Source organism: Camellia sinensis, chromosome 6 (assembly GCF_055761805.1).
Source record: "Camellia sinensis isolate YWXY chromosome 6, ASM5576180v1, whole genome shotgun sequence".
NCBI classification, from domain to species: domain Eukaryota; kingdom Viridiplantae; phylum Streptophyta; class Magnoliopsida; order Ericales; family Theaceae; genus Camellia; species Camellia sinensis.
In genome coordinates, this window is record NC_138966.1 from 74,321,528 (window position 1) to 74,379,719 (window position 58,192).

Consider the following 58,192-nt stretch of genomic DNA (forward strand, 5'->3'; position numbering starts at 1 on the left):
CCAAATCCTCTTCTACCAAGACATGACCTAGCTAAATACTATGTCTATCATCAGCAACACAGTCATGATACAAACCATTGCATCCGCCTTCATCATAAGATTTAGGATCTTATTGACAACGAGGTCATAGCTTCACCAAAAAGACCTCAGTTCACCACTAATCCATTACCTCCACACCTCAACCTAATCCATACACTGCCATCAACCTACAACCCCAGCATATACATCACCCCAGCCAGCTTACCGAAGCCTGAGGTGTTCATTCCAGAAAGTACGGACTTGTGTATGATGGATGCACTTGAACCCCAATCATCTCAAACCCATGAACCCACTACTTCTAAGCTAATGAACATGATTGAAGATTTGCAGAGAACTGCGGCAGATTTAGCCTTTGGGATTTTGGCTCCATCATCGGCCACATCACATGGCAGAAATGTCATGCCAAAACGCTCCTTAATCTTAGGGTGAGCTGCAATTAAAAAGGGCCAACCTAAAGCTATCTCGAGTTTGGGTGATCACATGTCAACAATGAATGGGCCTCGCTCCGGTATAGTCACCCAATCCCTTGGCAAAGCTGAAGCAAGTGGCAAGGGCAAGGCCGGGGCCAGGATTGATCCTGATGCACATCTCCGATGTGCTATTGAGACTTTGAAGTTCAAAAGGCTGAACAAACAGCAAGTGCTTGCAGATATTGCAAAAACTGTGGATGACACCTTTGTCACTCAGGTTAGAAGCATTTCGAATCAAGAGGCAAGCCAAGAAAAAGGATGTCATACCAGAAACACCTTTTTTAGCTCCAATTCTACACCCGTCAGAGATCTCTAAAGCAGGCAAGACCTGCCAAGCCCTTCGCCAATCCTGTCAGGATTGGTAACCGTGCATTTAATCCCCTTTACAAGACCTTATCCAAAGCTCTCCAAATCCTCTAGGGCAAGGCCATCTCAAACCCCTTGACCCTCGGCCTCTCCCTAATCCCCTTCCAACTAGGTATAAAGCTGCCAAGTACTGTGTGTTCCATCAACAAACTGGCCATGACACTAACGGTTGTTTTCGTCTTCGCCATGAAGTTCAAGATCTGGTTGACAACAAGGTCATCATTTCACCGGGTCCTACAAAGTCTATCGGCGCTGGATCGATGAACTTGGGGATAATATGACTATATGATTGGGGATGAACCACTTGCTGATGGCACTCATTTTACTCCAGATATGGTGGATGACACGTACTGTTTTAGCACTTTGAAAATGTTTTTTATTGTACTTTCGAACTTGGGTATTGAGTCAGCCTTGTTGTGTTAGAGTTAAGTGATTCGGGCGCGTTAACTCGGACATCACATCACTGTTTTGTTTTGTTTGCTTTTTGCACTCTTTCTTTTGTGTCTGTTTCTACCATTGAGCCAGTTGAGCTAAAAGATCTGAATGAAACGGCAGGACTTTTCACCTACTTTTTTGTACCTTTAAATCATTGCATTGACCAAAGTTTTTCAAAAATGTTTTCAAAACTGTGATGAAACCAAAGAGGAAGGAATTCCTCTGGATTTGCAAAAATTTGATCAACTGAGAGGAAGAGAGGCCTGCTAAGCCCTTAATGAATGAAATCATGTTTGTTAATGTGATTACTGAGAAGGATCCTAGCTTGATCTAAATTGGTTCTACATTGTCTTCAAAGGGGCACGAGCAACTAGTCGCTTTATTAAAAGATTTCAAAAAATGTTTTGCGTAGTCTTACGAAGACAAGCTTGGAATTGATCTTGAGATTGTACAACATGGGATCACTCTCAACCTCAAGACTCAACCTCCTTTGCTTTCACACTTTGATTCAGAATGTTCAACGATCAACCAAAATATGAGGTTTGCATGGTCGAATTAGAAGCAACTCTTGAACTAGGGGCAAGAAGATCAGATGTCATCAAAGGAAGCTTGCATAGCTGGATGAGAAGTAGCCCTTGAACTAGGGGCAAAAAAAGGTCAGATACGCTCAAAGAGTCAAAATTGGGTCATTTTTCAAGCCAATAAAGATCGGAAAGAAAGAAAAATCCCATAAATAGAGAGAAGAAAATTTATTGCTAAAAGGACAATCGAGTTCCTATTCACGACACTAGGGGCAAATTCAGACCCAATTGGATGGACCCTTATATCATCAGAGACTATTTAGTCAAGGACATCAACCATTCTCGTGGATCCAGATGGCTTAGAGATCCTATGGCCAATCAACATGGACAAGTTAAACTTTTCCATCCTTGAGAGGCTCGCTGGGTCGAAAACCCGGAAGGGTGACCCGGGAAAAAGTTAGAGTATGAAAAAGAAAAGAACAAAAATGAAAAAAATGAAAACAAAGAAAAGGAAAAAGAAAAAGAAAAGAGAAAAAAGAAAAAAAGAGAAAGAAAAAAAGGAGCTCGCAAAGTTGAAAACTCGGAAGGGCGGCTTTAGCAAAAGTTAAAGCACAAAAGGAGAGTGTTATTACCTGAGTACACCTTAACCCGGGAACTACGTAAGGCCTGATTCCCATCTTTGGGATACGTAGGCAACTTCATCTTGAAGTTCGGTCCCAACCATTTTCAGCCTACTAGTCTCATCCATGTTGATTGGCTTATCCTTGTTCAACTCAGCTATCTTATCCATGTCCAATTGACTCATCTTTATTCAAAATCGGGTGTCCTAATCCATTAGAAGATTCAGCTGCAAGACAAATCAAGTTCAGATCTGAGGTTGTGCATCTCAAGAGTTAAATCCACGTCGGTTGTACAGTGGCCATTTGCAAAAACAGTTTTTGAGGATTTTTAGTAAAGCTAACTGATTTTCTTGAAAATTATTCCATTTTTTCAAAATCGGACCATTTCTTGGACCCAAAAAAAGAAAATTTTCAGTACTCATAGCCTGATTTACATGATTTCAAAGAAGAAAGTCGAATAAGCATGTTAATCTAACTCTCATATTGGTTAAAATTGTTTTAGCAAAAAGCCAAAAAAAACAAATATGGTCAAAGTGATGAATTAGGGGCACGGTCGAGTCAGGTTTTTTTGTCTTTTCTCCATTATCAATGCACTCGCCATAAATGGCACAACAGAAGCTAGCAGCAGGGGCCAAAAGCTCTCTCATCCTCCAAGCAACGAGGTATCAAGCCAAGTGCAAAGCATGAACTAGAAATGAAGCAAGATATTTGACCCCCTTCATAAGGTCCACAACTTTCAACTTATCCATCAACCACACCTGGGAAGGGATAAAAAAATAAGAGAGATTAAAGAATAGAGAGATGTACATTGAGAGAAAAAGTAAGGAAAGGGCTTTTTAGAGAAAATAGAGACTGAGTGCCAAAGTGATGTGGGAATCACAAATGAGAAAGAGTGGGAAACAATACATGGAGAAGTAGTGGGCTCCTTATGAACTGGGAGGTCTCCCACCTGTGGTAAACATCCCAGTGTTGTGTTTGTTGTTTTTGTTTGTCTCGGTTCTTGTTTTGAGTCGTTTTGAGTGTAAATGGATATGTTAGGTTGTTTTTAATTTGTTTTTTCCTTTGTTGAGTCGTGGTGTACTGTGGTCAATCGTAGGCTCAATACCCGATTAAGAACACATTCTTGGTTTCAATTACGAAAATAAATCGTTTTGTGCTCAGAGTGCTGTGCCAAGCCAACATGTCATGCAAAATAGAATTCTTTCTTTCATAAACTACAGCGTCCAACCCCGATCAAGAGAGAGCAACAGAACAAGGACCTATTTGAAGCTACATAGGTTCCAGACTGCAAAGTAAAAGAAAAGAGAAAAAATTGAAGCATCTGAGCAATTTCTGGGATTGCATTTCGGAGGTACTTTTTCAGGCCTTGCCATTTCTCTAAAGTATGAATGTACCTCGACCTCAAGCTCAAGCCTGCTTTAAGTCAGAATGGTGATCAAAATGCTGTCCCTGAACACCATTCCCCATCAGAGGCATCTTGGTTGTGTTTGCAATGAGTTCTTAGGAGACCAACTGCGACGGTGGAAACTAGAGTTCGAATGGCGATGCCTAGAACACAAAGGTTTGGAATTTCAGAGACTAAAGTCTGGTTTAAATACTCAGGGGTGTATTCTTGGCTTGAAATCTATATGGCAGCCCCATAGGTTGAGATAGCGTGTATGCGCCTCAATTCTGGATACTAAGCCAACCTAGTCTGTCACCTTTGGAGAATAGGGAAAGTTGTGAATATGATCAGGAAGAAAAACAGCATCTGTGGCTTCTACATGTAGATGTTGCTCTTTGTCAGCATTTGAGGACCTTTGTACTGTGAGTTAGAGGTAAGAGTTCAAAGAACACAAGGTAAGAGTTCGAAGAACACAAGAGGGAAATCCCTGTCAGAGTGTAGCGGTTCATTGCCACTCATCCTGTGAGGTGCTTTCTAAGCCGCTTTGTTTGTTTACTGCATTTGTTAAGCATCATCCACTACATTACTTGTCACATAGATCATGTGCATCTATCGCACAAACTCATCATACATTTTGCATCTATCGTATCATCTTAGGACCTCTTCTCATGGTTTTAGCGTGGTTAGAGTGTTCCTTTCCTCACACGATTTTAGCGTGTTTGGAATTTTATCTCAGGACGCGTTCCACGCGACCCTGAATGGTCATCTTAGAACCTCTTCACATGGTTTTAGCGTGGTTTGAGTGTCCCTTTTCCTTAAACGATTTCAGCGTGTTTGGAATTTATCTCAGGACGCGTGGAACGCGACCCTGAGTGATTTTCTGAAGATCTCTTCTCACGATTTCAGCGTGGTTTGAGTGTCCCTTTTCCTCACACGATTTTAGCGTGTTTGGAATTTATCTCAGGATGCATGGAATGCGACCCTAAACAATTTTCTCAAGACCTCTTCTTACGATTTCAATGTGGTTTGAGTGTCCTTTCCTCTTCTTATGATTTCAGCGTGGTTTGAGTGTTCTTTTCCTCACACGATTTTAGCGTGTTTGGGATTTATTCTTCTTCTTCTCACGATTTCAGCGTGTTTGGGACTTGTTCTCACTCTTCTCACGATTTCAGTGTGGTTAGAGAGTCCCTTTCCTCACATGATTTCAACGTGTTTGGGATTTATTATTCCTCTTCTCACGATTTCATCTTCGTTAGATTGTTCCTTTCCTCACACGATTTCAACGTGTTTGGAATTTATCTTAGGACATGTGGAACGTGACCTTGAGCGGTTTTCTCAGGACCTCTTCTCACGATTTTAGCGTGGTTTGAGTGTTCTTTTCCACACACGATTTCAGCATGTTTAGGATTTATTCTTCCTATTCTCACGATTTCAATGTGGTTAGAGTGTTTCCTTTCTCACACGATTTCAGCGTGTTTGGGATTTGTTCTTCCTCTTCTTACGATTTCAACATGGTTAGAGTGTTCCCTTCCTCATACGATTTCAGTGTGTTTGGGATTTGTTCTTCCTCTTCTCACGATTTCAGTGTGGTTTGAGTGTTTCCTTCCTCACACGATTTCAGCGTATTTGGGATTTGTTCTTCTTCCTCTCACGATTCTAGCGTGGTTGGAGTATGTCACCCTATTCATCTATTACATTATCTATCCCATCCATTACATCATACCATTTTATCGCCTGCATCCTTTCCATGTTAAACTTAGTTTGGCATGTGCTCATACATTTCCCTCGTTGAACATGGTTCTTTCATTTGTGAGTACCCATGCTGCGCTGAGGCCAGTAGGCCAATATTGAGGGTATCAACACATTTTCTATGTTAGATGTGGTCTGTTTTGTGTCCATGCCTTTTCTAGGTAAAATGTGGTCCGGCCTATGCCTTATTCACTGCATCCATTGTATCCATTGCATTGTACTTTGTCTTGTTGAACTCAACATTTTAGATCATTATCTTTTCCAGCAATCATTCCTCACTCATATCATACCATCCAATTACTTGTTTCTCTTTCTATGAAAAACATAGTCTTGTATGTGCTCGTACCCCTTTCACGTTAAAACATGGTTCTATTATGTGTAAGCATCCATGCTGCGCCGAGGCCAATATTGAGGATGTAGACACTTAACCTATGTTAGGCGTCATTTGGTTGTGCCCACTTTTTTTCTATATAAAACGTAGTTTGATTTTGCATCTCTATCCCTTCATTGTATTTGTGTGGTTTTGCACTGCTTGTGGTTTGATTATTTTGTTACATTGTATATCATTTACATTGTTTTGTTGCATTGTGTATCATTTTGCACGCTGCCCTTGAACTATGTTGGTTTGATTCCTTGCAAAGGGATACATAGGCAACCCTCGGGGTTCAACCAACTACATCTGCATTTTGTTTGTTTTCCCAAGTCTTACGACTTTGTCAAAATGGGTCGTCTTTGGGTTTTGACATTCACTCACGTCATTTTATGACTTCGAGCTCGGTCAAAGAGGGGCAACTGTAGACATCCCATTTTTGATCGCCCTTAAGACTTGGGCACCTCAGGTTGATCACTCGGTGATGAAAGTTATGCTCTACAAACGTTCAATTTCTTCAGCAAGAAGAGCTTCTAAATCCCAACCTTACACCCTATTTTTGGACCAAAACTATTTTAGACCTTAAAATCCTCTCTTTTAAAATATTTTTCCAAATGTTTCTACGATGTTCCGAGGCCCGCATTTCATTAAAAATTATACTTTTCGGTAAACCGAGCAAGAACAAAATGAAAATAAATGAAAAGGAGGTGAACTCTTTGAAAAAAATCTTTAAATCATCTTATTTAGAGGTTTGGAGTTAGAGAAAATAGGAGGGGAGGAAAGAAACCTAGTTGAAGGAGAAGTTGGGCATCAATCCATTAGGACAGAAATGAGTAGCCTTCACTAAAATAGGAATATCTCTTTGCAAACTTAGAATTTAGATGTGAGGCCACCACCATTGGAAAGTTAACTTATGGGGCTTCAATTTAGACTCAAGAATGACCTAAACCGAGTTTGGATAAAAAAGATATGCTTGTTTGAAGTCGGGCCTAGAAGTATATTTTTGTGGCCGGCAGCCCACTATTTGTGGACGGCCCACCCACTATTGGTGGCCGGCCGGCCACTACTTCTGGCATGCCGGCCACTTGTGTAAAACCTAGATATTTGTTGCCAGCCGTCCCCCAAAAGCTCCAACTGTTCCTATACAGATTTCTGAATTGAGAGGCTGTTTTTCTATAAATACAAGGCCTCTCCTCTTGTTTTTAGGTTACAAAAAATTCCAAAAGGGCCAAAACTTGAAATCCTCTCGCTATCTCTATCTTGCAACACACACACCTTACCCAAACACTTCCTAAACCAATATTGCAGCTCTCATTTCTGAGATTATTGGGTCAAAATTTCAGCCCTTGAGAGTGTAAGCTTTGTGGTTTGTGAACAAAAGAGTTACCTTGCTTCAAGAGGTATAATTTTGGACATCTCTATACTGCTTATTTCCTATATTTTTTTATTATTTTTGGGCTGTTTTTACATTGTTTTTATGGGCTGAAACTTGTGGTTTAAAGCTACCAAAGGTGGAAGGGTTAACCACCCTTCTTTGAACCTTGTTTTCTAAGTTTTTTCCCTTGTGTTTCCCATTCTTTTCTTAACTTTTTTTTGAGCTTTTTCCCATTGAATTTTAGAGTTTTTCAGAGACTAAAAATCATGTTTTGAGGTTCCAAAAAAAAATGGAGGGGTTAGCCACCCCTCATTTGGCTTGTTTACTAGCTTAAATTCTCTATTATTTTAGCTTAGTCTTTTTGCTATTTTTACCTAAATTCTAGCACTTTTTTGGACTGTTTTAGCACTATATTTAGTTGTTCATTGCATTTGAGCTTTGTATTGCATGCTTGTAGTGTAATGGTCCTCATAGGCTTTGTGGTTTAGGCCTTAGCCACCAACCTATTTGAGTTGATAGTGTTTATTTCTTACTTTCCATACTTGTGATCACCTCTAATCACCTTTGCAACCTCCCTCCTTTCTTGGCCTTTTCTTTGCTTTGAAGTTGCTTCAAGCTACTTGTTTGTTTAAGCATGAGATTGAGGTATTGTGCTTAATGATTTAATCCCTTTGGGGGTTCATTGCCAATAGCATGACACTTCTCTCATGCCTAAAACAACACTTTGTTTGGTATTTCTTTCCATTAAAGGACTTAAAGATCACTTTTGGACTCAATTGGTTAAAGAATGGTTGGAAATTAAAATGAAGTAATAAAATGGGGACTAAAAATGATGCAAGATAATAAGTAATTTAGTGTTCAATCGGACGTTAATTGAACACATGGAAACTTAAGGCATTTCATACTTGCTAGTAATGAAATGGTTCAAGTTTCCAAGGTCAACCACTTCCCTTGATCAATCCATGATAGGAAGGAGGTTTGAGAGTATTTTATGTTGCATTTATTGAAATTGTACACCTTGGTTCATAGGCTCATGTAATGAAATTGCATCAATTGATAGCTTATGAATTGAGCTTGCCACTCATTTGGGTTGTTTGATGATAAGAAGGGGTAAAGTGTACAAACATTCCTTGAGAATACCCTATCTGTGCTCTGTATGCTTTCTGTTGTAGCAGCAGAACCAAGCTTTAGTAGCCGGTAGGCCATTAATTCTGGATGGCAGGCTACCCTTTGTGGCCGGCCGACCACTACTTCTGGCCTGCCGGCCACTTTTGTCAAATTAAGCAGCAACTTTTTGGAGCAGAACAGAGCAGAGGCTGAGGTGAAAAGATGTTCTAACTGTGCAACAAAGGCATTCTAGCAGCAGAACAGTGGGCTTTTCGGGTGAAAATCCGTGCATGCATGAGCATTCCTCGCTTCCCGAGGCTGATTAGTTAGCTTAGTTACTTCTTTCATGTTGTATTCATGTTGCAATTAATTAATTAATTAGTTAATTCTAATTTGTAATTAATTAATTAGTGTAATTAATTAGTTAGTTCCGTAGAATAGTTAATTAATTAATTAGTTTTGTAATAACTAGCTAGCATAGTTAGTTTATTCGGTTTGTAATAGATAGTTAAATAGCTTAGCTAGTTAGTTTATTCGGACTCTCCTGCGCGAGGGCAAACTTGTAATAATGTATATATCTTCCAAGCCCACGTCTTTCTTCCTTTTATTTACTCAGTTTTAGAACATCACTTTCCTTTTAGCATCTTTCATGCCTTGCATCCATTGTCTTGTATGCATTGAGCTCGGCGCATCATTCTGACTTGCATTGTTAGTCAATACTTCTTTGAATATATGCTTAGACTGCATGCTATCAGATTGATTCATATGCCACATTAGTAGCTGAGCCTAGTAATTGCATATCTCATGTGTTGCATTAGTCATATTACATAGTTAGGATCATGCATTATTCTAACTCTGTCATCTTTTTTTGGCTTGGAGTACTAGGTGATCTTTTATTTGTTTTAGCATATCGCATGAGTGTGGTTGTTACCATGTCAAAGCATGTTCACCTTGAGGCTAAGTGCTTAAGTGATAAACTATTTGAATGCCTGTGGATGAAAGCTAGTTGTTTGAATTGAGATAGTTTGATTAATGTACATTTGAGCCCTCTTTTTCAAGTGGCACATTCACAAACTCTTTTAAAAAACAAACATGAAATCAAATGTACTAATTCTTGCAAATTAGTCTATACCTTGTGTGTGCATCACATAGTAAAGTTAGTCTAATAATCGAAACAAGAGCATATAATGTAAATAAGATTCACAGTATGATTAGTAGAGGCCGATCTTAGTGGGTTGCTCAATTCATGACATTCCCCTCTCGTACCTAAGTTCCCGGACCGAGACAATCTTGGTGATGACGGACACGTGGCCTTTGTTACGAGTCATGAGTTTTCTAAATTTTTCAAAAATATTTAGTGGCAACTCTGTATCTGACAAAGTAGTCCATTTTTGGCATTTTTTATTCAAAATCAATTTTTCAAAAGATTTGCCGGATTTGAACTCTTTGGTGTTTATCTGTCACACCCCAAACCTGCCCCTAGAAGTTTGGTCATGACCATTTCTGAAACGAACACTTAACCTGTTATATATAATATATGGGGCCTGAACGGAAGCATTAAATATCAAAATTTGACAATATAAACAAACTCCATTGAGCTACTACTATCATGCCAGGATCTCAAACTTTGAACAGACAAATAAAATCTAAAACATACACCTGAATGTCGGATATATATATACATATATATATATAAGCCCAGCTCTATAATTGGGCATACATCAAAAACGTTTCGGAAGAAAGTATTATACACATTCAAACTTAGGCTAACAACTAAAGTGCAAAACCTAAGTTCGTCAAAACTTCATGAAATTAAGAGCAGCTTCTCTTAGGCTTGGACATGGAACGGTTGACCAAAGAGGACAAGCGTCATGGCTTAGGACTGACCACTTGGTTGGTTACCTACAGAAACAGACATAACATAGGGTGAGCCAAGCTCAGTGAATAGTATGATATATAAATGCACAATTAAACATAATACATGACAATGCATATATAAATACGAAGATCATGTAGTTAATCTGTTCCTGTTTTCTTTTTAAATGGCCTTAGGCCCCAATCGTGAGTCATAATGGTTTTAAGCCCTTAAACACATTAACATTAAGCTTTTAAACATAATGGCATATAGCCCTTGAACATATGGCATGGAGCCCTTAAACATAGTGGCATATAGCCCTTGAACATATGGCATGGAGCCCTTAAACATAGTGGCATATAGCCCTTGTACATATGGATATACGAACTCAAGCGGTGTCTCACACGGACTCTAGAGGTGACTCACATTGTAGCACTTAGTTCCGTGTAGCACTTTGTTTCATATTAGAATGGCATAAGCCCTTATCAGATTGGCATTACAGCCCTTATCAGAATGGCATTAAGCCCTTAAAACATATTGGCATTAAAGCCCTTGGACGTGCATATATGAACCCAAGAGGTGTCTCACACGGACTCTAGAGGTAACTCACATCGTAGCACTTAGTTCCGTGTAGCACTTTGTTTCATTTCATAACAACTTATACAGATGGCCATGAGCCTCATAACTTTCACATATGTATGGACTCAAGAGGTGTCTCACATGGACTCTAGCGGTGGCTCACAATGTAGCACTTAGTTCCAAGTAGCACTTTGTTCCATACCAATAATTAGCAGGTCTTACAGACCAAACCATACATAAATGTCATACCATAAACGGAAATAAATTCATACATATGCATTAGGCTTCAATCATTAACAGAAATCAGAATTCATACTTACTTATACTTAGCCTGTTAATAGCACTGGCAAATCAATAAAAAGCATTCTTGTTAGTTCCATAAAGAAATTCCTCAACATTGTGAACTTATAGTACACTTGAACTTGTACATATGTAAGCATGTAACGTGGCTTGTAACATACTTAAGCTTGTATCATGCGTATACTTGTAACATACTTGAATTTATAACATACATGGACTTATAACATACTTGGACTTGTAACATACATGAACTTATAACATACTTAAACTTAGAAACTTGTAACATTCTTGACTTAGAGCATACGTAAACTTATAACAGGCTTAAACTTAGAACATACGTAAACTTGTAACCTAATTATTTGAACCACGGTATTATTACCCCTGGGTAAGGGCCTTGTGCTGAAAATGATGTGAATACTTCCACATATATGAATAATCGTTCATTAAATTAAGAGAAACCTGAGCACTTCTTGCTATATCATATCATTAGCATGCGCTTAACAAAATAGAACAATTCATCTTCTTATGTGAGTTGCATACCAATGGTAAACCTTTACATTCATATCATAGATTCTAAATGATCTTGGGTCCCTTCGTAACATAATCTTAAATTCACACAAATATCATTCCTCAAAGATGAACATAGGTTCCACTTATTCCTTAAGAAATAACATAAGGCTAATATTCGTCATTAACAAAACATAAGGATTCCAAAATCATACCAACGTACGCGAATCTTTCAGCAGTTCACATTGCTTTCCAATTGGCATAAATGTTTTTATAACACTTACAAGGAACAAAACATTAGTGACAATAATTATCAACAGTAGATAAAATGTACATTTTTGTACTACTACTCACAGTGATCAGTTCCCGGTGGTAATAGGACGATGTTCTCGTCTCGACCTACAAGTACAGTGCACAACACATAATATGAGATTATACTCGATCATTTACTTATTCTCTTTGATCATTCACTTAATTAGCCATGGTGGTACCAAGCTCATTATTTCTTAATAAGTTATACTCCATGTCACAGGAACAGGAGAAATCAATGGAAAAATGGTTTAGGTGAAGAAATGGTATAAAATTAGTTGACAGAAAGTGAACAGTCGTCACTAATTTGGGCATAACTATTTTTGTATTTAGAATTTGGGAGTGAGACCACTTCCATTGGAAACTAGACTTTCGGGGCTTGATTTTAGGCTCAAGAATCACTCAAAACGGAGCCCCGAGGCAAAAGATATGCTCATTCAAAGATGGCTGGACAAAGCTGTCTCCCGCACGTGCGGGAAACAGGGCCGCACGTGCGGCTCTGGGCAGATTGCTGTCCGAAAATGGCTGAAACTTTGGGGCTTTTCATTTTCAAAATCAAACCTTAATTACATGCAAATCAAAGTCCAAAACCCTTTAATACATGACCAATTTCACAATATTATTCTCCATCAACCATCATAACCTCAAAATACACAAATATAATGCCGATACTTCTTCAATCAAGAAATTCTAAGGAAATCAAGGTTCCATCAATATATATACATAAAACCCTAACTCAAATGGGTTCAAAGCTTCCCTTATTATCATGATTTCATGAAATTGATGTCTCAAACATAAGGATTCAAGATAGATGATCATACCTTAGTTCCATCCTTGTCTTTCTCCTAGCTTTCTCCAATTCCTCCCAAGCTTCCCATGGATGATCTTCTTTTTCTTTCTTCACCCCCTTCAAGCATCTTCAAAACCCCATGAGTGTTGATTAGAGGAGCTTTCCTCTTCTTCCTTCCCTCTCTCTCACGGTTCTCTTCTCTCTCCCCCAAATATTTTATTTGACTTCCAAATGATAAGTTCACCACTCACATAGCTTAATCATATATACATATAACCAACACCTAAGCTTTTAACAATAGGAATAGCCAAACGCGCCCTTACGAATCGCGAAAAATTAGATTTCAATTACAGTTCCCAGGTGACTCTAAAAATTGTGCTGATCACAAATATGTCCCCTATTCTGGTTTCTGAAGCCTCTAGGGCCTTCAATTTGCAGTATAAAGTTAACCACCTAGACATACATTAACGAGTCAGACAAAATAGATTTCCAATTAATTTTCCCCAATAGTTCTAAAAATTCCCATTAAAATACCCAAGTACTCAATTTTGATTTCTGAACCCGTAAAGGTCGGTAATTTCAATTTTACAGTCGTGGCTCAACAAATAATTCCTCAATTTGAACACATATCAATAAATCAAAATGCATTAACACAATAGGCCGTAAAGGTAATCTCTAATACGGATTTTGGGGTCGTTACATCCTCCCCACCTTAAAAAGTTTGGTCCTCCAAACTTGATTCACCCTGCCACAAGTCCAGTTTCGTCTTGGGTACACAACATTTCTCAATTATTTAACAATTCACAATCCTATTTAGTCAATTTCAATGGAGTTTGCTCCAAGAGTCACAAGTAATTTATCTTTACTGGCTAATTGGTAACCCAATTAATAAAAATACTCAATATCATCAAAATATCATCTCACCATTCATGAATCTTGTACATTTCAATTTATTACTCACAGAAATGAATTCATTCGAGTATTCGATTGCATGCAACTCATAAGCTATTAAACATAATTCAAATTCTTTAGGTTCACAACAACCCCCATTATCATAATTCCTCAAAGGTTAAGGAGACATTACTACATACTCACGTTTCAAAGGCATATGCTTCTTACAACAATTAAATCTAGAATAACACATATGTTCTAAATCAACGACTTGGTGACTTTTGTCGTACCTGTTATAAATTATCAGTTCAAATCAAACTATCAAACATCCAACTATCTCAAACTATCTAAAATATTTCAATGTTTATTACAGTACTGGTACTGCGAACACAGTAAACTCCTTTGACCATCTAAGAAGGAAGGCTTCCCAAGGTTTATGAGGTGGAAACTTGGCAAGTTGTACTCCAAGTGAAAACACATCAACCCTGCTCACTTTGAAAAGGCATTCAAACTCTTCTAAACTCTCAAAGCACAAATCTATGCAACATACCTTTCACATTCATTATAGTAACAATTATGTTATGAAACTAAAAAAGTTTGCAATTTCAAAGCACAAATCTATTCAACACTCTTTCACATTCATTACAGTAAAAATCATGTTATGAAACTATAAAAGTTTGCAGTTTCAAAGCATAAATCTATTCAACACTCCTTTTACATTGATCATAGTAAACATTATGTTATGAAACTGTAACATTTTGCAATTTCAAACCACAAATTTTCAACACTTGACTCACATTGATCACAGTAAAAATAATGTGATGAAACTGACCAATTTTCCAGTTTTACTGATATATGAGTCATATGTGTCACATTGTTCCAATGCAGGTTGACCAAAGTGCTTTAACCCCAACTGAACAAGAAATACAATCATTGCATATCAATCACAGCACATCAACAGACTCTTCAACAAAAAAAGATGACCACAGAAATGACAAGAAGAGAAAAAAAAAAAAAAAAAAACAAAAGCAACAAAAAAGAAACTTCTAGGTAGTGATGAGAAAGAATTTGTCAATGAAAAATCAGACACTGCAGAAGAAGAATACTAATCAGAATTAGAACAAGAACAACAAGAACAAAGAAAGAAGAGAAAGCAAGAACAACAAAAGCAACAAATTGAAGAAGAAGAGAGTGAAGAAGAAGAAGAAGAAGAAGCATAAAGTGATGAAGAAGAAGACACTGATGAGAAAAAGGGCTAACAAAAAGAAGAAAAATAATAATAATAAATAGACCAACAAGAAGAAGAAGTCCAAGAACAAGAAGAGACAGACCAACAAGAACAACAACTCAAAGAAAAAAAAACAAGTAGACCAACAAGAACAAGAAGGGATAGACCAACAAGAACAAGAAGTCTAAGAGAAATTTGACATATTTCATGAACAAGGTAAACTCTTGTCTAATTCTGAACCAAACTATAAAATTTAATGAAACTAACCAAAACAAAATGCAATATTTTTATAGGTGATGAAAAAGCACAGACATCAACCCAAGAGGACGACAAGGACAAGCTCATAGCATCCATGAGAGCACAAATGCAGGAAATGGAACAAAAATTCAAAGTTGAATTGAGTAGAAAGGAAGAGGAGTTGAAAACAATGTTCGCCAAAAAAAAATACAAGCAAAAAGAACATCCTCAAGAACAAGCAGAAAAAGTCCCAAACAAAGATCAATGGTCAAGAGAATCAAACACAAGTCAAGAAAAGGAACACATAAGCCAGAGTTCGAATACTAACTAACGACAAAAGCCAAAGAAAATCTATAGAAACAAAAAGACAAAGAAGATACAGGTAACAAAAAAGAGCCTACTGATGTACCCAAGCTAAAAGAGGGTACTGATGAAGGAAAAGAGAAGACGAAAGAAGAAATCGGCAAAGAGGAAGAACCTGCTGGTGAAGCTAAGCCACAAAAGGATGCCAATGAAGGAAAGGCACAAGTTGAAGTGGTTGCTGATTTGGAAAGTGATAATGACTTCAAAGAACACATTGAAAACAAGCCACTCGGCCTTACCAAGACCAAATTTAACTCATCAATAACACACAATCAACTGCTTGTGTCTGGTCTGACAGCGAAGATAAAAATTGCATATACTTTTCAAATATATGCAGATTGTGCAACAGGGAAGCCCTATATGGAAATATAGGTATTAAGCTGCATAATTTTACAGTTTATAGTCATGTTCAATAAACTCTTCCACAAACCTAACACATTCTCATACATAACATGTTTTAGGTGATTAATGCCTTTGCACAATGAAATTGACACTCTAACTATCAATTGAAGACTTTGAGAAATATGATCTGGACTTTGCAAAAAATCTATACGCAGGAAGATCTTATGTCTTCTCAACACTCATCAATGTAAGCAAAATACTTTTCAATAGTATTTCAAACTGCAAATTTTATACTTTCTTAACATGTCTTACCACATACTTTTATAACATATTTCAAACATATATAAATTACAAACTCCACTACAAAACCAAGATCAGGCGCTGATAGAAAAAATGATGGACAACCATTTTTTGGAAGCAATGAAAAATAGATATATCCATTTCCTAATCAACCACGACAACCATTGGACCATTGTGGTCTTTGACAATAATGATGGGATATGGAGGCACTATGACTCTTTAAGGCCAGCAAAAGGATGTCATAACAAGCACTTTGAAATTGCAAAGGAAATTGCAAGTTAAACAAAATTTCCCACCTAGTTCCATTCCTTTCAAAACATCTAAGCAACTCACTACAACTAAAAAAAAAAAAAAAAAAAAACCAATAACTCTTTTGTAGCAACAACATCAACTGAAATGAAATAGAGAATTATTCAATAATCAAGAAAATATGTTATCAAGAATGCGAGACATTAATTGCATCAATTGAGGAATGCCCACAACAAACCCCACACTCGTAAGATACAAGCTCAATAACTAATGTTTCAATATGCTAAATTTTTTAGTTTCACCTAACTAATTCGTTTCATCTAAAACTTTGTAGGAATGACTGTGCAATCCCTGTCTGCAATGTTAACAACCAATATATGTCAACTGGAAACCTATGCAGAAATCACTTTGACCAACTGAGTAAGTCAAATTTCGACCAGAAATCATTAGTTAATTCCTCAATGATAAGAACCAATCTTGAAATCTTGAGCATTATCAAATGTTAACAAAACCTACCATATCATAGAAACAACTAACAAACTTCTTGACAATAGAAATACTCATACGAACATATTTTTGAATTGTTTTTTTATGTATGACAATTACTTTTTATTCTTTTGGTGGTTGATCTTGTTGTGCTTATCGTGGTGGTGCTGATTGTTGTCATTGATCTTGTTGTTATTGTTGCTGTTGTTATTGTTGTTATCGTTGTTGTTCTTCGTGTGGTTAATCTTCTTGTTTGTGTTCTTGTGGTTATTATTGTCGTCACGTTTGTGATTGCCTATAAATTCATACAAAACATGTTGTTTTTAATAATTTTTAAAATTGCCAAATTATGCAGTTTCATCACTCAAATAAAAATTATGTTGCAAAATTATGTAGTTTCATAACTCCAAACTATAATTATTTTTAAAATTCACTGTCAATTGCCTCTACCTATTATAATATATACCTTGATTATCTGTTAAAATAGTAATTTCTAACTAGTTATTTGTCCCGCCCCAAACCCGCCCCTAAAAGTTTTGGGCATGACCTATTCAGAAACAGACACTTAACCTGTTATACATAACATATGGGGCTTGAGCGGAAGTATTACCATTATAAAATAACATAAAACATCATCCATTAAGCTACCACTACCATGCCAGGACCGCACACATTGCATTAGGTACATAATATATAGAAACATACACCCGAACTTCGGTTACACACTTATACATTCATACTTAGACCCACAATTGGGCGTGTAACGAAAATATTAATGAAAGATAACCAAAGCATAAGCCAATAACCTAATAACACTTTACAAAATGCACGGCTTCAGGTAGATGCCTGGACGCATCAAAGTTGACAAGAGAAAGACGAGCCTTAAAGGTTAGGACTGAACTCCCGGTTGATTACCTACAGAAATAGACAGACAAAATACAGAATGAGCGAACTTAGTGAATAATAGTACATAAATAATGTAATGTTTAACCTGAATAATAAAACATATAACTACAGATACACATGATTAACTACATTCCGTAATTATTTCCAAAAAAAAGCCATGGGTCCAGTTTCCGTGACAGAGTGGCCTTAAGCCCAGCATATACAGAACAGCCATAGGCCTAAAGATACAGATCAGAACGGCCATTGGCCCAGAAATATCAGAACGGCCATCGGCCTAGAAATATCAGAACGGCCATCGGCCCAGAAATAACAGAACGACCATCGGCCCAGAAATAATGGATGTATGGACTCAAGAGGTGGCTCGTACGGATTCTAGAGGTGGCTCCCACCAAGGTGTAGCACTTAGTTCCGTACAGCACTTTGTTCCATACCAGAATATATCATTAGGTCATAAAGACCAAACAATGCATATAATAACGTTAAACCTTTGCATTCATATCGTAGGTTCTGAATGACCTCGAGTCCATATGTAACACAATAGAACTATTTCAGACTCATACGGACGCATATAGCTTATCCAATTATTTTGATCCCTCAGAGATATCCATACTCGATGATTTATAACTGATCGGCCTCGGGCCCATTAGTAGCAACACGGTATGCTTTCATAGTTACACTAAAACCATTATTCCAGAATGAACATAAGTTCTCTTTCTTCATTAATAAACGACATAATTTACTTACGAAAAATAGAATGTTCATATCAACTATTAATCAGAGTCATACATAGTTAGTTGGCGTTTGACAGAGTACTACTAATAATTATTAATAATAAGTACAACGTATTTCATAGCTTGGCCCTCGGCCTAATAGGTTCACAAATTCACAAATCGGCCCTCGGCCTCATAAATTCACAAGTCGGCCCTCGGCCTCATAAATTCACAAGTCGGAGATTCATATTTCACAATTGGCCCACGGCCTCATCATTTCATATTTCACAAGTTGGAGATTCATAGTTCACAATTCTTTCGATGTTTCCATAGGTTCATAGTTCACAATTCCATGATTTCATACCGTTCTTTAATAGCATACATGTTCAACATAACGTTGATAACAATAGTAATAAACGGGATCACGAAACATTGAGGGTACTATTACTCACAGTGATCGGCTCCCGGTAGTACTGGGATGATGTCCTCGTCTCGACCTTACCCAAATCCTTGTTCTTCCCTTTAATCTCTTCAATTTTCCCAAGCTTCTTGGTTGATCTCCTTCCTCTCTCTTCTTCTTTCTTCAATCATCCACAAATCCCCCATGGATGTTGAATTTTGCCTCTCCTTCTCTCTCTCACGGTTTACTTTCTCTCTCCCTTAGATATTTTCCCAAAAAGATGAGTTCAACAACTCATATATCTATGCATATATAATACACACATAAGTTCACCATTCTAAGGGAAACCAAACGTGCCCTTACGAATCGCGCAAAATCAAATTTCAATTAAACTTCCCCGATGACTCTAAAAATTATGCTGATCATAAATATGTCATCTGTTTCGGTTTCTGAAGCCTCTGCGACCTTCAATTTTGCGGTACAAAATTAACCACCCAAACGTGCATTAACGAATCAGACAAATTAGAATTCCAATTAATCTTTCCAAATAGTTCCAAAAATTCCCATTAACATATCCAAGTACTCAATTTTGATTTCTGAACCCATATAGGTCGATAATTTCAATTTTAAATCCGTAACTCAACAGATAATGTTTCAATTCCAAAAGATATAGTTAAATTAAAACACCTCATCTCATAGTTAGATACAAATGATTTCTTATACGCATTTTAGGGTCATTACATTCTCCCCACCTTAAGAAGTTTGGTCCTCCAAACTTGATTCACCTTGTCACAAGTCTCATTCCGTCCTAGACATATAATATTTCTCAATCATTTAGCCATTCACAATCCTATCCAGTCAATTCCAATGGAGTTGCTCCCAAAATCACAAGTAATTCATCTTTACTGACTAATTGGTAACCCAATTGATAATAATACTTAATAACATTAAAACATCGTCTCGTTATTCACAACCTTGGTACATTTTAATTTACTGATCCAAAGGTCATACCTTCTAAATACTATAACAACTTAAGGACATTCAGAAATGGGTTCACTCAAGTATTCGATTACATATGACTCATAAGCTAGCACACATAGTTCACACTCTTTAGGTTCACAAGCAATCCCAAGTATCCTAATTCCTCAAAGGTTAAGGAAACATTTACTACATAATCATGGTTCAAAGGCATATGCTTCTTACAATAATTAAACCCAGAATAACAAATAAGTTCTCAATCAACGACTGTATGGCTCTTTGCTCACTATCAGAATTAGACTTATCAGTTCAAATCAGATTTCTAATAGACTCCAAATAATAACTCAAATCCCATATCAAGGAATTACATGTTTAGAGTAAATTATTAGTAAAATCAAATACGTATCAAACTTTAATGGTCACAATAAATGATCAAATGGAAAACTCATTCATGCATAGCAAAATATCTCTTTCAGAAAACTTGTCACATCCTGAACAGTTGGAGTTTCGTAGCATATCTAGTCCATTTGGGGCAATTAGTCGGAAAGCTTATCATATCATAAACATGTCGAAAGTTCAAAGCATTTTTATCATTTCAGAAAATACTTATCATGTAAAACATTTCGTAACCTACAATATGGATTTCATTAAATATCGTATAGCATAGCCATTTTCAAAATCGTTTATACAAAAATATCTTTTACAAGGACATTACTCACTTAGGCCCATGGTCAACTCACACAAGGTCACACTTTATTCATCTATGTCGGAAGTACCGACGTTCATTGATGGTATGACATCTATCAATAACACGGATCACATAAGTCTTATTTCGAGAATCACTCGTTTGTAGATCACATTAAAGGAACAAGCCTTGAATTAATTTTCATACAAATATTTCACAGTGTCATGCAGAACAGTTTACATTATAGCCTTTAAATACGAAATAGGGATTAGTTTGACAATTTGCAATATCTACATAGAATTATATCACAGAAATGATTCCTCAATCGTAAATTATCACTACACAGAAGCAGGATTCTAATTCTTGTAGTAACTTATCAGAATATCAATCATTTAGATGTGATATCAAATTCGTTAATGGTTGTCTATTGTTTTGCAAGTGTCATGTGGACAGACACGTATCATAAGTGGGATTCTTCGTATCATTCGACTATTACTCGTACGAAAGCTCACTTACAAATTACAGATTATACATAAACAGAACAGATTGTAGATTACGGATTTCAGATTTCAGATTACAGAGGTCAGAGTACAGAGTACAGTGCAAAATACAGATTCTCGCAATCAAATTCCAATTACACATAAACAGTACTGAGTAGACACCATTAATAATGCTCTATCAGAAGTCGTCGGTAATTTCCTTAGTTCACAAAATCATATTACCTACATACTGTTTCAAGGTTCATAACCAATTCCCCAGTATAGCCTATCTATTTAAATCATCAGCAAGACGTAAATTCACAATTAATTAATTCCTTTCATAATTTGAAAAAGGGTCATTATATGCATAATTTCTTCTTACAACCAGTCCTACTTAACGCAATTTCAATTATCACGCAAAACACATCTCATCAAAATATTCAAACACAGCAAATTTTTTTTTTTTTTTAAAATTGCAGATTTAACTATTGTTATGACAAGGAAGACGTGCCTAGAGTATAAAAGTAGAGTATCACATATAATCTTTCCTTTAATCTTAGAAATATCCCCTACTTAAAATTTAATCAATTCACTCAAATAGATGCTAAAAAGCCCAATTATATCGCCATCATTTCCCACAGATAACTATCAACCGATAACACAAATTTTATCTAATTATTTACATATAGACTGTCTCACCGATTATCTCAAATTCTTACCACACCTCCGCAGTACAACGTTGTTGACTTACTCCCATCTGCAAAATCTATATAAGATAAACAGAGGCAATAAAAGAATATACAACAGACATAGATTGTAATCATTAGAAATAGCAGATAAAACATATACATTTAACATTGCCATCAATCTTTTCATGTACTTTCAGAATATTATGCATGATGGCTAAGTCTTGCTAGACATCCTAAAGCTCAATGGATTCATGCGTGAGATGGAAACTCGTGCTCTGATACCACTTGTCACGCCCCAAACCCGCCCCTAAAAGTTTTGGGCATAACTTATTCAGAAACAGACACTTAACCTATTATACATAACATATGGGGCCTGAGCGGAAGTATTACCATTATAAAATAACATAAAACATCATCCATTGAGCTACCACTACCATGCCAGGACCACACGCATTGCATTAGGTACATAATATATAGAAACATACACCCGAACTTTGGTTACACACTTATACATTCATACTTAGACCCACAATTGGGCGTGTAACGAAAATATTAATGAAAGACAACCAAAGCATAAGCCAATAACCTAACAACACTTTACAAAATGCACGGCTTCAGGTAGGTGCCTGGACGCATCAAAGTTGACAAGAGAAAGACGAGCCTTAAAGGTTAGGACTGAACTCCTGGTTGATTACCTACAGAAATAGACAGACAAAATACAGAATGAGCGAACTTAGTGAATAATAGTACATAAATAATGTAATGTTTAGCCTGAATAATAAAACATATAACCGCAGATACACATGATTAACTACATTCCGTAATTATTTCCAAAAAAAAGCCATGGGTCCAGTTTCCGTGACAGAGTGGCCTTAAGCCCAGCATATACAGAACAGCCATAGGCCTAAAGATACAGATCAGAACGGCCATCGGCCCAGAAATAACAGAACGACCATCGGCCTAGAAATAACGGATGTATGGACTCAAGAGGTGGCTCCCACCAAGGTGTAGCACTTAGTTCCGTACAGCACTTTGTTCCATACCAGAATATATCATTAGGTCATAAAGACCAAACAATGCATATAATAACGTTAAACCTTTGCATTCATATCGTAGGTTTTGAATGACCTCGAGTCCATATGTAACACAACAGAACTATTTCAGACTCATACGGACGCACATAGCTTATCCAATTATTTTGATCCCTCAGAGATATCCATACTCGATGATTTATAACTGATCGGCCTCAGGTCCATTAGTTTCAACACGATATGCTTTCATAGTTACACTAAAACCATTATTCCAGAATGAACATAAGGTCTCTTTCTTCATTAATAAACGACATAATTTACTTACGAAAAATAGAATGTTCATATCAACTATTAATCAGAGTCATACATAGTTAGTTGGCGTTTGACAGAGTACTACTAATAATTATTAATAATAAGTACAACGTATTTCACAGCTTGGCCCTCGGCCTAATAGGTTCACAAATTCACAAATAGGCCCTTGGCCTAATAGGTTCACAAATTCACAAATTGGCCCTTGGCCTAATAGGTTCACAAATTCACAAATCGGCCCTCGGCCTCATAAATTCACAAGTCGGAGATTCATATTTCAAAATTTGGCCCACGACCTCATCATTTCATATTTCACAAGTTGGAGATTCATAGTTCACAATTCTTTCGATGTTTCCATAGGTTCATAGTTCACAATTCCATGATTTCATACCGTTCTTTAATAGCATACATGTTCAACATAACGTTGATAACAATAGTAATTAACGGGATCACGAAACATTGAGGGTACTATTACTCACAGTGATCGACTCCCGGTAGTACTGGGATGATGTCCTCGTCTCGACCTTACCCAAATCCTTGTTCTTCCCTTTAATCTCTTCAATTTTCCCAAGCTTCTTGGTTGATCTCCTTCATCTCTCTTCTTCTTTCATCAATCATCCACAAATCCCCCATGGATGTTGAACTTTGCCTCTCCTTCTCTCTTTCACGGTTTACTTTCTCTCTCCCTTAGATATTTTCCCAAAAAGATGAGTTCAACCACTCATATATCTATGCATATATAATACACACATAAGTTCACCATTCCAGGGGGAAACCAAACGTGCCCTTATGAATCGCGCAAAATCAAATTTCAATTAAACTTCCCCGATGACTCTAAAAATTATGCTGATCATAAATATGTCATCTGTTCCGGTTTCTGAAGCCTCTGCGACCTTCAATTTTGCGGTACAAAATTAACCACCCAAACGTGCATTAACGAATCAGACAAATTAGAATTCCAATTAATCTTTCCAAATAGTTCCAAAAATTCCCATTAACATATCCAAGTACTCAATTTTGATTTCTGAACCCATATAGGTCGATAATTTCAATTTTAAATCCGTAACTCAACAGATAATGTTTCAATTCCAAAAGATATAGTTAAATTAAAACACCTCATCTCATAGTTAGATACAAATGATTTCTTATACGCATTTTAGGGTCATTACATTATTTGTGCCAATATTGCATTAATATTGTAACGTGTACATACAATGAATGAGATACTAGTATCATTTAATCATTGTACAACAATATTCTAGACATATACAATGAATGAGATATTAAGAGCATTTAACTATTGGAGACTTTTCAAATTGTCTATGCATCTATTGAGTTATAAATAGTCATTTATTTCAATTAAAAAGTATACAATTAGAACTAAACAACATTGATTCAAAAATTGGCTGATTGGGAGAAAATAATTGATTTGGTTTTCAAAAGGCTTGATCAATTCGATGAGCGTTTATCTAGGATCGAAACTCAAGTGAGTGTGATGAAAACCAAAATTGATTGGTTAATCGATGAAAACCAAAATTGATTGGTTAATCGATGACAATTTGAAGAAGGACGATAATGACATGGAGGAAGGTACTCCATTATCTTCGAAGAGTGAGAGTGACAATCACTCTTCTGAAGATGATAGTGATAATGCTTCAGATATATGTAATTTTTTTTTTAATTTACTATGTAATGAACCAAAATAATAAGAATTTCTAGATGATTTCGTACCTTTTTGTGTGTTTGCGTGTTGACTGTTTTGAAGTTATAGAGAAATCCGAATTTTGCAGTTTCATCACTCAAACAAATACATGAACTACATTTGAAAATTATAAATGAAACTGCAAATTATACAGTTTTGTCACTAAGAAACATTATATAAATACATTATATAGTTTTTATGAAACTGTAAACACTTGTAGTTTTAAAAACCCATACATTTGTTGACACCCCATTTTTGACCGTCCTCAAGACTTAGACGTCATTATTTGAACACTCGATGATTTTGTACGCTCGTGTTCGTTTTGAGTGCCTAAAGTTCTTGGCTGAGCGCCTTGTCTTTGAGCCTCTAAACTTGTCTGTTTTGTGCTTAGTTAAGGACCAAGAGCTTGTTGTTTCAAGTCTGGAGGAAAGGGTGGCCTGTCAGCCATCTCCATAGTCCATCGGCCATGGCTTGTGCCTACCGGCCATCAGTGGTGGCCGATCGGCCACTGGTGATGACCGACAGCCATTTTTCTCTTTTTTCAAATATTTGTTTGCCAACTGTGCCAGCTGTTGTTCACTGAAGTGCATCTCCATATACGTGTATGAAGGTATGAATACAAGGTTGAATCTTATTTTTTTTATATATATAGGGGGTGTCCTCTCCCATTTTGGAGGGTTAGACATTTTGGATCAAAATTTTCTCTCACTCTAGAATTCTCTCTCTCTCTCTCTCTCTCTCTCTCTCTCTCTCATTGTTTTGTGCTTTGTAGTTAGTTTTCTCTACACCTTTGCACACTAACTCTTAACCGAACTTGACTACTTTGGACCTGAGGTCCCTTGGAGCCTAGTTTGAGCTTTTGGAAGGAGGTTTGAGCCTAAAATTGTGGCTGTTTTGTGCTGTGCTTCAAGAGGTATAAGACTTACCTTGTAGGCTTTATTTTGACTACTTGTTTTGCCATCTTTTTATACTTTTTTTGGTTTGGTTTTCAACTGCAAAAAAATTTGATTTTTGAGCCTTAACATGATGGTTTGAGGTCATTTTGTGTAAAGGGGTAGTCCACCATTCTTGTTGCTTTATTGTGCAAGCTTTTGTACCATCTTTTAATATATTCACATCAAAATTTTTGGCCCTTTAAACTACTGAAATTTAGAGTTATTTTAGTGGTAAAAACTTGATTTTGAAGTCCAAAATTGGAGGGGGTAGCCTGTGATAACCCTGTTCCGTATTATGCTAATTGATCTTAATTATGATTGTGATTATGCGTTTGATATGATTTTGTGTGCCATTTATGTGAATATATGTGCTTTTAAATTTCTATCTGTTCACCGTAGGAAAATCTGTTTGATTATCTGTTTCAGAATTTAAATTGAAGGCCTTATCGGCCACAGAAGCAAAAATTGACTACGCCATTGTGATTAGCGTAAATTTTAGAGCATATGGTGAAATTTAATTGAAAATTGATTCGGATCAAAATAATTAGATTCAGAACGATTAAATTAAGCTCAATTGCTTAGCCTTAATCAAATTTGATTATGCACACATATATAAGGGCCTTATTACACTTAATTCCTCCTCTTCAAGTCATTTTGGCTGAAATTAACTCTCTGGAGGGAGAGAGAACTGACTTTGAGAGAGAGGTGCATTTTGGCTCAAGATTTGTGAATTTGGAAGCTACACTCAAGAATTGAGGCTCCTAGGTGAGTGACCAACCCTTAATTCATGGGTTTGAGTTTGTAACCATATGATTTCAAAAGGAATAGCTAACCAAGAACAAGAATTGTGTTATAATTGGTGAGTTTGAAGTTAATATGCACATGCATGTATAGGATCACCATGATTTTGCATAATCAAGCATGTATTAAGTTGAATATGGGAATATGAGTATTAAAGCATACATGCAAGCATGGTTTTGTTGATTTTCATGATTATAAGCATCATTAGTGCCATTTGAAATGGAATTGGGGTCAGAGACTAACATGCATGTTGAATTGATAGAGATATGGATTTGGTATGAAGTTTGAATGCATGAGTTTTGATTACACAAAGGAAATGTTGGATAATTTGAGAATTAGATGATGATTTTGAACAATTTGGTGTCATACTCTTTCATTCTCATATAGTGTGATGTATTTGCATGTTTTGAACCAAAATCATGAGCTTTGGAACCTTTGAATGTCGAATTTGAGCTCAAAAACAGTTTTGGAAAACCCAGAATTCTTGAAGTCCGCTCGAGCGGGGGAACCGCCGCTTGAGCGTAAAATACGAGCTCCCATAATATTTTGCAGACATTGATGTCCACTCGAGCGGGGAGGTTCACGCTCGAGCGGGGAGCTATGTAGAGTGACTTTCAGCTCAAACGTCCGACTTCAGGCTCGAGCGTAAAAATGAGGCAACCAGTACTTTTGCAGACCTAATGGGTCCGCTCGAGCGGGAAAGTCCACGCTCGAGCGGGGACCCCTATTTCAAAAAATTTCTAAAGGTGTTCTATGTTTCATTTTCCGTTCTCTTTCACTTCTAAACACTCTTAGGCATGCATTGAGCATTATGAATGAACTAAAAGAGTAAGAGAGAAGCCTAAGAGAGATGTTTGAATTAAGAACGAATTAAATCGTTTGTGACCCATGTGTGTTATGTAATATGTAGGGTCGAACTCAAGGGCGGATCCACCGGCAGAACACTGTGAGTAATATCTTAATAAGGATGTTTTGAAATATGTTATTTGCCTAATTACTTATTTCCCTATAAGTTTTATAAGTTTGTTAATTTGAATTGTGGACAAATGTTTGCTATGCCATGTGATTGGGCCTAAGGCCGTCCGCTATGAATGAATGGGCCGAAGACTGTCTGACAAGAATGATAGTCTAACAACTGACAAGAATGATAGTCTGACTCGAATGATTGTCTGACATAAATGAATGGGCCAGAGGCCGTTGGATATGAATAAATGGACCAATGAATGGGCTAGAGGCCGTTGGATATGAATGAATGGGCCAATGAATGGGCCAGAGGTCGTTGGATATGAATGAATGGGCCAGAGGCCGTTGGATACGAATGAATGGGCTAATGAATGGGCCAGAGGCCGTATGACATAAATGAATGGGCCAGAGGCCGTATGACATGAATGAATGGGCTAGAGGCCATATGATACAAATGATTGGGCCAAAGGTCGTCAGACATGAATGATTAGGCCAAAGGCCGTCGGACATGAATGAATTGGGCCCGAGGCCGTTTGGTGTGTTTGGAATCGCAGTCACTTGACCAATATATTTATATATATATATATATATATACCTGATAGAAATATGAATTGGGCCCAAGGCCGTTTGATGTATATTGTTCTAAGTACCGTTCGTGTAACTTCTTTATTTGATATTATTCACTGGACATTCGCTCACGCTCATTCATGTGTCTGTAGGTGAGCCAAGGGAGGTCCAAACCCAGCCTCAGTGAAGTTGTGTGAAACAGTCAAGGTTTTGAAGAGTCAGCCGAAACGTCTCACGCACGAGACTCATTTTCGCCCTTTTGCTATTTTGATATATTTTGTTATGTTGGCGAAAACGTTGATCTATCTTTGTATATAAGTTTTGGTTAGGCTGACTAAGACTTGGATGATCCTGTATGTACAAAACTTTGTGTTATTACATGTTTTGATGTGAGTTATTAACATGTATATGTATGGTTTGTTATGACGTGCCATATATGCATAGCTCTATGGACAAAAGTTTGAAATTGCTTCCATTTGGCCCCCTTAACTCTGTTAAAATATATCTGGTTTGGTTCAAGGTCGTAGGTAATCTCGTGATTACTGGCCAGTTATGTCCTTAACCCATTGGGGCGGGTTCGGGTCATGACAAAGCCTCCCCTCCTTGTGCCTTACATGCAAGCCTAGATAGCTTAACATGTAAGCATGGTTTTCTAGCATTTTGTACCTTAATCTCAGCATGTTTTTGCTACTGTTTTGACTGGTTTTAGCTTTGTTTTGAGCTAGTTTGGTCCTTTGAGGCTTGTATTGTGTGGTTATAGTGCAATCTCCTTCACTAGCTTAATGTTTTAAGCTTTTAAACATGAATTGCATGAGTTGCTTGTATGTTTTAGTGTCTTTTTGCACTCCATTTTAGCACTGAAATCTCTGCAATCTCCCTCTATTCTTCACTTTTTCATTTATTTTGAAAGGGGCTTTGAACCTCTTGTTGGCTTAAGTGTGAAATTGAGACACTTGTGCTTAATGGTTTTAATCCTCTTTTGAGGGTTTCTACTAACCAACGGCATGAGGTCTTTTTCATGCTCAAGGCACTTGTGGTTTAAGCCCCATTTCCATTAGAGGACACTCACCTTTTGGACTAATCAATTAAAGAATGGATTGGTAATCTAAAATGAGTAAATAAAATATGACAAGTAAAAGTAGCAAGATAACCATCTTTCATGTTGTATCGCATATGTTCGGATCGGACGTTAATTCGAACACAAGAAAAATAGGACGTTTCATACTCAAAGTGATGAAACGTGCCACTTTTCTTAGTCACCATCACCCTTGATCATATACGATAGGGAAGTGGTTTTGTTGAGTCTTGTTTTGCACTCATTAAGCTTGTACAAGCTTAGTTCTTTAGCCATCATGCATGGAAATGCTTGGTTGATGGTTTGAAGGCCAAGAGCTACACTCCTTTGAGCTTGTATGATGATAAGGAGCGTAGCAGTACATACACACCTTGAGAATACACTGCTTTGCCTCTGTTTGCTCTCTTTTGCAGCAAAAAGGGAAGTTCAGGGAAGGGGTGGCCAATCGGCCACCAGTAGTGGCCGACCGACTACCAATGGTAGCTGACAGCCACCATTGGTAGCTAACCGGCTAGAAATGAAAGTTTGCACAAGTGTGTTCCTGAGTTGGAGCAGATGTGTTCTGGAAGTTGGTAGCACTGTTGGTGTTCAAGCGAGTGCAAACAAAGGCATCCGATGGCAAGGCAGTGGATTTTCATGAGGAAACCAACCGAGCATGCATGCGTCCCTCGCCCTCGAGGCCATTTACTTGCTTTGTTTAATTAGTTAGTAGTAGCTAACTCATTCATTCAAGTGTTGTAATCATTTAATTGGCTTAGATAGTTAATTAGTTTAATTGCTTTAATTAGCTTAGCATAGCTAGTAATTCAATTCGGTTTGTAATAATTAGTTAACTAGAATAGTTAATTAGTTTTGGTTTGTAATAGCTTAATTAGCGTAGCTAATTAGCTTATTCATTCGGACCCTCCTTCGCGAGGACGTAATGTTGTAATAAGTGTGCGTGCCTGTATGGATGTCTTCCAACCTCACGTCTTTCTCCTTTTTATTTAATCGCTTTCGATGGTTAGATTAGGGTCATGTTTTGATTAGCATATCTTATGCTTGCATGTTTGCATCGTTCATTTGTTTTGCATGCACTGAAGCTCGGCGCATCATTCAAACTACATTGTTAATTTCAATACTTCTTTGAATACGTGTATCAAAACATGATATCAAAGTGTTGCAAATACCATGATTAGGTAGCCGAGCCTATTTAGTTGCATTATTGCATGTGTTGTATTAGGCATTTTGTATAGTTAGGATCATGCATATTTCTAACTAGTTTTTTGTTTTGGCTTAGAGTACTCGGTGAGTTTTTACGCTTTAGCATACTTGCACGAGTGTGATTGCCATATTGCCATGTTTCGCATGCCTTCCATGAGGCTATGTGCTTAAATGCTAAAGTGCATGAATGTCTGTGGATGAAGGCTTGTCGTTTGAATTGGAACAATTCAACGAATGTGTGTTTTAAGCCCACTTTATTGTGGCAAAATCCTGTTTTAAGCCCATTAGAGGTGGCAAATTCGCGTTTTTAAGCCCACTTGAGGGTGGCAACTTCAAACCATTTTTGAAAACAAACATGACTTGATTTGTTTCAATTCTTGCGATCTAGTCTATACTTGATTGTGTGCGTCACATAGTAAAACTAGATTAATAACCGGAATAAGAACACATAAGGTTTATAAAAGAACATATCATGATTAGTAGAGGCCGATCTTTGATTGAGCGAGCGGGGGTGCTCATTTCAGGACCTTCCCCTCTCGTACCTAAGTTCCCTAGCCGACGCAACTTTGGTGATGACGGACACGAGGCCTTTGGCACGAGTCAGGGTTTCCTAAATTTGCTAAAAACAAAATATTTATGTGGCGACTCTGTAATCTGTCAAAGCAGTCCAGCTTTGGCATTATTTGATCTAAAATCAATTTTCTAAAATGATTTGCCGGATTGGACTTTTTGGTGTTTATCAGTTTCACATTGCACTTATGAGATTAGATTCAGAACCATGGGTAGAGTCCGAACTGTAAGGGCTTTCTTTTCAAACCCTTTTCCGAAAGGCGGGGGCACAGAAAAAGGTGAGCCCACAACATTATGCAGTAAAACTACAAGATTATACAGTTTTAATAAGAAATTTTCAAAAACCTTCTCAATATTCCAAAAAATAAAACCGACCAACTCCACACACACACACACACACACACAAAAGAGTTACAAAAATACTTCAATAACTAAAAACCACAGTTTTAATAAGAAATTTTCAAAAACCTTCTCAACATTCCAAAAAATAAAACCAACCAACTCCACAAAATAAAAAATAAAAAAAAAGGTTACAAAAATACTTCAATAACTAAAAATCACATTGAAAAATAAAAAGAATGCAACCAACTTTATTTATTACTTCCATAATACCAAGTATCACATTTCATTATAATTTCTCAACTTCAAATACAAATCCAAAAAATAGATTATGGCCTCAAATAGCAGCCTTGCATGTCATCTTATTGTGATTCTCATATTTCAAGTACCTCCCACACTTGATTTACTTCACATTCTTACCCCTAAAAGGTATCATTTTCTTTTTGTTCTGCCCAAGTTGCTTCTTCGTTATAGGAGGTCTGATAATCGAACTACAGGCACCATCAAAGTCAAATCTCCCACTTGAAGGCACTGGATAAAAACATTCTTTGTATGACTCTTTAAAACAATCCACCTGAAAAAAATGATCAATGGAATCATACACATCTCTACCATTACTACGCAAAGTATGCGCAACATGACAACAAGGAAAACCATTCAGTTGCCATTCATGGCAAGAACAAGTTCGTCTACGATATTAACATAAAAAGAAATAGAAGAATGAATCTCAAACACAATATCACTAACACAATCACATCCCAAGACTTAGCTATCTTCAAAGAGTCCACCAACTTCTTTTCTATAACTGGACACGATTCGGTAGTCCATCTTTTAGATTCAGCTCTTCTATTGGACAATTCAGTCATGATTTGAACCCTAATTATGTCAACCATACAAGTAATAGGCAATTCACGAGCCTCACTAATCTAATTATTGTAAGACTCAGTAGCATTAGATGACATCTCACCATATCGTTTCCCTCTAAAAAATTCATTCACCCACTTATTATTTTATAAACCATCCAACATACTATCAACTCTACCATTTCCGATAATACGCCTCAATTTCTCCATATAAAGTTGGAAAGAAGCAACAGTTGGCGCATAAGCACATTTAACCAATATTTTCATCAAAGTCAGCTTATAGTTAGTATGAAGTCCTACCAATTTGTCAATCAAATTTCTTTTCAAATGGTTCAAGCAATATGCATGATGTGCATTAGAAAAATTCACCGCAAAAGCATCTCGCAATCCATGTTGACGGTCGAACACAAAGGTCAATCTTTGACCCAAACTAATAGCCTTCAATAACTAACTTAAAAACCACATCCAATTATCTTGATTTTCAGCATCAACAATCGCAAAAATCAAAGGAAATAGGCTTGAAAAAAAAGCATGAAACTGCAAAAATTAGCAATCTCACCATACAATAACAGAAACCAAAATCCACAAACTACCAAAACACACTAAGAAACCAAAACTATACTAATTGTAAATAAATATGTACCTTGATTACCATCATTTGATGTTGCTGCAAGTAAATGTCACTTGTAACGCCCCTTCAAGAATGTACCATCAACAAGCAACAAAGGAGCACAAAATTGAAATCCATACAAGCATCCATGAAATGCCACAACCAACCTCTGAAAACACCCATTACCTTCATCCACATCTAATTCAAACATACTTCCGGAATTCGTTCTCATACTCGTCTCAAGATATCATCGAAATTGGTCAAAAGAAGTTGAAAATCACCAAACAATCCACCTTTTGCCTTATCAACTCTTAACCATGCAACCAGATAAGAAACATCGATACCATATTGCTTCTTTAACTTTTTTTTTTAACTTTAGTAGGACGAGTCAACGGATTGTCACTAATGTCATTATGCATAATATCAGAGACAAATCTAGAACTAACCATTTTGTTACAAGATCTGTGAGCAACAACCTCATAAGTATGCACATTATCCAACTTCAAAATAAAAAAAATTACCATAATTCATCAATACCCTTCCATGCACAAACCAATTACAACCCGCAAACGACTTCATCATACATTAAATAGTTACTCTTGTTGTATCATTTTTCAAATAATTCACTGCAAAGCTACACTCAACTGCATACTTAGCCAATGCAATCTGGAATACCAGCACTCCACCATCAAATTCTTGACCAACATTGTAAATAATTTTCTTTTAACTAGTAAACAACAAAACTCTCTCTTGTTGTAGATAAAAACTGGCCAACACACCACCAAAATCATCACAATCATTAACCAAAGAACTCTCACAAACTACATAATCAATCCTAGAAGAATTATCAACAACTTCCACAATTCTCCTATCACCCACAACAACATCAAGAATATGAGAACTACCAAAAGCTACCATTGACAACATATTCCCCAAATCATCATCACTTTCAATGGCACAATTAGAATATCCAGAAATAGAGAAAAAATAAACAAAAGTTACCAACACCCGACTCCTTGAACTTTGCACATATTTTCTCAACAACTTTATCATAACTACATCTCTTACTAATCTTAATAACAGCATAAGACTTATTGTATTTGCACATTAACATGAAACACCCTTCCATATTACAAATCATAAACCAGTAAACAATTGATCATAGAGTCCAAACTGCAAAATTATACAGTTACAACATATCAAAATCAAAACTTCAGAATTCACATTTTTAAACTACAAATTCAAAGCATATTACACTATACAACAAAAGAAATAAAAAAAAATCTAAATCATTACACTATATGACATACAAAAATCACAAAATAAGTATAAAATAAACGACATTTATCACAAAACAAAGAACTACAATAAAATTACGAACACAAACCAGAGATCGCGCAAATTTACTTATCTATATATATACATACATATATGTATCGAGAGAGAGAGAGAGAGAGAGAGAGAGAGAGAGAGAGGAAGAGTACACAGAGATCGCGTAAGCACAGAGATTACGTACCACAGAGATCCGCAAACATAGAGAGATCGCAAAACACACACACAGAGATCAAGATTGCCCACAAAGATCGAGATCGCACAAAGAGAACGAGCTCACAGAGAGAGACACCGAGATCAGAGACAAAACCGACCTCGTAGAGGCCAAATCCACAGTTTCCCATCTAAAATTTGATTTTCCACGTATATATATATATCTCAAATCAAAAGGGTAAAAAAGTCATTTACAAAAATAAGAATGTAAAAATAGGACCTTCGAGTACAAGACCTACAAAACTGTGGACTTATTGATTTATCAAAAATATAGTGGGATTAGAAGGGAAATAGATCTTCTACATAGGATTATATAGTAATTTTCCCTAAAATAAAATAGGAAACAAAAAAAAAAAAATTCAACCCTTTTAGATATGAAGCCCATCTTCAAGCCACCTAAGTTTGCCAAATATTGGGTGGTGTTTCGTTGACAATTTATTGTTTAGTTTATAAAAAAATTAAATATGTCCCTATGTTTATTTTGAGTAAAAATAAAAATAAAAAACATGTTTGATACACAAATAATTTAAAATTTTATTTTGAAGATTAGTGAAATGAGGGGTAGTTATAGGAGATGATTATCGACGATTGGAGATGGTGGCCAAAGATGATTGTAAACTGCGAGACATAGTGGCCGAAAGTACTGACCACCAATGAGAGGCGATTGGCAGTAACTGAGATGGTTGTTGACCAAGAGAAGTAGTGGCTGAAAATGATTGCCGATAGTCAAAGATAGGGATGTAAGAAAAATCGACCAAACCGATTGAACTAGACCAAATCGACCATATTTGGTCTATTTTTTAAGAAGAATTGGTCTGTTCGATTTTTTTATTTGATTTTTTTCAGTCCAGTACCTGTTCAAGCACCTTGCACATTAAACTAAATCGAAACCGATCATTGCAACAAATATTATATTTTTAATATAATTATATTAATAAGCATAATAAATTATTAATCGCAATTAATTAACTTTATCATCTCTAAGTTAGTAAACTTTTATTACGTATAATTTTAATTCTAACTCGCTATTCTTGAAATCTTAGTATTTATTAGTTTTTGTGTGTGTGTGTGTGTTGGGGGGGGGGGGAAGGGGAGGGGGTTAATCTAAGAATTAAAAAGTATTTATTAAATGGACTAATTGAATATGTTTGAAATGGCGGATTAAACCAATTAAACTGCGCCAAATCGAACCATTTCAATTGATGCGATTTGATAAGAGAAGCAACCTGTATCGGTGCTCAAAATAATAAAATAAACATTATCGATTCGGTAGAAAATTTTACCAAAATACCAATTGTACCGAACCAATTACATCCCTAGTCGAAGATGGTAGCTGCAATGCTAGCTGAACGTGGTTTTCAAGAAAAAGTGGTGGCCAAAAGTGGCTACCACTAGAGGAAGGTAATTGGTAGCGGTGGCAGGGGATTGGCGGACGAGTGAGGTGGTGGATAGAGATGGTCAGCAGAGGAGGTCATTGACAATGATAGTGAGTAATGATAAGCAATGTGTGCTAGTTTTTTTTTTTTATTTATTTATATTTTTTTTAATAGAAGCAATGTGTGCTAGTTCAAAAGAATGGGAGAAAGAAGGAAAAAAAAAAATTTAAAAATGAAGTAGGACAATGGCAGAGACGGGGCTACAAAAGATGTGTGGTCGCGAGAAAGGTGTTAGAGAGGGTTGGACAAAGGCAGAGGTACACAAGGGATGGTAGAGAAGGGTAAAAGTGGGTTGTAGAGGGCCGCTGGGGATGGTGGAAGCGGGGCCTAAAGAGGAGTAGGCTAGCTCGCAGTGGTGGTTGGGGTTTGTCGTGGTTCATGGTGGCAGCAATGATGACTAGTGATGTATGTAGGGTTAGGTTTAAAGGTTGAAGAAATTAGGGGTATTTTTGACAAGGAATGATGTGTATTGAGTAAAACTTGAGATGACTCTAAATGCACCCTAAAAATTAGGTTGGACACCTCATTACTTTAAACACCCCAATCTACTATTTAAATTATTATTTATTTGTTTGGGCACCATAGATAATACCTATCATATCTCTAAAAATCTTAGAAATATATTACAACATACTTTTTACACCCCATTATCCCGTCATTACCAAACTCCTGTCGTCACCATTTGAATACTCAGTGCTGAACAAATTAAATATGTCCGGATACTTAATTCTAAAAATATTAAATTTCTTCAGATACTTAGTTCCAAACAATTGAATTGGTTCTAGTTTTTTCATTCGAGTACTCAGTGCCGAACAAATGAAGTATGTCTAGATATTCAATTTCGAACAACAAAAAAATGGTTCCAACTTAGAAACAAGTTTTCGAATAAATATAATTTGTTCGGTATTGAATTTTCAAACAAATTCCGTAAACTCAACAGTAGAAAACGATGAACATGAATAGAACACCTACCTTCTATATAAAAAAAAACTACTTAAAAATGTCTTTTTTGTTGGCCATTGTTGATTTCAATATAAAACAGAATGTAAAAATGATAGATTCAAGCAAAATAGGTTTGAGTGTGAAGATACAAAGCGAAGAGAGTAAGAAGATAAGAGAGAATGGAAGATTGAGATTGATTATGAATAGAGTGTCCAAAATACTTTGATTTGTACTTTTTCTTAATATCAAATACTTTTTGATCATTGCAAATAAGGACATAATAGTAATAAAAAATTTTCATTATGTTGGTGTGCTCAACCTAATGTTTGGGTGTGCAAATAGAGCCATACCAAAACTTAGTGTTTCAAAATCATTAAATGTGTCTTGAGAAGAGATGTGTACTAAGAGGGTTTGGTGTGTGAAAATAAAATCTCCCCAATTTTTTGAATAAATTATAAATACAACCTCTAAGATTTTATTAAAATACAAATTGTTTCTTATGGTTCTGAAAATTATAAATATCCTTGTTAGAATTTGTCATTTAATACAGTTGATAGAAAAAAGAAAATTCCTAAACATCCACTACAAGAAAATGCATTTTTGCCGACCATTTTTAGCTACCAAAAATAATTTAGTCGCCAAAAGTCACGGAATTGGCTACCAAAAATAATATTAGTCGGCAAAAGTCAACTTTTTAGCTACTAATTTTTTTTAGTAGGGGAATGTTGATTATTGGCGACTAAAAAAAATTTAGTAACTAAAATATTACAATTGACGACTAAAAAATTTTTTAGTAGCTAAACATATCACAATTGGCGACTAAAAGAATTTTTAGTCGCCAAAGATCTACTTTTGGCTACTAAATAGTTTGGTAGCTGAATGAAAATAAAAAAATTATTTTTGATCTTTGGCGACCAAAATTTTGGTCGCCAAAAACATATTTTCACCGACTAAATTACTTTTTAGTCGCCAAAGACCTACTTTTGGCTACTAAATTGTTTGGTAGCCAAATAAAAATAAAAAAATTATTTTTGATCTTTGGCGACCAAAAAAAAACATATTTTCACCGACTAAATTACTTTTTAGTCGCCAAAGATCTACTTTTGGCTACTAAATAGTTTGGTAGCCGAATGAAAATAACATAATTATTTTTGATCTTTGGCGACCAAAATTTTGGTCGCCAAAAACATATTTTCACCGACTAAATTACTTTTTAGTCGCCAAAGACCTACTTTTGGCTACTAAATTGTTTGGTAGCCGAATGAAAATAAAAAAAATTATTTTTGATCTTTGGCGACCAACATTTTGGTTGCCAAAAACATATTTTCACCGACTAAATTACTTTTTAGTCGCCAAAGACCTACTTTTGGCTACTAAATATTTTGGTAGCCGATTGTTTAATAATGGTAAAGTGTTCCTTTAGGTAATGGTAATTTCTGTAGGGTTGTAATGAAAAATTAATATTATTAAAATGTAATGAATATTTTTAAAATGTAATAATTTATCATTTAAATAAATTTTTCAATATTATTACCAGTAATGAAAGACAAACTATTATTACCAGTAAAATGTAATGAAAAATTAAGAATAAATCAAAATTCACAAATAAAAGACAAAATATCCCAATTATTTATCATTTTAATAAATTTTTCAATATTATTACCAGTACTAATGAAATAATCATTTCACAGACACAAAACATATATTTAAAAAGTTTTAAAAAAAATTCATTATCAAAACGAGGGGTAAGTGTGTAAAAAAAATTCACTCATGACTTATGAGTAAATAAATCTGATTTATAAGACTTATTTATATTATTTTAGATTTTAAAATTTTTCTTAATTTTTTAATAATTAATTTTTTCAAACTTTTTAAATTATTTTTACGTTATACACAGTTAACAATAATCAAACACTATTGTTAATTTAAATTTGACGGATTTATAAAAGTAATTGGTGACTAAAAAATTTTGTCGGTCATGGTGAATATATATATATATATATTTGGTTTCGATCTGCCAACACAATAGACAGAAGCCCAGCCTCCGCATGCGTAAAAAAATTTGTAGTTTGCTGCTATTGTTTCTAGCTCTATAAATTCAAACCTATACCCTAATCTCTAGTTCTCTCTATAGATATTTGTAGATCTATTTATATGATTGTCCATTTTTGAGGTTCTAATTTTTAAGTTTTTGTTTATTTTTCTTGGTTTATTGAATTCTTCGAACCTAGACTCTTAACTGGCTTTATGTGTAATATTTTCATCAAAACTTCATGAGATTTTGGGATATCTATACACAAAAATATAATATTTTCATATTTGGTGTAATTTTAAATTGTTTTTAAATTCATACTTTCTAAATATTTCTAAATTTTGTAATTTTTTTTTCACAAACTGAGTCATAAAACTCTAATAAAGTAAAAAGTATAAACAATAAATAAAATTAAAAAATATTAATTTAACCAGCTTGATCTATTTTTCACATCTCTAAAAAAATTAGCAGCAAATATAAGTCTATCAAAATTTTATATTAATTTGAAATTCCCTCTTAAATTGGGGATTCCCCCCAAAATTTTGCCCTAACCCTTCTCCGTTTCTCATCTCATTAATAGCGCCTCTCTCTCTCTCTCTTTAGCGTTCTTCTCCCGCTCCGTCTCCCTCTCTGTCTCCCTCTCCCTCACCGCCGGCAACCGGAGCATCGATTCACCTCCTTCTCGCCCACTGCTCGCGCCACCATTGACGCTGCAACCCAAAACCCCACCTGCTCGCTCTATCACCAGTCCAGCTCGTCACTGTCCAACTCATTGTCAACACCGGTTGTTACCCGTGGTGTCTTGCCGCTGTGCTGCAACACCCCCAGCTTTATCGTGAGTCTTGGCTTCGGCTCTCTTGGTTTTCTCTTGCTCTGCTCCCTTCCTCATCATTGCTCTAGATCTGTGAGTAAGTATTTGAAGCCCTCTTTCTTGAACTTTACATATTTACTCAGAAATAATTCTTGATCTTACGAAATCCCTGCTTTGATACACTTTGAATTTGTGAACTCTTGTGGTAATTTTGATTTCAGTCTTGAGGCTTGCAAACAATCTTGAACTAGTGCTCTGTTGAATCTTGATAGACTTGTTGCAATGAATCTTAATCATGTGCATATTGAAGACCACAGAATTGTTGCAATTTGTCATTGTTGATGTTCGAGAGGATGAATTTGTTGAATCTTGTATAGTTGACAAATGAACTTCAGATTCTTGAACTTTATGAATTTGTTGCTTCCTCAAATCTTGAAAATGATGGTCAACCTTTTTGGTGAGTGTAGAAGATTATATTAGACATGTTGTGGCTACAATATGTGAATGTTCAATTTGAGGAAGCAACAAAGGACCTTAGTGAGATGGTTCAATTATGCACAACAAAGAATGAAATGCATTAATGAGGTGTTAATTTAAATGAAATGGATTGTTTTTGCCTTTAATATACTTGTTTTGGTTAGGAAGTTGACTGAACAAGAAAACTGGTGCTGAAGAGGATTTCACTTGTTTCCTGCTAGATCTTCAAGCAAAAAAAATGACTCTTGCCCATTTTCAATTTGGACCACGTTGAGAAATAATAAGAAATTGAAATAAGGCTGCTAATGTATAGAAGTTGTCAAGTGAAGCTATGAATTGGTTTCCAATAAAGTTAAATGTTCTTTTTATTTTCTCTGCCCTTTTTTCTTGCTTGAAATTTCAATGACAGATAGTTGAAACAGGGGATTTTTCCCACGTCTAGCTCTTGAAATGAAATGACAGATAGTTGAAACAGTTTAGCTCTGCTTCTACTTAGGGTATTATGTTGTTCAACTTGATCCTTTGTTCTATCTTCCATTTGTTAGTGACTGTAGTATGTATGATTTAAAATCTGTTTGTATATATAAAATCTGTTTGTGTGTATACATAAATTTGGTTGTATAATTCTGTTCGTATATATATAAATATGTTTATATATATGAATATTGTTATAATTTTGTTTCCCTATTAATTATTAACTTTGTTTTATCATTGTTATAATTTGTGGGGATGAATTGCATTGTAGAGGTTGGATTAGATTAGAGGGGACTTAATTTTCAACTGTGGCAAGGCATCTAACGTACCCTTTAAGTCTACAGCCACAAAATAAAATTAATTTATCTTTGGCTATTTCAAATAGAAAATAATTTACAAACTAAATTTTTATATGTAAAATTCATAAAATGATGAGATGGTTCTAATGATTTTACTTTTTCACTTTTGTATTCTAATCTTTGATCTAGGCGTCTCTTAGTGTATTTTTTTCTTCCTGGTTTGTTTGGTATTAGATACTGGGGACACCAACCAGAGAGGAAATTAAGTGCATGAATCCGAACTATACTGAATTCAAGTTTCCACAGATCAAAGCTCACCCATGGCACAAGGTTGATTTGAAAATCTTCGAGGATCATGTATCTTTTAACACAACTTCATCAATGATGGGCTCATTACTTTAATTATAGCCAAACCTTATGAAATTGTGTCTTATAGGTATTTCACAAGCGAATGCCACCTGAGGCAGTTGATCTTGTATCAAGGATGCTCCAGTATTCACCAAATCTACGTTGCACTACGGTATGAAATTTGAGCTTTACTTACTATATATCAAAATTCAAAATTGAGATCAATCATTTTGAACAACAATGCTTGGTTTTTGTAGTAGTAGCTTGAACAAAATTGAGATCAATCGTTCACCGAGGCATCATAACTCAGATACAGGTTCTAATTTTCCACGTTGACCAATCATCAAAGTTCTGTTAGATAATGTCTCAATGGGACCACATAATTAAATGTGGTGTTATCATTTATAAAAAGCCTACAATTTAAGTGATTCAATTTAGTTAATAGGCTTAAGGGTATATGTGTTATGGACCTAATGTGTAGATACTAGTTGTATAATTTCTATTTCTATGAGGGGCAGAAATAGAAATTAAAACATATTGGTTAAAGTTGGTTTTCATTACCTTTCAGTTTTAAAACCAATAATGGTTAATTTATTGGTTTTCATTACCTTTCAGTTTTAAAACCAATAATGGTTAATTTATTGGTTTTCATTATCTTTCAGTTATGAAAACCAATTACAACCTTTAAAAGGTTATGGTCCCTATTCCTTCCTAAGGTGAAAAAATAAGAACACTGTTTTGTTTTTCTAAATCCTCTCAAGGAGAAACATAAGGCACCAAAGGGGAAAGGATTAGAAGGCAATAACATAGTCAATATCAAGGTTTTATTGACAATTAGACGCTTCTGTTTAACCGTTCATCGATGGATTCAGGTATGTCATTTTGTCTTGATTTCTTGATGATATACATGGTAGATGATCCGAAACATGAAGTTTCATGTTCTGAAATTTATGTTTACAAGTGGTATCAGAGCGGTTATATCATGTGTATTATCAGAATAGATATGCTTTTATTCATCCTATTTAGTTTCTTGGAATCAGATTCTGTTTTTTGTATTTCTGTTTCTCCCTCTGCTGCAAATTCTGTTTTGTTTTCTGGAAATGGAACATAATTCAGATGGGCGGTTCATTTTTTTAAATGGTGAACATCATGTATTTATATATATATGTATATAATTGGGATTGCTGCAGATTATATAACATATACGGGGTAACAAATTTAGAAATCTTTAAATTTAATGTAATTTCATACAACGTCTACGGAAATTTAATTTTCTAATGTTCTAAATATAAGTCAATTCAAACAAGATGTCACAAAAGTGATCTCTCTTGTCTAGATTGTTTTATATGGAATGTTTTGAAATTCATGTCTGTGTATCTCATGCGGGTATTTATCGGTCCAAAGACATGATTAAGACTTGGCAGAATTACACACACATTTTGTGGTGATAAACATGTGCCAATTGTCAAGGAAACCTAATGTGAATAATAAATCCATCAAAAGATAGATTGTTATTTGACATAACTTATTGTCAATGTTTGATCATTACAACAAGAATACCACTTACAGTTAATATCACTACCCAAAGGCTTGGTATTAATGTTGTGCTAGGTATCTTGAGATGTTGTCATTAAATTAATTTATTTAGAGATTATCTGTTTGGTAACTTAATGTGAGTATAATTGTTTATTCCTTTTATTTTCTTTTCGATTCAACTTTAATGTCGACTACTTCAATCTCTGCCAACATGAACAATGTTCCAATGTTAAATGGAACAAACTTTAAGGACTGGAAAGAGAACATATTGATTGTTCTCGGCTGCATGGATATAGACTTGGCATTAAGGATGCCAACACCGAATGCTCTCACTACACAAAGTACTCCTGAGGAAACTGTGTACTTTGAAAAGTGGGATCGTTCTAACAGGCTAAGTCTTATGATCATGAAGCGTGGGATTCCAGAAGTTTTTCGGGGTGCAATAACAGAGGATGTTACCGTTGCCGGGGAATTTCTTTTAGAAATTCAAAAGCGTTTTGCTAAAAACGATAAGGCTGAAACAAGCACGCTTTTAGCAAGCTTGATTTCAATAAAGTATAAAGGCAAGGGTAATGTTCGCGAGTACATCATGGAAATGTCTCATCTTGCTTCAAAACTTAAGGCACTAAAGCTCGACCTATCTGATGATTTGCTTGTGCATTTAGTTCTCATCTCTCTTCCTGCACAATTTAACCAATTTAAGGTCAGTTATAACTGCCAGAAGGAGAAATGGACTCTCAATGAGCTCATTTCATTTTGTGTGCAAGAGGAAGAGAGATTGAAGCAAGAAAGGACTGAAAGTGCTCATCTAGCAAGCACCTCCAAGCATATGGGCAAAAGAACGCATAAGGGAAAGGAAGTTGCTATTCCTCAGGGTCCGGAACCAAAGAAACAGAAAACGCAGGATGGTTGTTTCTTTTGTGGCAAGCCCGGACACAGAAAGAAGGATTGTGCCAAATACGTCGCCTGGCGTATAAAGAAAGGTCCATTTCATGTTTTGGTCTGTTCTGAAATAAATTTAGCTTCAGTACCAAGAAACACTTGGTGGGTAGATTCTGGTGCTACTACTCACATATGTGTTTCTATGCAGGGTTGCCTGAACTACCGAAAGCCAACTGATGCTGAAAGATACATCTTTGTGGGTGATGGCAAGTCAATAGAAGTGCAGGCAATAGCGCACTTTAGATTATTACTGAAAACTGGTTATTATTTGGATTTATTAGACACTTTTGTTGTACCGTCCTTTAGACGGAATTTAATTTCTGTTTCTGTATTGGACAAATTGGGATATTATTGTTCTTTTGGAAATATGAAGTTTAGTATGTCTATTAATTCCAATGTTATTGGTACTGGTTTACTTAATGTGTTTGATAATCTATATTTGCTCGAAACTATTGCATCTTATAATGCAACCTTGCACGTGGAATCACGAGGTACAAAGCGTAAATTAACTAAGGAAAATTCAGCCTCATTATGGCACAAACGCCTAGGTCACATCTCTAAATCTAGAGTTGAGCGCCTTGTGTCTGATGGAATTTTGGACTCTCTTGATTTTTCAGATTTTGATGTCTGTGTTGAGTGTATCAAGGGAAAACAGACCAAAATAAAGAAATATGGTGCCCATAGGACTACAGATGTCTTAGAACTAATTCATACGGACATTTGTGGCCCATTCCCTATGGCGTCTTGGAATGGTCAACAATATTTTATCACATTCATAGACGATTATTCCAGATATGGGTATCTATTTCTTATCCATGAGAAATCACAGTCTTTGGACGTCTTCAAAAGATTTAAGGCCGAAGTTGAGTTACAACTCAACAAACGGATTAAAAGTGTCAGGTCTAACCGTGGTGGTGAATACTATGGCAGATATGATGGACTAGGTGAACAACGTCCAGGACCGTTTGCAAAATACCTGGAGGAATGTGGAATCGTTCCACAATACACCATGCCAGGATCACCTAGCATGAATGGTGTATCTGAGAGACGAAACCGGACTCTTAAGGATATGGTAAGAAGTATGATCAGTCATTCTACTTTACCAGAGTCCCTCTGGGGTGAGGCTCTAAAGACATCAACTTATATCTTAAATCGGGTGCCCACTAAAGCAGCTGCAAAAACACCTTATGAGCTTTGGGTTGGGCGAAAGCCTAGTCTAAAACATTTGCATGTGTGGGGGTGTCCTGCTGAGGCGAGGCCTTATAAACCTCATGAACGAAAATTGGACTCTAAAATCATTAGCAGCTACTTTATTGGCTATGCCGAACGATCACGGGGTTACAAGTTTTATGATCCCACAAATAGGTCAATATTTGAGACGGGAATTGCAACATTTTTTGAGGATGTTGAGTTTGGGGGGAGAAATCCAGTTAGAGACATTGTCTTTGAGGAGGAAGCAGGAGTAATCCCACTTCCTACTACTACTTTTGACCAATCACAGGTTCCTATACCTGTCATTGCTCGAGAAGTAATTTCGAATCTTCAACCAGACAATGTTGTTCAAGATAATATAGTTCAAACCCCCATTCAAGATGAGGTAATTATTCCTGAGGAACAATCTCTACAACCTCAACCTCAAGAATCTGTGCCATTAAGGCGATCCACCAGAGAAAGGAGATTTGCATTTTCAGATGATTATATTGTATATCTCCAGGAACATGAGGTAGAAAATGGAATGTTGAAAGATGATCCAATCAACTTTCGTCAAGCCATGGAAAGTTCCAACTCTCATAAGTGGATAGAAGCCATGAATGAAGAATATAAGTCTATGCAAGACAATAAAGTTTGGGAACTTGTCTCATTACCATTTGGTGCGAAGCCCGTAGGTTGTAAATGGATATTTAAAACCAAAAGGGATTCAAATAGTAATGTGGAGAGGTATAAGGCACGTCTTGTAGTCAAAGGCTTTACTCAAAAAGAAGGAATTGACTTTAAAGAAACTTTCTCTCCAGTTTCTTCGAAAGATTCTTTTAGGACAATTATGGCGCTTGTTGCATATTTTGATCTTGAGTTGCATCAGATGGATGCCAAAACAGCTTTTCTTAATGGTGACATTAAAGAAACAATTTATATGGTGCAGCCAGAAAACTTTGTGTCAGGAGACCCAAAGAATATGGTTTGCAAATTGACTAAATCCATCTATGGACTCAAACAAGCTTCTCGTCAGTGGTACTTCAAATTTCATCAAGTTCTCACTTCGTATGGTTTTGAAACTAACGTTGTTGATGAATGTGTGTATCACAAGTTCAGTGGGAGTAAACACATATTTTTGGTTTTATATGTTGACGACATATTGCTTGCCACAAATGAAATAAACTTATTGCATGACACCAAGAGATTTCTATCTAAGAATTTTGAAATGAAAGATCTTGGTGATGCTTCCTTTGTATTAGGAATCGAAATACTCCGAGATCGTTCTCGGGGTATTCTGGGATTATCACAAAGGAGCTATATCGAAAAATTACTCATTAGATTTGGCATGCAAAATTGTAAATCAGGTGAAACCCCGGTTGCTAAGGGAGACAAGTTTAGTCTCAGCCAATGCCCGAAGAACAGTCTTCAAATTCAAGAAATGCAGAAGATTCCTTATGCCTCAGCTGTAGGGAGTCTAATGTATGCTCAAGTATGTACGCGTCCGGATATTGCGTTTATAGTTGGCATGTTAGGCAGATATTTAAGTAATCCTGGCATGGATCATTGGAAAGCAGTCAAGCGTGTTATGCGATATTTACAGAGAACAAAGGAATATATGCTCACATATAGGAGATCGGATAAGTTAGAAGTCATTGGATATTCCGACTCCGATTTTGCTGGATGCCAAGACAGTAGGAAATCCACATCAGGCTATATTTATCTGTTAGCTGGCGGAGCAATTTCTTGGAGGTCTGCAAAGCAGACGCTCATAGCTTCATCCACCATGGCTGCAGAATTTGTAGCATGTTATGAGGCATCAAACCAAGGGATATGGCTGCGGAATTTTGTCACTGGGTTGCGTATTTTGGAAGGCACTGAAAGACCACTTAAGATATATTGTGACAATAAGTCTGCAGTTTTATATTCCAATAACAACAGGAGCTCGACAAAATCAAAGCATATTGATATCAAGTTCCTAGTTGTAAAAGAAAGAGTGCAGAGTGGACAGATTTCCATAGAGCACATTGGGACAAACTCCATGATAGCGGATCCACTTACGAAGAAACTACCACCCAAGGTCTTTCATGAGCACACTGCTCATATGGGTGTTGTTCTATTTGAGAACATTCTGGTTTAGTGGGAGTTTGTATTTATATTACTGCTTTATGTCAGCCTTGAGTTTTATTTATGTAATTAGATTAATTTCTGCAGAAATGAAGTATTCAGTTTATTACGCTCTGTTACGTATTGTGAAGTATTGATCTCAATAAAGTTAAGTAGGACCAGTTGGACATAGGCATGTATGGATCACATCACATGTAATTTCCATGCTACGCATCCATGATTGATCTATGTCATTTAGCTATATTTGTATACGTGACCATTGGTGGGTCGAGTTACGATTGATGTAACGAAGACCGCTTTGATCCTATATTAATATAGTTAATGGACAAGATTGTTTGGATACCCTCAAGTTATGATAACAAATTTCTGAGCTCACTAAAGTTAAGCACATTTTTCAAGATACATATGTGGTCCAGTGAGAGATTGTTAGATAATGTCTCAATGGGACCACATAATTAAATGTGGTGTTATCATTTATAAAAAGCCTACAATTTAAGTGATTCAATTTAGTTAATAGGCTTAAGGGTATATGTGTTATGGACCTAATGTGTAGATACTAGTTGTATAATTTCTATTTCTATGAGGGGCAGAAATAGAAATTAAAACATATTGGTTAAAGTTGGTTTTCATTACCTTTCAGTTTTAAAACCAATAATGGTTAATTTATTGGTTTTCATTACCTTTCAGTTTTAAAACCAATAATGGTTAATTTATTGGTTTTCATTATCTTTCAGTTATGAAAACCAATTACAACCTTTAAAAGGTTATGGTCCCTATTCCTTCCTAAGGTGAAAAAATAAGAACACTGTTTTGTTTTTCTAAATCCTCTCAAGGAGAAACATAAGGCACCAAAGGGGAAAGGATTAGAAGGCAATAACATAGTCAATATCAAGGTTTTATTGACAATCAGACGCTTCCGTTTAACCGTTCATCGATAGATTCAGGTATGTCATTTTGTCTTGATTTCTTGATGATATACATGGTAGATGATCCGAAACATGAAGTTTCATGTTCTGAAATTTATGTTTACAAGTTCCACAAAAGAGCTTTCTTTGCTTGTGTTTGACTAATCATCAAAGTTCCACAAATATTTTTAGGTTATGTTTGACTCAATGGATAATAATACATACTGCTAGGATATGTAACCTTCATTTTTTTGGCTAGATTTAATTTAGTTGGTACTGAACATGTGTATTTGTTTTTAGTTAACTATGCCAGGAAATTGAAACTAATTTCATCAGCAGGGAGATTTGTTATCATCAATTTAATTATCTTTCTATTTAAGTTGTTTAATTATCTATACTTATTTGCTAAATGCTTCCGCTGATTGGGAGGTTGATTATTATTTTGCAGTTGGTGTCTTCAGAAAGAAAGGTACCAAACTATATGAAGCAAGCTTGAAGGATGAGAACCCTTTAGATCAATGGCTTCATTGTTAAATTAAGCAAGTGTTTTAGTAAATAAATTTAATTTTCCCATCATGTTTACACCTTCAAAATATTCTGTAAATGACATTTGATGTAGAATTTTTTGTATAGACATCTTTTTGGTATGATTTTGTGTTTGTATGGAATTATTATTTTGGGTTGGATTGTATTTGATTTGTATAGAATTTGATGTTAATTGATCAAATTTTTGTATTGTTGAAACGAAATAGAAATAGATATATGTATAATTATTGTTTAAATATAGGGTGCAGGTTGCACGAAATAAATACAGGTTGTGAAGAAATTAATTATAATAAAAAAAATACTAAATAAAGATTTTGGCAATTAAATGTGTAGCAGTGAAAAAAAAAAAGAGAAGTGAATTTGTTAGTGACTAACCAATTGGTAGTCAAAAAGGAAATTAATATTTTTAGTGACTAAATATTTGGTAGCCATAAAGAATCCAAAGATTTTTGGTGACTAAAAATTTAGTAGCTAAAAATAAATGAAGACTTTCGGCTACCAAATGGTTAGTAGCCAAAAGTTTAATAAAATGAAAAATAATATTTTTGGCAACTAAATTCTTTAGTCCCTAAATGTAGTAATGTTGTGACTAAAACTTATTCCCGACAAAAAGTTTTAGTCGCTGAAAATTTAATATATTTTATTTGAACACTTTTGGCGACTAAATATTTAGTCGCCAAAATATACCCTTTCCCGACTACTCAAAGTTTTCGTAGCCAAATACTTACTTTTGGCTACTAATATTTTAGTCGCCAAAACATAACCTTTGCCGACTAACGAAAATTTAGTAGCCAAAACGTTAATTTTCAGCGACCAAAAATAGTTTAGTCGCCAATACTATCGCCGACAGGGTATAGGCGACAAGTTTGGTGACAAAATATTTTAGTCACTAAATGGTTTCGGCGACTAAATATTGAACTTTTGGCGACCAATATTTTGGTAGCCAAAAGTGACATTTCTTGTAGTGATCCTGCTATACAACAATGAATTTACCAGCACTATTAATTGACATATATTGCTAACATTATTAAAACTTGTTAATTGACTTAATAAATTGATTAATAAAAGTGATTATTGATTATGTGATTAGAAATTTTAAAGAGTGAGATATAATTTTTAGAATTACAAAGAATAATTAATATTATAAGCAAATCTTAAAAAATATATTTAGAATTTATCTTAATTTTTTTACTTTATATTTTAACTAAAAATTGCTATCAAAGTGTTGCAAATACCATGATTAGGTAGCCGAGCCTATTTAGTTGCATTATTGCATGTGTTGCATTAGGCATTTTGTATAGTTAGGATCATGCATATTTCTAACTAGTTTTTTGTTTTGGCTTAGAGTACTCGGTGAGTTTTTACGCTTTAGCATACTTGAACGAGTGTGATTGCCATATTGCCATATTTTGCATGCCTGCCATGAGACTATGTGCTTAAATGCTAAAGTGCATGAATGTCTGTTGATGAAGGCTTGTCATTTGAATTGGAACAATTCAACGAATGTGTGTTTTAAGCCCACTTTATTGTGGCAAAATCCTGTGTTAAGCCCACTAGAGGTGGCAAATCCGCGTTTTTAAGCCCACTTGAGGGTGGCAACTTCAAACCATTTTTGAAAACAAACATGACTTGATTTGTTTCAATTCTTGCAATCTAGTCTATACTTGATTGTGTGCGACACATAGTAAAACTAGATTAATAACCGGAATAAGAACACATAAGGTTTATAAAAGAACATATCATGATTAGTAGAGGCCGATCTTTGATTGAGTGAGCGGGGGTGCTCATTTCAGGACCTTCCCCTCTTGTACCTAAGTTCCCGAGCCGACGCAACTTTGGTGATGACGGACACGAGGCCTTTGGCACGAGTCAGGGTTTCCTAAATTTGCTAAAAACAAAATATTTATGTGGCGACTCTGTAATTTGGCAAAGCAGTCCAGTTTTGGCATTATTTGATCTAAAATCAAATTTCCAAAATGATTTACCGGATTGGACTCTTTGGTGTTTATCAGTTTCACATTGCACTTATGAGATTAGATTCAGAACCACGGGTAGAGTCTGAACTGTAAGGACTTTCTTTTCAAACCCTTTTCCGAAAGGCGGGGGCACAGAAAAAGGCGAGCCCACAACATTATGCAGTAAAACTACAAGATTATACAGTTTTAATAAGAAATTTCAAAAACCTTCTCAACATTCCAAAAAATAAAACCGACCAACTCCACACAGACACACACACACACAAAAGAGTTACAAAAATACTTCAATAACTAAAAACCACAGTTTTAATAAGAAATTTTCAAAAACCTTATCAACATTGCAAAAAATAAAACCAACCAACTCCACAAAATAAAACAAAACAAAACAAAAAAAAGGTTACAAAAATACTTCAATAACTAAAAATCACATCAAAAAATAAAAAGAATGCAACCAACTTTATTTATTACTTCCATAATACCAAGTATCACATTTTATTATAATTTCTCAACTTCAAATACAAATCCAAAAAAAAGATTATGGCCTCAAATAGCAGCCTTGCATGTCATCTTATTGTGATTCTCATATTTCAAGTACCTCCTACACTTGATTTACTTCACATTCTTACCCCTAGAAGGTATCATTTTCTTTTTGTTCTACCCAAGTTGCTTCTTCGTTATAGGAGGTCTGATAATCGAACTACAGGCACCATCAAAGTCAAATCTCCCACTTGAAGGCACTGGATAAAAACATTCTTTGTATGACTCTTTAAAATAATCCACCTGAAAAAAATGATCAATGGAATCATACACATATCTACCACTACTACGCAAAGTATGCGCAACATGACAACAAGGAAAACCATTCAGTTGCCATTCATGGCAAGAACAAGTTCGTCTACGATATTAACATAAAAAGAAATAGAAGAATGAATCTCAAACACAATATCACTAGCACAATTACATCCCAAGACTTAGCTATCTTCAAAGAGTCTACCAACTTCTTTTCTATAACTGGACACAATTCGGTAGTCCATCTTTTAGATTCAGCTCTTCTATTGGACAATTCAATCATGATTTGAACCCTAATTATGTCAACCATACAAGTAATAGGCAATTCACGAGCCTCACTAATCTAATTATTGTAAGACTCAGCAGCATTAGATGACATCTCACCATATCGTTTCCCTCTAAAAAATTCATTCGGCCACTTATTATTTTATAAACCATCCAACATACTATCAACTCTACCATTTCCGGTAATACGCCTCAATTTCTCCATATAAAGTTGGAAAGAAGCAACAGTTGGTGCATAAGCACATTTAACCAATATTTTCATCAAAGTCAGCTTATAGTTAGTATGAAGTCCTACCAATTTGTCAATCAAAATTCTTTTCAAATGGTTCAAGCAATATTCATGATGTGCATTAGAAAAAATTACCGCAAGAGCATCTCGCAATCCATTTTGACGGTCGAACACAAAGGTCAATCTTTGACCCAAACTAATAGCCTTCAACAACTAACTTGAAAACCACATCCAATTATCTTGATTTTCAGCATCAACAATCGCAAAAATCAAAGGAAATAGACTTGGAAAAAAAAGCATGAAACTGTAAAAATTAGCAATCTCACCATACAATAATAGAAACCAAAATCCACAAACTACCAAAACACACTAAGAAACCAAAACTATACTAACTGTAAATAAATATGTACCTTGATTACCATCATTTGATGTTGCTGCAAGTAAATGTCACTTGTAACGCTCCTTCAAGAATGTACCATCAACAAGCAACAAAGGAGGACAAAATTGAAATCCATACAAGCATCCATGAAATGCCACAACCAACCTCTGAAAACACCCACTACCTTCATCCACATCTAATTCAAACATACTTCCGGAATTCGTTCTCATACTCGTCTCAAGATATCATTGAAGTTGGTCAAAAGAAGATGAAAATCACCAAACAATCCACCTCTTACCTTATCAACTCTTAACCATGCAACCAGATAAGAAACATGTATACCATATTGCTTTTTTAACTTTTTTTTTAACTTTAATAGGACGAGTCAACGGATTGTCACTAATTTCATTATGCATAATATCAGAGACAAATCTAGAACTAACCATTTTGTTACAAGATCTGTGAGCAACAACCCCATAAGTATGCACATTATCCAACTTCATAATAAAAAAAATTACCAGAATTCATCAATACCCTTCCATGCACAAACCAATTACAACCCGCAAACGACTTCATCATACATTCAACAGTTACTTTTGTTGTATCATTTTTCAAATAATTCACTGCAAAGCTACACTCAACTGCATACTTAGCCAATGCAATCTGGAATGCCAGCACTCCACCATCAAATTCTTGACCAACATTGTAAATAATTTTCTTTCAACTAGTAAACAACAAAACTCTCTCTTGTTGTAGATAAAAACTGGCCAACAAACCACCAAAATCATCACAATCATTAACCAAAGAACTCTCACAAACTACATAATCAATCCTAGAAGAATTATCATCAACTTCCACAATTCTCCTATCACCCACAACAACATCAAGAATATGAGAACTACCAAAAGCTACCATTGACAACATATTCCCCAAATCATCATCACTTTCAACGACACAATTAGAATATCCAGAAATAGAGAAAAAATAAACAAAAGTTACCAACACCCGACTCCTTGAACTTTGCACATATTTTCTCAACAACTTTATCATAACTACATCTCTTACTAATCTTAATAACAGCATAAGACTTATTGTATTTGCACATTAACATGAAACACCCCTCCATATTACAAATCATAAACCAGTAAACAATTGATCACAGAGTCCAAACTGCAAAATTATACAGTTACAACATATCAAAATCAAAACTTCAGAATTCACATTTTTAAACTACAAATTCAAAGCATATTACACTATACAACAAAAGAAATATAAAAAAAAAAATCTAAATCATTACACTATATCACATACAAAAATCACAAAATAAGTATAAAATAAACGACATTTATCACAAAGCAAAGAACTACAACAAAATTACGAACACAAACCGGAGATCGCGCAAATTTGCTTATCTATATATATATATACATACATATATGTATCAAGAGAGAGAGAGAGAGAGAGAGAGAGAGAGAGAGAGAGAAAGAGAGAGAAAGAGTACACAGAGATCGCGTAAGCACAGAGATTATGTACCACAGAGATCCGCAAACATAGAGAGATCGCAAAACACACACACACAGATCAAGATTGCACACAAAGATCAAGATCACACAAAGAGATCGAGCTCACAGAGAGAGACACCGAGATCAGAGACAAAACCGGCCTTGTAGAGGCCAAATCCACAGTTTCCCATCTAAAATTTGATTTTCCACGTATATATATATATATATATATATCTCAAATCAAAAGGGTAAAAAAGTCATTTACAAAAATAAGAATGTAAAAACAGGACCTTCGAGTACAAGACCTACAAAACTGTGGACCTATTGATTTATCAAAAATATAGTGGGATTAGAAGGGAAAATAGATCTTCTACATAGGATTATATAGTAATTTTCCCTAAAATAAAATAGGAAACCAAAAAAAAAAAAAAAATTCAACCCATTTAGATATGAAGCCCATCTTCAAGCCACCTAAGTTTGCCAAATATTGGGTGGTGTTTTGTTGACAATTTATTGTTTAGTTTATAAAAAAATTAAATATGTCCCTATGTTTATTTTGAGTAAAAATAAAAATAAAAAACATGTTTGATACACAAATAATTTAAAATTTTATTTTGAAGATTAGTGAAATGAGGGGTAGTTATAGGAGATGATTATCGACGATTGGAGATGGTGGCCAAAGATGATTGTAGACTGCGAGACATAATGACCGAAAGTACTTACCACCAATGAGAGGCGATTGGCAGTAACTGAGATGGTTGTTGACCAAGAGAAGTAGTGGTTGAAAATGATTGCCGATAGTCAAAGATAGGGATGTAAGAAAAATCAAAAAAAATCGGCCAAACCGATTGAACTAGACCGAATCGACCATATTTGGTCTATTTTTTAAGAAGAATTGGTCTGTTCGATTTTTTTATTTGATTTTTTTCAGTTCAGTACCTGTTCAAGCACCTTGCACATTAAACTAAATCGAAACCGATCATTGCAACATATATTATATTTTTAATATAATTATATTAATAAGCATAATAAATTATTAATCGCAATTAATTAACCTTATCATCTCTAAGTTAGTAAACTTTTATTACATATAATTTTAATTCTAACTGACTATTCTTGAAATCTTAGTATTTATTAGTTTTTGTGTGTGTGTGTGTGTGTGTTGGGGGGGGAGGGGGAGGGGGAGGGGGAGGGGAGGGGGTTAATCTAAGAATTAAAAAGTATTTATTAAATGGACTAATTGAATATGTTTGAAATGGCGGATTAAACCAATTAAACTGCGCCAAATCGAACCATTTCAATTGATGCGATTTGATAAGAGAAGCAACCTGTATCGGTGCTCAAAATAATAAAATAAACATTATCGATTCGGTAGAAAATTTTACCAAAATACCAACTGTACCGAACCAATTACATCCCTAGTCAAAGATGGTAGCTGCAGTGCTAGCTGAATGTGGTTTTCAAGAAAAAGTGGTGGCCGAAAGTGGCTACCACTAGAGGAAGGTAATTGGTAGCGGTGGTAGGGGATTGGCGGATGAGCGAGGTGGTGGATAGAGATGGTCAGCAAAGGAGGTTATTGACAATGATAGTGAGTAATGATAAGCAATGTGTGCTAGTTTTTTTATTTATTTATTTTTATTTTTTTTAATAGAAGCAATGTGTGCTAGTTCGAAAGAGTAGGAGAAAGAAGGAAAATTTTTTTAAAAAAAATGAAGTAGGACAATGGCGGAGACGGAGCTACAAAAGATGTGAGGTCGCGAGAAAGGTGTTAGAGAGGGTTGGACAAAGGCAGAGGTACAAAAGGGATGGTAAAGAAGGGTAAAAGTGGGTTGTAGAGGGCCACCGGGGATGGTGGAAGCGGGGCCTAAAGAGGAGTAGGCTAGCTCGCAGTGGTGGTTGGGGTTTGTCGTGGTTCATGGTGGCAGCAATGATGACTAGTGATGTATGTAGGGTTAGGTTTAAAGGTTGAAGAAATTAGGGGTATTTTTGACAAGGAATGATGTGTATTGAGTAAAACTTGAGATGACTCTAAATGCACCCTAAAAATTAGGTTGGACACCTCATTACTTTAAACACCCCAATCTACTATTTAAATTATTATTTATTTGTTTGGGCACCATAGATAATACCTATCATATCTCTAAAAATCTTAGAAATATATTACAACGTACTTTTTACACCCCATTATCCCGTCATTACCAAACTCCCATCGTCACCATTTGAATACTCAGTGCTGAACAAATTAAATATGTCCGGATACTTAATTCTAAAAATATTAAATTTCTTCAGATACTTAGTTCCAAACAATTGAATTGGTTCTAGTTTTTTCATTCGTGTACTCAGTGCCGAACAAATGAAGTATGTCTAGATATTCAATTTCGAACAACAAAAAAATGGTTCCAACTTAGAAACAAGTTTTCGAATAAATATAATTTGTTCGGTATTGAATTTTCAAACAAATTCCGTAAACTCAACAGTAGAAAACGATGAACATGAATAGAACACCTACCTTCTATATAAAAAAAACTACTTAAAAATGTCTTTTTTGTTGGCCATTGTCGATTTCAATATAAAATAGAATGTAAAAATGATAGATTCAAGCAAAATAGGTTTGAGTGTGAAGATACAAAGTGAAGAGAGTAAGAAGATAAGAGAGAATGAAAGATTGAGATTGATTATGAATAGAGTGTCCAAAATACTTTGATTTGTACTTTTTCTTAATATCAAATACTTTTTGATCATTACCAATAAGGACATAATAGTAATAAAAAAATTTCATTATGTTGGTGTGCTCAACCTAATGTTTGGGTGTGCAAATAGAGCCATACCAAAACTTAGGCCTTGTTTGGTTTGTATTTGAGAAACATGTTTTGAGATAAAAAGTACAAAAAATTGTTTGGTTTGGTTTTTTTTCAAAAGATGTTTTGAAAAATTATTTTGAGAGAGAGTTTTGGAAAAAGTGATTGATTTGATGTGTATGAGAGAGAGATTTGCTTGGAAAATTTGTAAACCAAACAAGTTTTGAAAAAAAAATTTGGAAAAATTTGTTTGGTTTGATTACTTTTGAAAAATTATTTGTAGAGAATTTTTCTCAAAATTTTTTAAGAAACACAAACCAAACAAGGCCTTAGTGTTTCAAAATCATTAAGCGTGTCTTGAGAAGAGATGTGTACTAAGAAGGTTTGGTGTGTGAAAATAGAATCTCCCTAATTTTTTGAATAAATTATAAATACAACCTCTAAGATTTTATTAAAATACAAATTGTTTCTTATGGTTCTGGAAATTATAAATATCCTTGTTAGAATTTGTCATTTAATATAGTTGATAGAAAAAAGAAAATTCCTAAACATCCTCCTATACAACAATGAATTTACCAGCACTATTAATTGACATATATTGCTAACATTATTAAAACTTATTAATTGACTTAATAAATTGATTAATAAAAGTGATTATTGATTATGTGATTAGGAATTTTAAATAGCGAGATATAATTTTTAGAATTACAAAGAATAATTAATATTTTAAACAAATCTCAAAAAATATATTTAGAATTTATCTTAATTTTTTTACTTTATATTTTAACTAAAAATTACTAAAAAAATCACTTCATAATCTGTTTCGAAGTAGATATGCTATCTAGATGACTTATGAGTTGAAGAAAGTCAAAAATCATGCGAGGGCCTCGTTTGGTAATTATATGTTTTAGTCAAAAAATTTTAAAAAAAATTATTATAAATTATCATATTATTTTTTTTTATTTTTCTACACATTTTTTTATAAAAAATTATTAAAATATCTTGTTCTCAAACGAGATCTCCATAAAATTATCAACAGATATACAGGGACACTATGGGAAGAGTCTAAAAAAGCTAGCTTTTTTAGCCAAAAAAGCCAATTTTTTTTTATCAAAGAAGCTAGTTTTTTTGTCAAAAAAACATTAAAAAAGTCAAAAAATTAATTTTTTACCGACTTTCTAAAACACCACTTAAAAATGTCAAATGACACAAGTCAAAAAGATTATGTTCATTAATGATAATTAACATCATGATGATGATGGTGTATGAGTTTCATTATTAAAACATAAAAGTAGACACAAAAAAGTCCATAGCTGCGGCGCTTTCGTTAGACACCGCAATGCATGCCTCTTGCGAAGGCGATGGAATTGATTGACAATCAAAATCCTTTTTGTGTTTTATATTTTTCTCTTTTAATCAAATTTTGCATGATGTAATCTTGATTTTTAATTGATTACTTTAAAATATATGAAGCTAAATAATTTCTTAGAAGCATTCTTAATTGAACAATGATGGTGTAGGGTGTTTAATGACGATTGTTGATTGATCAGAGATGGATAATAATTCCTTTGCTTGGTTTTGGATTTTCTAAAAGTACTTGTTAGAAAATTTTATTTTTTTATTTTTCATATATTTTTTTGTTTTTACTAAAGTTTTTAATATTTTAATATTTTTTTTTAATTTTTGGACACACCTAACATAAATACATTTAAAGAGTATAATTTTTGTAATTTTTTTTTATAAAAAAACTCACTAAATACCAAAAATATAAAAAATAAATAAATAAAAATTCAGTATATTTTTGTATATTTATTAATTTTTTGAAATATTTTTCACAAATATTTTATTTTTTAGATACATCTAAGTAAAGTAAATTTAAAAAAGTAAAAAAAAATACTTAAAGTTTTAAAACTATTTACTAAAAATAAAAAAAAAC

At 35.1% G+C, this 58,192-nt stretch overlaps 2 long non-coding RNA genes across 3 annotated transcripts; one reads left to right on the forward strand and one right to left on the reverse strand.

Moving 5' to 3' along the window:
* Window positions 1-9,993: 9,993 nt before the first annotated feature.
* Window positions 9,994-13,023, reverse strand: LOC114295773 (uncharacterized). Its single transcript, XR_014331690.1, has 3 exons — window positions 12,808-13,023; window positions 12,032-12,076; window positions 9,994-10,338 (listed from the first exon to the last, which is right to left on the reverse strand). It is a non-coding gene; the product is annotated as an uncharacterized LOC114295773 (long non-coding RNA).
* A 26,164-nt stretch (window positions 13,024-39,187) lies between these two features.
* LOC145792304 (uncharacterized) lies at window positions 39,188-48,443 on the forward strand. Of its 2 annotated transcripts, XR_014331691.1 has the most exons (5): window positions 39,188-39,550; window positions 40,938-41,033; window positions 41,140-41,223; window positions 41,309-41,367; window positions 48,201-48,443. It is a non-coding gene; the product is annotated as an uncharacterized LOC145792304 (long non-coding RNA). The 2 variants fall into 2 exon arrangements; XR_014331692.1 differs by lacking the exon at window positions 41,309-41,367 and having other exon boundaries at window positions 39,193-39,550.
* The last annotated feature ends 9,749 nt before the right edge of the window (window positions 48,444-58,192 follow it).